Source organism: Electrona antarctica, assembly GCF_951216825.1.
Source record: "Electrona antarctica genome assembly, chromosome: 7".
In the NCBI taxonomy this organism is placed as follows: domain Eukaryota; kingdom Metazoa; phylum Chordata; class Actinopteri; order Myctophiformes; family Myctophidae; genus Electrona; species Electrona antarctica.
In genome coordinates this window covers 34559631-34620578 of record NC_136812.1, presented here as the reverse complement: position 1 = coordinate 34620578, position 60948 = coordinate 34559631, and the positions used below count along the sequence as shown (strand labels likewise).

Genomic DNA, 60948 nt, shown 5'->3' with positions numbered 1-60948 from the left:
CATCCAAGTGCCGAATGTCAAAAAGGTTGACGTTGCCATCAACAACTCCCTTCACGTCATAGCTGGTTGCCTGAAGCCCACCCTGTGTTCAACCTGCCGGTCCTCATGGGATGACAGTATGACACCAGCCATCGATGGGAGGCTGCTACCCTCACCCTGGCAAGGAAAGCCCAGAAATATGACTGATGAGGGTATGGCTATATGATGTTAAGCTGGACATCTGACAATACATCAGATCTTCTTGAGTAGCTTGAGTGATGGTACCACTATTGGACTTATTGGATGTGGTCCACAGTACATTTATACCACACAGTTAAAGTTAAGTTCCTATTTTGGGGTTTAGTAATACAAAAACTAAATGGTCTGATGATGATTATGATGATGATGATGATGACGACAATGATAATGATGATGATAAACATAATTATTCCTTCATACAGACAATGCAATGCATTCCATCAACACAATCACAATTTGTACTTCACATAATAATGCATATGAAATGAACATACAAACAGAGTGCATACTGTAAACATAATAGCCTACAGAAATGGCACTTGAATGATTAAGTTATTTTTTTTTTACAAGCTGCTTCTGGTTGATTGTGGACAGTTCTGAACCTTTTGTGTGGAAATTAGACAAGAAAACATGTTTGACATGTTTAAACCAATGTTTAACATGGGCGTCAATAGGGGGAACCTATTTTGGCATTTTTCAATATGTTCCCCTACTTGGATTTCTTAGGACTTTTGATATGTTATTACTAGTGACATATTTATGAAACAAAAAAAGTTGAAAGAGTTTGTGTTGCAACTTGCAATTTGTTTGAGGTTAAACCTTAGATTGCCTACTACAGGACGAATGTGGTGGTTGGAGGTTGGTTGTAGTCGTTCGGCTCAACTGTGATTATCAAATAAAAAACACACCCATGTGAAATGAGGGGCGCTCTTATCATCGTACATCATCATTTAATTTGCTCAGACAAGCAAATGAAATGATGACGTAAATTCTCCATTCATTGTCAATGGCATTTAATGTTTGTGTTGGGTCGGGACAAAAATCTACACTATAGCTGAATATAGGAGGGGCTCAAAAATAATGATGGGTTTTCCAAATTATATCATCATTTAAGTTTTTTTCCCCGTGCCTGACCAGTCGACTACTGAATCCAAATTAGAAAGTGGTGGCGGTGAGCTTCAAATGCTCCCGCAAACGGACTAGTAATCCTGTAGGCCAGAGGTTCCCAAGTTTCCCAACCACTGGTACTAGAGCCAAAAAAGGAGAAAAAAGACAAAAGTGGAATGAAATATTTATATTACTACAGGTAGTTCTTCTGACCAAGCAATTGGTTGAAATAGGCTATCAAGCCGTGCTGAAATGACCATGACAGCTGAGCACACCTTAATAGAAGATTTGCGAACGGATTAATCACATTAGAAATATCATCAGTTGTGCTGATTACTGTTTAGACAGAGTTTAAGAGAGCAGCAGCATTATTGGCTTAGGAATGGAACATAAAGTGCAGATATACGTTCCTGTATTTTAACATCAGTTATTATGGTGGTACTTTATAGCCTATAAAAAGGTTGGGAACCAATGCTGTATGCCATCTATGTAGCAAATAGCAGCTCTGGCAAATAGCAATATTGTACATAATCCACTAGATGGCAATAGCAAGTCACACATACGGTTTTTTATGGTTTTAAATCAGTGGGGGAATGGGGGGGAAAATAAATCACTTGCTCAAATGAAACAATGGGATTCCAGAGTTTTGAGTCTGACAGACGGACACACACAGCCTAGCCTACTGAATATTTTAACAGAAGGCAGCCTTCTATACAAATTCACAGAAACATGTTCCTAAATAATACAGATAGAAATCATAAAAGAACAGTATGAAAGAATTGGTGGAAGCAGTAAATCCCACAAGGAAACCACATTATACAAATAGGCCTATATTGGCCATTTTATAACAATATTGTTATCTGTTGTATAGGCTACTGCTGTATGTTGTTGATGCCATTTTGATCTTGTTTCAATTTATTCATGTTTTCTCATTATTCTTATTATTCATTATTCTTGTCATTACCCTATCTAGGCCTGTGCCAGTCGTTCTCAAACATTTTCATGAATATTTACTCGTGACCCATAACAATGTAACCACAGCCCACAAATGGGTCCCAACCCAGTGTTTGGGAAACACTGATCTAATGTGTCCCAAGACAAGACACTGCACCCCAAGTGCTCCCCAGGTGCTATTCAATAGTTGCCCACTGCTCCTAATAGTTAGGATGGTTTACATGCAGAGAACAAATGCCATAAATGTGCAAATGACTTGGCAATACCTCAACAACAACTAAGAACACACCAGGAGGAGCCAGGGATGGAACTGATAACCTTTTGGTTTCCAGATGGTCACTCCTGAGACATTGCCACATCCAAGGCTTGTCACTAGTTGCGTGTCAAGGGTTTGTTTGATAAGATCTTAACCAATTATCTTAGTCTCCTCCTGTGTTTGAGAACTACATTTACACAGAAGTTTACATGGCTTCGCCACTGTTGAGTGCTGATAAGCCGAAGACCCAGCCAAAACCTACATGTCATTACTTAGATACTGTTTTCTTTAGTTGCAACTTGTGCCAAAGCTGATTTCTAAATATTGACCCTTGACTATCATCAAAATGTTAGGCAATGTGATTCTCTTGAGTATTAATCTTTTCTTTTCTTACTTTTCTTTCATTATCCATACAAGGAACCCTGAACTGAACTATAGGGCAGTGTTTATCTTAGCAAAATACAAAATTAAGCTGGTTTACAGTTTAGTATTGATGCAGATTAGTCCAAGTTAAAGATAAAAAGTGTCTGATGCCAAATGACCAAGGAGATCTGGGGACATTTGGACATAAAAAGCCTGCAGATTACAGTCAATAGGCCCAGGCATCAGTATCATGTTACTCCCACATTCAGAGGACCATTACATCACTCATATAATACTGTATATCTTGAATACATGGCCTGGCTTTAGGTATTTGTGATCTGCAGGCCAAAGCTGTTTTTTTCAAGGTGGTATGTGTTATTACTGTCACTTGCCCTTACGGAAAGTCTTTGGATCACAACAGCATATGATGAGGTTGCTTGATATCCTTGTCTAGCCTGCAGGCACACATACCGAAACCTATACCCTAATTTAATAGTACTTTTCCTCATAGATAGGCTATTAGAATCTTCATAGTTTTACAGTATGCAGTATGTATTTTTAACCTTAACCACTTAAAGGGCCACTTCACCCCTTTTGCAACCAGATCTTATTTTAATGATGTTTCGGAGACAAACACTTTCCTGGGGGTTTTATGTGTGTAATATGTGTTTTTAGATATTTTAGTATTTCCAAGTGTCCATGATGTCATGGACACTGGGCTCACTTACTTCCTGGACTACATGTTGTCTCAGTAAGACAGCCCTCCCCCTATCCACAAGGAGGAGCAGTGCACCAGAGCATTATGGGAATTGTAGTCCAGGAAGGAAGTGAGCCCAGTGTCCATGACATCATGGAGTCCATGGACACTTTGAAATACTGAAATATCTAAAAACACAAATTACCCACATAAAAAACCCAGGAAAGTGTTTCTTCTTGTCTCCCAAACGTCATTAAAATAAGATCTGGTTGCAAAAGGGGTGAAGTGGCCCTTTAAGCCCATATTTAATTAATTTACCGGAGTTTACCAGAAGTTTATACTAGGCCCACATTTTTTCGCTTCAACACCAAATATCTTTGCCAAAAATAGCCGATCTACAAGCTCACAGCACATCAAGCTTGTAGATAGGATATTTTTCGCAGAGTTATGCCCAGAATAGGGAGTTAATATGGTTAATCAATTCCATAAACAACAGGTGTTCTGATTCTGGAATCCCTCAAAAGTGTGGAAGGCACACACTGTTGAGTAAATGAATCAGTGCCAATTGGGATAACTCACAACTGGCATATTGTCTTCAGAAAAAGGAAATGGCTTTCAAGGAGGGCCTTACCATGATGAGAATTTAAACCTAAGATTTGACACTGTTGCCCTCCCTGATACCACAACACATGATGAATAGAAGTCACCAGTGAGGCACAATATGATTACGGCATTATGTCACCCATTTTTAGAGCTTGTTTGTCAGTCCTAATATTCCACAGGAGGCAGGTCCACCATAGCAAAATAGATACATACACCTGGGACATAATGGGTTAGATAAAAGGTCTCTTTGGATTCTTGCATTCTACAGTGGTAACGGTGTGAACAAACTCTAAATTCTCCAGCTGTACTTAGCCGCCCACATACACCTGTTGGGTATGTTGTTTTAACTGGGAACTTGTGAAACACTCATAGCAAGCATTCTTTGAATACGGCTGCAGACATGTAGGATTGGGAAACAAATGAAGGTTGAGAAACAATCAAGGTCATCGTTCAGTTCTGGAGAAATTTTGATTCACAGAAAGAGGGGAAGGCATTGGGAAATGTCAATAAGAGGTTGTCTAGTGTGTAACTGTGTTTGCAGTTACTGAAATGGAACAGGCTGTGAAATGCATTTTTTGTTTTTCAGTTGACGTATATTTTCCAGAGAAAACATTCTGCATTTATTTGCATATTCTTTGTACTGCCAAGAGTTGTCATTACACACACTGTTATACTGATTGGTTGTTCAGTGCCTGGTAGCCATCATCAGAAAGCAGAGTATAGTGTTCTCTACTCACTCCTGTTATTGTATTCAATTGAACAGCTTACCATAAATCACTTGTATTGGCAGCAGTGGCCTTGTATAGATTACAGAAGCGTGCTTTTCCCCTGACTGGCATGGAAGTGAATGAGTAACACTCGACCCCTACCCTCCCTCAATCAAGAACTGTGTGCATACATGTACGTAAGTGTATGAGCTAGCATTCTCAGCACACTGCTAAAAGTTAATGATGATAAATAGTAACAATTTTTACTAAACGTTTTTTAATAGGATTTGAATTTAGAGGTGTTTAAAAGAACACTTCTAAATGGACATCTTCTCACAAAACATGACTCACACCTGTATTATTTTAGGAAGTTTAGATGATGAATCAATCTGGACAAGGTATGCAGCTCATTTGACTCATTGTAAACTAAACCACAGACAATCCTAGACATCCAGACAGACTAGTGAACTCATGCGGCTCACCCCAAGAAGCCATTCAAATGTTTCACCAAGGATATTATTTCCCTCCTAGACTAATGTCTCTGCTGCAAAGGTGGCAGTGGTGGAAACTAAAGTAACTGTGCATTTACTCAAGTAGCTACTGTACCTGATTACAGTTACTGTACTTTTACTTTACTTGAGTATTTCCATTTTTCAATACTTTATACTTACAGTATACGGCCACTACATACTCCACTACTATTATTTGAAAACTTTAGTTACTAGTAGTCACATATTAGCCTGGAAACCAGACACATCTGATATTAGTCTGGCCATGCCATCCTTTGTGGCTTTAGATTATTAATACAAAACATACATTAACCACCTATTTTGTTCTTCAGGCTATTTAATCTACAGGGGTTGACATTGTTGATATCCTCACTATTCTCTATGTGAAAAAGGGTGGTGGCAGTCTCCTTATACAGTATTATTATAAACCAAAGTCTTTTGCACACCTAGTTCATCTCAGGGACAGGTGGTGCATTGGTATAGCAGACGTTTAGATACAATAGAAGAACCTGCACACTGTCTTCACTTGCTCAATAGAGAAAACTTGTATTAAAGGAGAATTCCATGCTAGAAGGCTTTCTTACTTTTATTTGTAGTTAATTGTTACGTCCCCACCAAAGAGGTCCAGGTGTTATTTTGTGCAAAATCACATTATTGGCTATTTCCCCTAATATAAGCCCTCAATGAATTGAATTGCATTGAATTGGGCATTGGGGTGTGCTAATTTGCTTATTTCCATCGCTCAAAAATCTATTTTTACCATTGGCTTGAAAAGCACTGGTCTATGAATACCCATGAAAACTTTGACATGGAGGTTGACCTGGACCATGGAGGCTGCCTTTCTACGAAACCCATTTAACAGTAACACATTCTGACCCCCACGCAGTTTACCGCGGACCCCCGCACCGACCTCCGCGGGGACACCCGTTCGTTGGACCCGGCGATCACACATGTGATGATGTACAAGATGTTCTTTGTACCTGCCAAGCCAATGTCAATACTACAACCAACAGCTGTGCGTGTGAGGAGCGACATATAATGGCTTGGAGAATATGCTACCTGACCATTTGTATTTCCATCAGAGTTTATTGTTATAAAAGGGTCCTTTGGTTCCATTTGTAGTAGGCTAAGGCATTTTGACAAATACAAGGCAATTAAAATGTCATGTGCACGTCGTCACGTGCACACTGGATTAGATCAAAATAAATAATTTACATTTCATAGCACAATTCTGGAGATATAAGGCAGCCACTGGTAATTAACTGATAATTTATCAGTTCTTGTTTTTGTATCCTCTCTTCATAATGTAAATAGTATCCCAAGCGGCACACTTTACTACTTATTTCGATGGAAATAAGCGAATTAGCACAAAAACCCAAATGAGGGCTTATATTAGGGGAAATAGCCAATAATGCACTTTTGCACAAAATGACACCTGGACCTCTTTGGTGGGGATGTAACAACTACAAATAAAGGTAAGAAAGCCTTCTAGCATGGAATTCTCCTTTAAGGAAGGTAAGGTTTCCGGTAGTGGACTTTCCTCAGGCATCTATCTTGAGATAGATGCCTAGATGTTTTTTTTATAATAGACAAAGAAATATGGTTAATAAAATGGAGGTGTGTACATCTCTGTGAGTATGTGCGCGTGTGTACAAAATAAATAATCATTACTTTAGAATTCTTTGAAAAAGAAGGGGGTCAATTAGATAAGAGTACATGCTTATTGAGTGGCTTGGGGGTTTAATGCAAATAAAGGTTAAAATAGCTATTTACATGACTAGAATATAATAGCCTAGCCTATTAGCTGGATAAAAAACATTGCATGGATGCAGTAGAGCAGCATAACATTGCAGCAGAGAAACTGATATGAAGAGGGGAGGGAGGGAGGGGGCAGAGTGGTCCAGGAGGTAGAGGGAGGGGGCAGAGTGGTCCAGGAGGGGAGGGAGGGGGCAGAGTGGTCCAGGAGGTAGGGGAGGGAGGGGGCAGAGTGGTCCAGGAGGTAGAGAGTAGCACTTGACTGTGTGTTTGTTGTCTTGTGTCTCCTCTACTAGGAGAAGCACACTCCTATTGCCAAAAGCAGCCCATTAAATTGCTGCTATAGTGAAGTCGGAGAAGTTTGCTTCATCTGAATAGCAGGCCTAAAATTAGCGGCCAGTGCCCTGATTTATGTGGAAAAGTAAGGACGTGGGGAGGGGGCACATTCCATGACTGCTCTAGGCAGGAAGTTTTGGAATCTCCATGGAAATTAAGGCAAAACATGGCACTCCACAGTTATTTTTCCAAGAGTTTTCTCACTGGATTTAGTGTAAAAAGGTCTCAAGAGCCACCAAAAAGGGGCCACCAGTTTGCTCCTTAAAGTCTAATCTACTTCATCATGACGTTGCGTTGTCAGCTTGAAATCTGTAATGTTTGGTGAGGGACTCTGTCATGCGACAAAGTACAAATTAGGCTTAAGTGTCCTTTTAATAGTTGATTTACTTGCTTGACAATACCAATCTTAAAAGATGGATGATGCAATAACAGCACAGGAATGTAAGTAAACAGACCGCACAACCGCACAAATGTAAAAATGCCAAGAATGGAAGTAAGGAATATGAGATTATTTGTTCTACTATATTCTTTATTGACCATACCAAACCCATTTGCTACAGTATGTCCAGAAATGCATAGTCTGTCCTGATTCTGCAAGACTAATTTTCAGAAACTGAAAATCATTCACACATCTTGAGAGTCACGCTGATAAGATTCCTGTCATAGATTCAATAGCTCTGAGTTATGTACCTTATGACAACAATCATTGTAATTCTTGGAAACCCCCAGACGTCTATGGAATGCATAGAGTCTTGGCTGCCATAGCTGGAACATGAGTTAAGGAAACTTGGGTTTGCTGACAGGAATGAACCTCCCTCCGTGAAGTTGTTCAGACTTGGCACTGCACTCAGTCACGTAATCATAACCTTTCACCTATAGAATCCCCAGCATCACCCTCAGTTATGCAGGGGGGCATTGGCCCCCCAAACAGTTTTGGCATTAGTGGTTGCATGACGGAATTGAAAATACAAGCAGTCTGAGTCTGAGCCAAATGGGCCCCAAAAACGGCAAATAGCTGAACTTAACAAGGTTACACGTGTCCCATTTGATGGTGTATATAATTGTGTTTTCAGAGCTATGAAAAATGGCCCTCATCTGTTTTGAATAAAGGCAGCAGGGAGATGACGTGTGGCATTTAGGGAATGTCATCGCAAGCTTGCTGAAAAGAGTGAAGAAGGCAAAAACATATTGAAAGTCAAAGCTGAATAGCCATTGCTGCACGACCAGTATCAGAAACTGAAACTCTGCACTCTGGTATAAAGTGGTATAAATACAAGGAATTTGCTCTGACACAGGTGCAGTCTAATCACAATTCACAACTGCTGACATAGTAACATAACAGAGGACAAACATTAGTTACTTTTAACCTGGTGTCTTATGTTGTGCATGCCATTGAAAGCGAAAATCGTGCCGTGATTTTTGTACTTTTTCTGTTGTGTCTATGGAGTTAACATTAGATTAGTGTGCCGTGGGTTCGACTCCCGATCCTGACGGACTTTACTGCATGTCACATCTCTCTCCCCATTTCCTGTCAGCCTACTGTCTGTCCTGCTGTAAAATATAAAAAATAAAGGCGAAAGCAAAAAACAAACATTAATTGGCTTAGGGTCGACGACAGAGTACAGCATCTTGGGTCTGGTACACAAGATTCGATACACCACCAAGATACCCATGTACCTGTCTAAATACTTCCTTAATGTTAACGAAGTCCACACCCACAACACCAGAGGGAGTGCAACAAACCATGTACAACCCAGATTCGGCACAAACAAGGGACTAAATTATTTTCGCTCCTATGCCACCAAAATGTGGAACGCCCTACCAACAGTCATTAAGACATGCAAATCCCTTGACTCCTTCAAAACCGCTCTCAAAGGGCACCTACGGACGGCTGCAATTCGAAACTGGCCCCCGTAAAATCGGAATCCATTTTTACCTCCTTTATGATGAATTCCTGTTCTGTTCTTTGGCTATATAGAAGTGTCTATTTGTACGTCTCTAAATGTTAACAGTCTTTATATTGAGTTGTGCTTGAAATGTACTGTAATTCTGAAAACTGTTAATACATATTTCAATCAATCAATCAATCAATCAATCAAATTTAACTAATAGACCCCCAGGTGTGGTTAGCATATTTAAATATGTCTTCCCTGTGTATATTTGGTTTCTCAAAAGGCGAGAAGGGAGGTGGAGGGGGATCATGGCACTATACATCAAAAAAAAAAAAGAATCTGAAATATAAAAGCCTACGCTATGTGCAATGCTATTCATGAAAAATGTTGACCATATAAAATAGGGTAGTTAGTTAGTAGTTCATTTCACTTCATTCAACTTCAACTACACAACAAATTATAATAATAATAGAGAGAAGACACAGCCTACTGAGGCAGTACAGGAGTAGATCACATTAACTGTATGCGTATTAGCAATGAACAGGCGAGAAGAGAGAATCAAGTGCTTAAGGTCCAATGTACCAGAAGTTGTGACAAATGCTATTGGGATTATACTGAACTCACAATATTGTAGTGCAGTCATAAAAATACAGAGCACATTCTGTTGTCAATAAAGTGCACACATAGAAATGCAGACTTGAGGTTGTAAAGAAATAAAATAAATAAACTTAATAACTGATATGTGAAAGCTTTACAGATCAATCTACAACAGATACACCTACATTTTAAGATAAGAATTAACGTGGAAAAACAGGAATAGGCCTATACTTATGTAATAGATGATCAAAGCAGCTAATGTTCGCATTTCAGGTTGCTATATATTCATTTATAGCAAGTGCGTTAGAACCAATCCAGATGCTATAGCTTTATACTCAAATGAGTTTAACTTATTAACTCATGTTAAAAAGACAAAGGTAATTGTGACGGTTGGGGAATTTAAAGCTTTATACACACATTAAATTAGTTCCTCTGCAAGTTGTGAGATGTTGGTGGGGGTGTGTCTGATTCATAACTGAATCATTCAACACTGTTCACATTCTTATGTTGTGAGAGTTTCGTTTTATTACAACTAATGGGGCTGGCAAAAAATGCTAGGGCCATAGAAATTTGAAGTGAGGATAAATGTAATAAAAAGTACCATGGTTTTCATGAATCCCTGTAAAACATAGTCAAACATTGACCTTATTTAAGAACTTGCATGGCACTAATTCAAAGATTTCATGTAAAGAATCTGTGAACAAGAATGATGAATTGTGTGAATATAAACATGGATGGCATTAGTTTAAAGCTAAAACCCAGGATCTATTGTAATGTCTAAAATAACATTATTTTAATAACGTATGTTAATAGGCTACAATCTGCAGTGATTGGAGGTGGACTCTCTACTTTCAAATTTGACCCTAGTGTTGGGTATAGGACACACACTGGCTGGACACTAGGCCTATATGACCCTAGTGTTGGGTATAGGACACACACTGGCTGGACACTAAGCCTATATGACCCTAGTGTTGGGTATAGGACACACACTGGCTGGACACTAGGCCTATATGCATCGCCAAGGCCAGGCATCGTTGACAATGGACATAATACTAAAGACAATTGACTAAAGACACATTAAACATAAAACAATGAACAATGATTCGTTGACATAAAAGTGAAGTGAAGTATGTTATTTTGGTACTGATCAGGTGGAGAATTTATGAATTGTGGTCCCAAATAACACAATTTGAATGAGGAGCACAGTTTGAAAGCAAGAAGCTTTAATGCAGTCTTTTAGGACATGTTGATGAGTATGGACGTTTTTCAGCCTTTTTGATGATTTTTTACAGTAGACCAATTCTGTGATGTCATATCAGCTATAGCTGACACACATCACATTATAATAGCCTTTAGGCTATTTAGTATTTACTGCTTTATTGCTTTTCCGGGCTTTACGCTGGTATGACTTTACCGTGGCACTCAAGCAGAATAATCAGCAGAGAAAGACAATACTGAAACAAATGACTAATTATTGCACACCTACAACATGTAGTCGCAGCATACCAGTATACTACTAAGATCTCGAGAGATACGAGAGGCGATCTCTAGCCCAGCAGCACAATAAAGAGGAAGACGAAGACCTAGCTGATAGGCTGCTGTGTTAAGTGATCAGATGGGTGGGCCATATGCAGTTTCAGAGCATGTTTATTTTTGAGTGGTGCAGCCACTCCAGGAACAATGTCTGTCCCTCCCTATGTCTGTCTGTATGTATGTCCCTATGTATGTATGTATGTTTAGGGTACCAACAGGTGCCAAAGTGGCGCTGTTGAGCTAGAAACAGAGAGAGAGAGTGTTGCCTGAGACAGAGAGACAGAGAGAGAGAGAGAGGGAGAGAGGGGGAGAGGGGGAGAGGGGGAGAGGGAGGGAGGGAGGGAGAATACCACACTTTTACCGGCTGGCCCCCTGGGCACGTTCCTGTGGGTCTGGATGGCCCCTGTAAAATCGGAATCCCTCAAACACGGAAGCAAGGACAACACAAGAGACGGTCGCGGCCACACAGCCAACTCAAGGTATGGCCACTGAGCCGACTTGGGGACCCAACGCAAGGACAACACAAGAGACGGTCGCGGCCACACAGCCAACTCAAGGTATGGCCACTGAGCCGACTTGGGGACCCAACGCAAGGACAACACAAGAGACGGTCGCGGCCACACAGCCAACTCAAGGTATGGCCACTGAGCCGACTTGGGGACCCAACGCAAGGACAACACAAGAGACGGTCACGGCCACACAGCCAACTCAAGGTACGGCCACGGAGCCGACTTGGGGACCCAACGCAAGGACAACACAAGAGACGGTCACGGCCACACAGCCAACTCAAGGTACGGCCACGGAGCCGACTTGGGGACCCAACGCAAGGACAACACAAGAGACGGTCACGGCCACACAGCCAACTCAAGGTACGGCCACGGAGCCGACTTGGGGACCCAACGCAGCTCCTCCAAGGAAAACAAACAAATGAACGGAGCTGAACGTGAATCCCCCCCACCGCCCACCCCTTTTTTTCCATCACTGTACAGTATATGTTTCTTTTCCCTTTTTACCTCCATTATGATGAATTCCTGTTCTGTTCTTTGTCTATATAGAAGTGTCTATTTGTACGTCTCTAAATGTTTTTGATGAATTGAACATGGTGGACCCTATTTGAAACAAGTGTAATGCTTAATTGGGTCGTCCACTCACAGTTAACAGCGTTTGTATTGAGTTTGTGCTTGAAATGTACTGTAATTCTGCAAACTGTTAATAACATATTTCAATCAATCAATCAATCCTGGGACCCCCACATGGTAACTCGACTGTTTTGGACGGAGGGCGGCTCGCTGGAACCCGGGCCGGCACCCTGGGCATGTTCCTGTGGGTCTGGAAGTTCCGGGACCCCCCGGGGACCCCCACACGGAATTGCACCACTCAGTTCACACGGGTGTGATTTTAATGATCATTGATCGATTGTGTTCCGATTTGGATCATTGAAATAAAAACAGCATTATTTTTAGGTTACTATTTATCTGTATCACCATTCACCAGTAAGACGCCCTGAGGCCGAGAAGCGACCGCTGAAACAACAGAGCTTCTTAATACGGGACAGTTAAGAAGCAGGAGATTAACTATTAATCTGGTGTCCGTGAGGTTAGATAGTTTTTGCTGGCTGCTGGGCGCGGCTGCACTAATAACTTTGGGGCGGCCCGTCTACAGTTTGAATGGACAGGTATCAGTCAAAAGGGAGACATCGAAGAGGAAGGATGGGTGGGAAAGGATCAAGGAGGTCAGATGTAGAGTAGAGTTGCTGGCCGGCTCCATATACGTGTATGCAGATCTAGGTGATGATGATCCAGTCTTCTCCATGTATGGCTAAACAAGGGTTTGATGAGGTCATTGTTGTGATCTTCATATATGGAGACGACCATACTGTATATGGTGGCATGACGTGTCATGAGGTGTGATGTAACGAGGCGTGACCATATATGGAGGTGGGATATCACGAGGCGGGACCATATATGGAGGCGTGATATCACGAGGCGTGACCATATATGGAGGTGGTTTTATACATTATACAATTATAAATGTAATTAATGTTTTTGCCAATAACTTGGCTTGCACTTGCAATATTCCTCATGGCCCACAGCTTGGGAACAGTATCCACATCCTGGCACACCAGCTGTACCTCCCCTGGTGCATGTGTGACTAAAGCTTGATTTATGCTTTGTCAACAAAGTGTTGAGCGATGTGTCACATACAGTACATTCAGCTGAAAAAAAATATCGTGTCTCACATGATCATGAAGTGTCAACATTTTTCAGTGGAAAATACGTTATTTTTGTCAGGCGACATCGCATGACATTTTGTCAATGTTGTAATGTATCATTTGTCACAGAAAAAATAATAATAACGTGACAACAGTGACAACAAGTATAAATGATAGGCTTAAATCAAGCTTGAAAAGCCCTGTGGTGCCTGGAGTCATTCGCCTGGTATGCGTAAAGTAACTTTTGACTTGCTGGTCGTTTCTTCGTCTATGAAATTGAAGCATGAACTTAAAGAAACAATCCTTAAGATTTATGTCCATTGTCTTCCTCTCCTGATGGAGAGAGGCAATTGCAACGACATCTGAACTACAATAAATAGGAAATACAATGTACTATTGCTTATTGTCCAATCCTGCTTCAAATAACTTTGTAGAGAGAGACATTGTCAGCCAGTAGATGTGCAACTTACATCTCATTGGAAGAGCAGGGAGATATACTGTATTGCATATATTAAATTAACATTTTACTGTATTGCATATATTGGATTAACATTCTACCATACAGTTCGGTTCAAATAATGCTTTATTCATCAATTAGGTCCTAAACTATAGCACCAAATGTTAAACATCTGTTAGTCAAAACTATTGATATCTCAAGATCTTTACACACACACACACACACACACACACACACACACACACGCGCGCGTGCGCGCGCGCGCGCGCACACACACACACACACACACACACACACACACACACACACACACACACACACACACACACACAGGGGTCATCCCTATGTTCCCCAGGTTCTATGTTCCCCAGGTTCTATCATGTTCCCCACTCACCCGGCCCCCCAAAAAAGGTTCTATGTTCCCCGCTCAACCAAAAAGAGGTTCTATGTTCCCCACTCAAAAAAGGTTCTATGTTCCCCACATAACTAAGAAAAGGTTCTATGTTCCCCACGGACAGGGGGGGGGGGGGGGGTAGCCTGACAATGATGTCACTGGTTGGCAGGAGTGTTCCCTTAATGATTAGGTAAGCAGAAACGTTTTTTCCCCTGTAAAAGGCCTAAAACGTTGGGTCGGGTCGGGCCTGGTCGGGTTCGGGCAGAGTTTGAGAACTCTACCCCATATATGAATGAATATAGCCGAGAACACAATGTGAGTCTATTTTGAAAATTGACAGAAAGAAAACAGGCAAAACCAACCTTTTGCATTTCAAAAGTTGTATTCTGATTAAATACTTTGGGGCATGTAAAAGAGGGTGACATTTATTTATATAAATATCGTCCATGTAAATGCAGTTAATGGCAAACACTATCTGCAAAACATACACTCTCTCCACATGCCTTCGGCCTGGTGGAGACAATAATGGACTCGGTGTTGAAAACCACTGCTCTAGTCTATACCACCAAGAGGGCCACCAGGGTGCCCTTAGGTCGCCCAAAGGGCAGGTTTTAGAGGGCCACCAGGGTGCCCTTAGGTCGCCCAAAGGGCAGGTTTCTGATAGTAATTTCTCCCCATTATGTTCCGTTATGTGTGTAGAGATGATATTAATAATTCAAAATTCAAAATGAATATTTCCTACATTTTTGGGTGAGCGGGGAACATAGAACCTTTTTTAGAGGAAAAAGGGGAACATAGAACCTTTATAGCTAAATGGGGAACATAGAACCTTTTTTAGTTGAGTGGGGAACATAGAACCTTTTTTGGGTAAGCGGGGTACGCTCCACACACACACACACACACACACACACACACACACACACACACACGTTAAGAGAGCTTCTTTGTTTCATCATTTCAACTAAGGAACATACTTAGCATTCGCCCCAGGTCTGGGGTTTATTTGGGGGGGGGGGGGGATAAATACTGCTTCCCCCCCAAATGCAGGTTGCTTGCCAACAGTAAAGCAGGTGGAGTTGTTTTTTCTCTGCAGAGTAAAGCACTTACTTATGGTGTCTTGCTGATCAGTAAGACACCATTAATGCTTTTCAGTAGACTCAAAGCGGCAGGCTGTACAAAGTTGTAATTGTATTCAAGTCAGAATGGTCCCACTACACAAAGACATGCACACACACACTCACACTCGCACTTTGGTTTGCATAATAGAGTGGTCATGGCAAGAATTACTAGAAAATCCAGACACATTTAGACATATATTAAGAATTTTAATCTATTAATGTGAAATGTTAAGGCATAATACAAAATGTTCCATTACAAAAAGTTCACAGCAACATCATAATGGGTCAACCAGCTAGAGCAAGGCATCTAAACAAAACCTTTTGTGTTCATATAACTTAATGCAAATAATTAATGCAAATCTTTGGCATCTCAAGAGAAAAACAAATACAAAATGTACAAATGGGAAAAAAGGTATAATATATTAACTTATCTCACTTCAAATAGCACTATGTAAACTCAGTCCAAATACTCACACGGGCACATCACAACACATTAAAAAGAAACTGAATCCAACACAATGCACTGACCAGCAAATGCATTGTGAGAAACTGAAATTCAAAATCTTAAAAGGGGAATACCAGTAAAAACATGCAATATTGTTAGGTTGTAGATCAATAACCTAGTCTGTGCTGTCAATATGATCGTGTAGCCTTTTCATTCATTACATCCTGGAGGAGGCCAACTCTATAGACATAGTTTTGAAAATACATAGTATACCAATTAACACCCTAAAAGTCGAACCAGGTGGCCACTGTCATTATAAAATACCTGACTGTGTAATATTGTATACTGAACGTTAGTGATATTCCCCTTTAAAGATCGGAAAAAGTACTATTCTGGATCCTGGTACATTCCAGTTAAATACAGACCTACTTGACACTTCTGCATTTACACAAAAGAGGGATTTACATTCAGCAGTGTCCACTGACTGCATTTTGACCGCAGATATGCGAGCTACTTGAGCAACACAGGCAGCAAGGGCCGGGGGGCGCCATGTAACACAGTATTTGTGACAACAAATAGAATGGCAAATGCAGGCTAGATTTAGTCGGCCAATTCCGTGTTACTCTCACAGATTTAGACACGCGTGGAAGAACCAGCTACCGTGGCGCGCAACAAATGAAGGAACCGCGTTCTGAATGCATGCCATTTTAACAAGGGGCGAAGGGTCAGACTCTAGATAGCCTTTTTCTTTAACGGGAGCATTCCTTCCGAGAGGAATGTGAGAAGATTAGCTCCAGCATGTCAGCAGAAGGGAACAGAACGCCGGGCAGTGGCCATCGAAGCACCCCCCCCAGGGCCCACACACACATTAACCCGGGATCTAGAAAATTAGACCCCTGCGAAACACGGTAAATCCTCAGCTCTTTTTTAAGCAAATGAGAGTACATGTTCCGCGGGGGCCGCAACGTCAAAGGAAGCTCTCAAATCATCTACCGAGCCGAGAGCAGGGGGCCCCAACTAGCTATTAAACAGAGAGAACCAACTGCGTCGTTTTCAGTTGGGGACTGCTGATGTTGGATTAATCAGTATTCACTCAAGCTCGCCGTTACAGAGAACAATCTTAAAACATGGCATGTAAACACGCAGGGCATGCCTCTGCTAATTCTACTAAGCACTCCCATTAGTTTATGAAGAGACAGTAATAGAGGGGGGCCTTTGGCAATTATAGAACGACCAAAGTAGCCTCGGCCACATTGTGTTTAAGATCCCGGGAATGTGAGTCATCTGTATAATGTTGTTATAAAAAAGGGGAAGTGCAGCTAGGCAGAAATGGGCGGCTAGAGTGGAGTCACCATTTTCTTCCTCTTTTGTCAAACGGGACAAAGGTTCACGTGGAGCAGCAGTTATAAATACAATATTTATAAATGAACACGTCATGCACAACATATATATTCTATATGCCTGATTCCATTTCCTATCATCTGCAATAATGCAGAAATGCCATAGGTACCTTGAAGACTTGAGAGAGAACATGGCCGTCAACATTAGGCACGGTTTGAGGTCTACAGAGATGATGGGGGGAAAGCTCAGCTCTCCTCCCCTACCTGTGACACATCCAGGATTTGTCTTTTCGAACAATACATTTAAGTCCATGTGAAAATGGCTGCACCACAACTCCCCAATGTCCATCTGTGGCTCTGTCTTGAAGACAACGTTTCCCTCCTGGTGGCGGCGTGTACAGAGGAAGGCCTTTAGAGTCTTAACCAGACTGTACAAGCCAACACTCGTAGTTCAGTTAAATGTTCAGTTAAATGCTCAGCGGGCCAGGCTTTTTCAAATAAGGATTTCAACCACATCTGCATCTGAGTGGGTGCGGTTCTTGAACGTGTTGAGCTGTGCCTTTGACTCCTCCAAGTTGTCTGTAGATAATAAGATAATAATGGCACATTAGGTGGTGGAATCATGCTTAAGTTAAAGTAAACAAACTTCTTTTGTGAACTTTAGTACTAAACCTAACCTTGTGTTACTAAATAGTCAGTTTACATCTTTGTTGCATATTAACAGAGAGCAAAGGACAGTACACCAAACTGGGTTCTTTATGCAGAATTTCACTAAAGCTTTATAAGACTGTGTACCCACCAGAGGTAGAGGCTTCAGAAGCTGCTATCATGGGGGAGTCTGACATGAGCTCAGCCCCCTCTGGTGGGAAGTCGCTCTGGGTGCTGGAGTCTCGGCTCAGGGCCTTGGGGAGGGAGCGGCGCTGGTAGGGGGGTGGCAAGGCAGCAGCAGCCGTCTGGTCATCCGAGAGGCTCTTCCCTACAAACGCAGACAAAAAGAGGATGCCGTTTAATTACCAGATCACACACTCACGCTCACACAAACATCTGCTCTGAGTGCCTCCCACGACTATTCTGGACCTGCTATTCCGGAGCGAGAGACGATATGGATTCCAGGTTTAAAAACATGCTCTCTATTTGAGGAGGGACACCCAAAGGGTCGTCTCCCACGTTTTTTTAGGAAGCGCACATTCTGACTGGCGACGCTACTCAGTCTGCCAGTTGTCATTTGACAGTTGTTAATAGCGCATGTCATTTTGAGATTCAACATTCTTCCAGGCTGAGGCAAGACGAACTGTGACCCCGACACACTCACACGTACACCCGTATGTGCTCACCTTTCCCCATGGCAGTGCAGTCCACTGGGCCGCTGGCGACCATGTTGATGGAAGGAAACGACCTGGCCAATCGAAGTCCCTGTTTCTCCAGTCTGCCTTGCTCCCACTGGGAACGCTGCTGGAGGACTTTGATCACGGCATCCTTCTCAAGGAGCTGTGCGTGCAGGACCCTGATCCTTAACACACAAATGGAATACGGCATGAGTATCAAATACACTCAAACAATCACATACCTGTATATATAGGGCATGGGTTAAGTGAGCAATGGGAGTGTTCTGCATACCTATTCTCCATCTCTTGGTGTCTGTGACCAGACAACGGCAGGTCATCGCTGAAGCTGCTGTTAGGCGAATGGCGGGGAGAGTGTTTGATGATGGTGGTGTCTCTGTTAGCGAAGAAGAGGATAATTAAATGAATGTAATCTCTATGAATGCACTGAAATTGTAATCCTCCTGTACTTTTTGCCATCCTTCATAATGTGTAGCAACAACGTACCTCTGGGCTGCGGCCGTGGCAGCGGCATCCATGGCAAACTGTCTCATGGTGCTCTCCTCCAGGTACTTCTGCTCCCACTTGGTGATGTCTGCCTCGAGGGCCAGGATTCGTTCTTCTCTCTCCCTCAGCTGCTGCTGCAGCGTGGCAGAGACCAGCTCGGAGGCTACAGGGCCGCCCACCTGGCTCTGGAACTGCCACTGTGGAGGTGAAAAAAGGCAGACATTAGTAGAGGAAGATGTTAAGAAAAAATGAAGAGCCATTTTATCTAAAAAGAAATGATGGTGTATTATGTTCTGTGTATCTGCACCACTAGCAAAACTAATTTATTTCACGGACCTCACACATGGCAATGTGTGAAGCCCTGAGATAACACATAACGGTCTGTGGTCCCACCTGTTGCGCCCGGAGGCTCTTGAGTTCCTGCTCGAGCCGCGTGCGCAGCCTCAGCTCGAGGGACTCCCTCTTCTCGCAGGCGGCCTGCAGTTGAGCCAGCGCGCTCTGCAGCCGCTCCACCTTCTCCACATATGCCCTCTTCCGATGCAGCTCCTCCTCCAGCTGCTGGTTGCGAGCCTGCGCAGAGCCCAGCGCCTGCTCCAGGACATCACGCTTCCGCAGCCACTCGTCGCCGGAGACGCGCAGGTGCTGGAGTTGCCTCTCCAAGCGTTCGCGATCCCGCTGCTGGTCCTCATCTGAGAGAGATAGAAAGAACTAGTTAGGTATATGCGGCTGTCTATGTGGCAAAGACATACATGCAAGTCTATGCAGTTGCCATTAAGGGGTCAATCGGTTGACAGGCGAATGCTCTGGGAACTTTGTTTTAAATGGAATGTCAACCATCAGGGGACATTTTGTGCAGCGCTGTGAGGCATTTAGCTAAAGGGCATTCCATTTGACCCTGTTCTAACCTGCAAATGAGCCACTGACTCAAGAAATACGTTTCAAGTTAAAAAACACAAAGAAGAGCCGTTCTTCAGATCTTGACACTTCGACTAATTTCATATCAAACCTAGTCCACGTCTAGAAGAAACAATTTACAGTGCAATAACACGTTAGTCGCCGGAGCCACTTAAGACAGCCAGCGATTACACAAGAGGGCTGCATGTCTGTGGAGGGAATGCAGACTTCCTCTTATCCACTTAAGCACACAGACGTAGCTTTGTACTGGGAAAAGCCTCAGAATGCCTCTAAGGGCATGAAGTAAACAAGCATTTTTTTAAGAAAGTGTAAGCATTCCATGAGGGGGGAAAGGAAATAATTTACACCTCTCGCACTTGTGTTGCATATGTCGCAATGTGTCTGCAGGAGCTGGGATTAGCACCATTGGGAAGGACACAAACACTAAACAATGTTTATGACCTTGTATCAAATAAAAATGCTGGAAAAGCAAGCAATCACGCTTCCACTAACACAATGTGAAACAAAACAAAACTACATATTCTCACAGATGGTTGGGGGGAGAAAACAACGCATCATACTTTTTCTAGTCATTAAGAAAGCCAACCTTCCAATGTGACTCAGACATTTAAAAACCGACCACCTCATTTTCAAGTAAATTCCGCTGTGATATGTAGTCACGCCATTAAGCAAAACATACTTATGTATCAGACTTGTGTCACAGTCATAGACCGGACAATAGGCCAGGAATTATTCACAACCGACTCGTGATGAGTCCAAACCCTGAGGTAAAGAAATGCCCAAACAAGGACAGCCAGCTATGTAGGGGTCATTTTGAGCTGGGAATGGATGCCCCAGAGCCTCCAGGCCTATTAGTTCCCCCTGAGGAGGGACGTCTGCAGCTATGAAAGTCTGGGCGAGGGGGCGGGGAGGGTGGGCTGGCATTCCCAGTGGCCGGAACAGCCTGAAATACCTAAAAAACATCCCTGGAATCCAGGCCGCATTTACGGCTGCTATGAAAAATGGCTGGCGTTTAAGTGCCAAGAGCAACTCCTCACATTGGAGGTAGAGGAATGAACGTCCCCCAGAGGCGGCCCCCGTCTGCCTCACAACAGAACAGACCACCTCAATGTGGCAGGAAATCCATCCCAGAAGAAACGTAATGTCACTGCCACTGGAACGTGTTTCACAATGCAGTGCAATTTGTCAAATCAAGCCCCGTAATTAGACCCTGAATTCTTTCTTAGATTTTTCTCTGCCTTATTCAAGAGGAAATAAAAGTAGACACTTTCCCTCTTGGGAAAAACAACACTCATGGAACTCATGGTTCTACTTACTTTGCTCAAGGAGTTTTGCAAACACATGACGTGTCTGATCTGTGGATTCAGCTTCCTTGGTCAATCTCTGTTTATTAGCCGTCTCAAGGCGATCTGTAAGTTACAAAGGCAAAATAATTAATGACGACCACAAACATTTAGTTGGATTGCAGTTTGTCACACGTGCAGATGCAGACAGCTGTCAACATGTATGTGGATGTAACGCACCTCTAAGGTCTCTGTTAAAGTCATGCAGCCTCTTAATCTCGGCCTCCAGTTTGTTCCTCATGGTCTTCTCTAAGGTTTCCCTCTTCGCAGAGCCTTTCATCAGAATCTCATAGGCTTCAGATATCCTCTGGATCTCTGACTCCAGCTGGGAGGAAAACGTGTAAAGAAACAAAATGTTAAGTGTTAAGTCATTATTGGGTGGGAAAGCACCCATGTGATACCAGATTGGTGGCTTTTAAACAGTATTCTGTAATAAACGAAGCAGATCGTTGGGATGTTTTAAAAAAAACCGTTGGCTCGCACGTTCGGGGCGCGTAAAAGCCCGCCAGCTAACGGCTCCTTTGACACCCTCTGAAAAGTGGGAATCAACATTCCTCAGCGGACACTTATGGGCCCCAGGTGTCAAGGCATTCATCTCGCTTCATGGCAACTTGCCAGTAGGCCGTCAACATACAAAGGGGAAGCAGGATGTGGTGGAAGGCATTCCTAACTCTGGAACGGTTCGTCCCATCTCACCGGTGTCATATGTGTGGTGTTGTCCAGACGCAATACATTAGGGCACAATGGCTTTAAAAGACAGGCTGATCTTATCGGGTCGCATTAGCATATTGAAAGTCCACAATTCTGTTTCACGGTCACACCTCAACGATTGCAGTGTCACCCCCCTCCCCATGTGTGCGTTATTCCTAAAACTACCAGATAGCTTATCACTCTGATTGGCAGCACTAGCAAACACCCCCAGTGTGACACTTTACTCCGCCACACACACCAGCCTCTCTTTCTCACCTTGTGTAGCCTGGCTGCTTTCTCTGCGTAGGCCTCCACTTCCTTCTTGAGCCTTGCGTTCTCCTGCATGAGCAGGTCCATCTGAAGTTGGTTGTGGTTGGGGGCCATGCCAGACAGCTCAGAGCCCGCAGGACTCATCGAGGGGTAGATGTTATTGTTAGCCACCTGATTATGAGTCGACACATACCTGATGAGAGGAGACAAGAAGAATGAGTTAAAAGAAAGAACACACACACACAGAGGTGATAACGACCCAGTGACAAACCCCGCTCCCTGTGATGTGGACTGGCGGCAGTGTTACCTGTGATGCGGCGAGTGGAAGGGGGGAGGGGGCTCTTTGTAGTAGTGCGATTGCTCCTGTGAGTGGCTCAGCATATATCCGGGGATTCGGACGCAGAAGGGGTACTCCGGGGGAGGGCCGCGTGGGTCGGTCCCATCCTGTCCATTATGAGCCAGTGCGGGGTCTGGAGTGTCACTGTAGAGCTGAGGGTAGCTGTGTGCGGAGCTCATGGATGGGCTCTCTACTATGGGGCCGTTCCGCTCCAGAGAGAGCCGCATGAGCCTCTCGCTGAGCGAGCGTGTATGCTCGCGCTTCATGTCCCACTGACCCTCACCCGAGCTCCCCATAATGTCCACACCAGGGTCGACTAGTCCCAGCTCAGCTCGCCCCTGCTGAGAGATCAGGTACTGGGAGTGAGCTTTGGCCTGCTCGTAGGTGGGTAGCTCCTCCCCGTGGAGCTGGTACAGGTGGCACACAGGGCTCTCTGAGTGGTGGCAGTCGCCCTGGTGCTCCTGGCCCTGGGGCTCCTGCCGCGTTGACATCTGAACGTACTGGCTTTCCTCCTGTGTGAGGCTCTCCAGGGAGGAACGCGGACTGCCCGCACTGCCGCCGCCGCCGCTGCTGCTGTTGCTACTGCCTCCACGCAGGGCCTGCTGCTGGATGGCGAGGAGAGTGCGTGTATCGGTCAGATTATTCCCGTAGCGTAGCTGCTCTTGGATGAGACGGTGCAGCACCGTGCCAGAAGATTCCTCAGAAGTTCTCATAATCATGCAGCGGGGAAATGAGTGGAGAGGGTGTCCGCGGGCGGTCGGTTGGATATCCAAGGGGAGAAAAAAATGGCACAGCGCTGTAGATGGAGAAGCAAATTATCTTGGTCAGTAACCAAAACCACAACATTACAATACCAAACAACCCACCCCTTAAAGTGTCTTCAAAGGTGTGCACATGTGTAAAATGTAGTCTACTAGCCAAGGAGTCTAAGATTTAGACTCTCCTAGGTGTATTTTATCAGAATCTCTAAAATATATCTAAGAGTCTAAATCTTAGGCTACTAGCCAAGATGACTTTGTGCTCCAGCGCAACAGTAACATCGCGTACATGTAGCCTACTCACTGGCAGTGCGTGAAGATTCCATTCCATTGCTTAATCACTAAGCATAACTTTCATCATAGTCATACACAATACAGACTGATTACTGGAATGTAGCCTACAGATAACTAAGACACACACACACACACACACACACACACACACACATCAATTATTTGATCACTCATTCTGTAAATGAATTTTATGAACTTTTATGCTTTTATTTGTAATACATTCTTCCCAAATTAAATTCCTTCTTTATCGTAATCTTCATGGATCATCATGGATGATTATGGTAGGATGTGTTGTAAACATACTGCTGTTTCTCGAGAATCTTACCCGTATTATGCTTAAAATATATGGACAGCTCAGCCACAGAGCTTACTTTAATATTGTAAATGTAAACATTAAAAGCGTGGTTGACTGTCATTGACCTTGTATATTCAATAACAACACTGTTCACATACAATCGCCCCAAAAAAAAGAGAAACCTGGAAACAATTCACACCGCGAAAATCACACTGCGCGGAATAGTCTGTTCATCTTTGATACAGAAACAGAAAAGAACAAAAGTGATCTGTGAAATCAATTTCAACTTACCAAATTATGTTTCCATTAGGGACGAACGAAGCAATCCCAAATTAAGTGTACTTAATTTGAAGCTTGTGTACCAAAAACTATCCGTTCCTTCTGTGCCTTGTGTTAAGCGCGCAGTCAGCAGCGTTGTGACCGTGGTGTGCTGTGTGCGTGTGCGCACTGAAGCTCTGTGTGAGCAGACTGAAGCACGACGCAGGCAGAGCAGCGCACTAATAAATAACTGAGGGCTGATTGTTCGCTGGGGCTGGTATGTGAGGAATGCAAAGGCTCCAAGTCCCTCTGGGATCAAAAGCAGAACCACGGAGCACACAGGGAAAAAAAGGGGGCAGGGCATCCACTAGGACTGGATTCACGACTCAGAACAGCAGCTCGCCATCTCAGCTGGTTGTCTCTCTCTGTCATGTAAAACAAGCAAGATGCCTGCATGCATGGCTTTAACTACTTAAGTCTTAAGCCCTTTTAAAATGTAAAAATATATATATTAAAAATAAAAGATCTAGTACCAGGCCACCGTTGTGGATGTGTTTATTTTATTGTTTTACCACCTAGGCTATAACAGGGAACTATATCATTCACCATTGTCGTAGTTATTCAATTAGAACGATTTTTATATATTTATAGATATTATGCTTGGGGTGGATGGCCCATTAAAGTGGTTAATTTGCTTTATTGGATTCTGAAATTGAGATATGGCTTCTCTGCCATTCTTTGATTGATTATGAATGATTTATTAAGAGTTTGCAGAATTACAGTACATTCAAGTACAACTCAATACAAAAAAACTGTTAACTGTGAGTGGACGACACCATAAACCATTACACTTGTTTACAATAGGGCCCACCATTTTCAATTCATCAAAACATTTAGAGACGTATGAATATACACTATATAGTCAAAACAGGAAATCATCATAGAGGAGGTAAATTGCATTAAACAGTGCTTCCCGGGTGCCAGTGAGGGGGAAAAGGGGTGGGTGGAGGATTCAGATTTTACGGGGGCCAGTTTCGAATTGCAGCCATTCGTAGGTGCCCTTTGAGAGCAGTTTTGAAGGAGTCAAGGGATTTGCATGTCTTAATGACTGTTGGTAGGGCGTTCCACAATTTGGTGGCATAGGAGCGAAATTAATTTAGTCCCTTGTTTGTGCCGAATCTGGGTTGAACATGGTGTTGTGGGTGTGGACTTCATTGACATTAAGGAAGTATTTAGACAGGTAGCCTACATGGATATCATGTAGCAAATCTTGTGGACCAGACCCATTGCAAGATGCTGTTCTCTGTCGTCAACCCTAAGCCATTCCAGCCTGTCAAAGTGGGGGGTGTTCATAGACATAGTGAGGTGGGTTCATAGACATAGATAAACTTGCACACAACTACACGATTCAAGTACACTGACGGTACAGTGTACACACGCTTTCTCTCTCTCCCTCTGAAAAAAGTTATAATCTTTAAATGATATATTATGATGCAATATAGCATATTGCAATTTGCACATGTTATGGCCATGTTATGATTTGTAGGCCCTTCAGCAAGAGGGCAGAGATGTTATCACTGGGGAACCATAAAGTAGGTTCCTCTTTGCTTTATCTTACCATACACCGCCACATTGCATGTTCTCATTATTAGGCAATGCGTGCTCACATTAGCCTGGAATAAGTTATATTATAGCCTATACCAGGGTTGCCCAAAAGGTAGATTGTGATCTACCAGTAGAGCACTAAGGTTGTGCCGGTAGACCACATGAGATGGCCTAAAAAATATGTAATTTAAGACACTGACTTCAAAAGGAAGTCAGTGTCTCAAACCCACAATGAGGTTTCTAGAGGGTATTACAAAGTAATTATACAAAACCCTACCAATTCCATTTTCCCCCTCTATAATATTTTTGGTGAGTCGATCTTGTTGACCTGGTCATTTTGAAAGTAGCTCTCAAATCAAAAAAGTGTGGGCACCGTCTGCTGGCCTATACTATTCCAGGTGATCAACAGAATGTTCTCCTTAAACTGAAGCATGGATAAATGATTATTCCTGGAGAAGCCCCATTGTTTGCATGTGCCTGGTAAATGTTTAAGCCACGGCCCGTGCCACTTTAATTGCGGAGTGTGTGTGTGTGTGTGTGTGTGTGTGTGTGTGTGTGTGTGTGTGCGCGCGCGCGCGCGTGCATGTGTGTTTTGTGCAGTCTGTGGACATGGAGGGAGAGAGGCGGGTGAGAGGCACGCTGCCTGCCAGCTGTCCGTGGACTGCAATCCCCCCTTCCCCTCCTTAATGAGGGCTGTGAGGGGCTGCATTGTTCTCCCGTGCAGCAGACACGACGGGGACAGCCCTGCCATCTGCTGTCCTTTCCCCTCCACCAGCACCAGCAGCAGCAGCAGCAGCAGAACTGCACTGCATTCTTCCTGCACATGCATGTGTATACGTCGCTGTCGGGTGGAAGCCTTGTATGTCAAAAATGCTTACTTTTCAGGAGGAAAAAGCAGCTGTGTTGAGTGTTCCAATAGATCCAAAATAGGGCTGCACGATATGGACAAAATTTCATATATTATCTGTATTCATGCCAAATATTGCAATATCGATACGATATACGATATTACCGTTAACATTTCATATTCAATATTTTAAGTGTTGCAACATTGAAAACTAAACATTATTCAAAAAGCTGCATAATAACAAGTCAATATAGAGCGCCGAAGTCCTGCAGTCACTCGCTCATCCCCTGGTTCCAAGGGGTTCATGGAGAATAACATGGGGTCATCTTAAAATCGTTTCAAATAAGCATTGTGGTCCAAAAATAAACAAGCTGTCTCTGCGTTATTGTCAGGGAGGTGTCTCTGTATCGTTTGCGTCAGTCACTCATATACAGTCTGTTTCTAGCGAAAATGTAACTAATTCAGTAGCAGTAACATTAGCGTTTTCTCTCAGTCAGTTGATTCTTCATATCCATATGAGTGAAACGGCCTGGATGACATGTTTATTTTTCAAACACAGTTCTTATATGAGGTGATCTAAAAACCCCTAGGGGATTACAATGCAATTTAAAAGTACATGAACCCGTGGATTTGCGCCCTCTACCGATGTTGACGTCAGACTTCGGTGCTCCTCTATCACTCTTCATTTGAAATGCTACTGGGTTCTCACATTTATTTGATATTATAAGTGTAACGACAATGAAAACTAGCATGGATGGGATGTAGCTGGCTTCATAAGTGGATGATGTAGACGATATATCAATATATCGATGATATATTGATATATCGATATATCGCGATACCATTGCCTTTTTGCGATACCAATATTGCACATGTTCATACCTCGATAACGATACGATATATTGTGCAGCCTTAATGCAAAGTAGTTAGTCACAAGCCCTTTTTAATACTTCAATTTCACTTGAATTATTGTTATTTTTTTGCTATTTTTGTAACTTTTTAGTATGACAGAGTAGGGCTTAGTTTACGAAAAAAAAAACATAAAAAGTTTAAATATGGAGATACAAGGTTTCTGCATGTCAGCAACGCTGCATAAGAGGAGACCCTGGGATCAAGCTCAGCTGGCGAATGGCTGGTGCGTTGGGGGGGGGGGGGGGGTGGTGATTTGACTAAATGCATGAATCTCTCACTTGACCTTGTTTGGCTATGAAAAGGGTCGTTCCGAGGTGATGGTGGAGCTGTCTACAAACAACAAGTCCCCACTTGTTCCCCGTTCCAACCAGCCAGATGTATAGGTTACTTAATCTCTTAACATCTCTTTTAGGCAAATGCAACCACCTGCCTATTTGCATGGCAGGTGAAGTCCAACAGCTGCAAACAGAAATTTTGATTGCTGCGACATCTGATAGGATCATACAGCAGTGCAGACCTTGGCTTTGCTTTGGTGTGATTCATCTGAATCAACTGGGTAAACTGAGGTCGGTAACACTTTGACATTATGCTGCCACGCTGTTTACCTATAGTATTATAATGTATAGGATTGTGTGATATAAAGTCATCTATAGTTACAGTGTACATTTGTTGTATTCATGGAATTCACCAAACCGGCATGGATACACTTCAGAATCTTGAGTCACACTTTAAAAGTTTAGTTAGTTAGTTTTAAATTAACCCTCAGATTTGTATTGTGTAAGTACTAAGTAGTACCTGTCCTGTATACTTCCTTTTCTAATCAAGAAGATAAGGTATTGTAGTCACATACTGTAAACATCACGTCATGTCCCTAATTTGGGTATAATGGGCATACATTCAACTAAAATAGGCAAACATTCAGTGAAAATAGAATTGATTGATTGATTAATTGAAATATTTATTAACAGTTTGCAGAATTACAGTACATTTCAAGCACAAACTCAATACAAAGACTGTTAACTGTGAGTGGACGACCCAATTAAGCATTACACTTGTTTACAAGAGGGTCCACCATGTTCAATTCATCAAAACATTTAGAGACGTACAGATAGACACTACTATATAGTCAAAGAACAGAACAGGAATTCATCATAAAGGAGGTAAAAAGGGAAAAGAAACATATACAGTGAGGGGAAAAAGGGTGGGACGGGGGATTCAGATTTTGCCAGTTTCGAATTGCAGCCGTCCGTAGGTGCCCTTTGAGAGCGGTTTAATGTCCAAGATCGTGAGCTTGTAGATTGGCTATTTTCAACAAAGAGATCAGCAAAGACCCCTGGGGGACCCAATCAATGAAGTATATAGGGTTTAAGTGGTTACAAAGGTGCTGGATTGAAACAACATTAAGGATTAAAAAGTACAGAAACCCACACACATTCTTAGCATAAACAGACAATATTTCATCAGGTCTAATGGCACCATTATGCGAAAGCGTGCTGGGTTTTGTACATTTTCTATTCACATTTAAAACATCGTTGACTGACACAAACAGACGCTTGTTTTGTATTTGCCAGCTTGCCAGCCGGATAATGACGGGTATGAACCATGATGTGCCAGCAGGATAATGTTGAGCACATGGGAGATGACATCTGCTGTGTGCCCATCAAACACTAAACACTAAATACACACAGACATGTGTAGATGTCATGCATCATGTAGCCACATCAACACATGAGACACATTGCTGCGCTAGTGTTATTGTAGTTGGTACACTGTAAAATGTGTTCATAAGAGTGCAGATGTAACCAAATGTACACTCTGAGTTACAAATGGATAAATTAACAATAACATTGAGAGAATTTTACAGTGCAAGGAAGGAAACAAGCCAGGCATACTCTGCATTGCATTTATTCCAAAATGAGAGGACTCATCATTCTGTTTATTTCCTCAAGAAGGTATAAACTAAAATAAAGTTTGTGGGGTTGCCTTCCAATGTCTAAACTATTTAGAATTTGACTTCTGAAGAATAATTTAATTACATTTAATTCGTTCACAATAGGAGTTCAAATCAACTACGAGCTGGACTGTTCTGGATCCCATGAATAGGTATGATACCAGGCCCATTAAAACATATGTGATGACATTAATGAATACCTTGTAGCCTTGGGCCCTGAGAATTATCATCACTTTTCACTGCTTTATGGCAGCCACGGCTGGGGACCCATTGTCATCACTGGCATTCACTGCTCACTTGTTTACAAAGCATTATGGGCTCAAATGAATGCTCTCTGCACTGGTTGGTGTGGACCGTCCTGAAGGATAAACTTGGGAAATATTATGACTTACTCTTTGTTATTATTGCGTGTATATAGTTGTTGTTAACTATGGAATCGCGCATTTCACGTCAGTTTGTGTGTCGGCACGTGACATCACATGACATCATCAGGGATGGAGCACGTGACATCACGTGACATCATCAGGGATGGAAATCCATCATCAATATTAAGCCCATACTGTATATGGAGATCACTGATGTCATCAATATTGGCCAGCAACTCTACATCTGACCTCAAACCTCAAAGCCTTAGATCTCCATATATGGAGCTGACCTGTTCTGACATTCCATATGTTGATCCTTCCCCATCCATCCTTCCTCTTCGATGTCTCCCTTTTGACTGATAGCTGTCCATTTAAACTCTAGACGGGCCTGCCCAAAAGTTATTACCGGCAGTCGGCGAAAACTAGAGTACTCAACAGGCCCGAAAATGAAGATCTTACCCCCCATTCCAAAGCACCAGCGCTCGCCCAGCAGTCTAGGATATGTTGATCTGACTCCCATTCCAAAGCGCCAGCGCTCGCCCAGCAGTCTGCTGTCACCCAGAGGGATGCGTGCATGCGACCTCGCTTCTCGCCCTCAGGCGTCTTATTGGTTTTATAGATGAGACAGACGGTGGCATTAAACAGAAACAGACAGTACAGCCAAGCAGCAGGATGAGTCACTATGACAGTCCAGTTTAAAAGCCAACAGATATGGCAGAGTGTTCCAGGGTGGATAACAACCCACAAGGATTAGAGTGCTCAAGGACAGAAACCGCCAATAGTTGTTTAAACCGAGTGCTTTGTCAAATGCACAATGCTAATGCACAGCTAAACGGACTGGGGTGCACAGTCCGTACATTTTGTACATTTCCAGTGTTTAATGAACATGAACACTAAGGTTGTTGCTGTGTATGTGTGATGTAGTCTTTGGGCCCTATCTTACCCCTTATGCCTAGTGTTACGAGTCAGACTGTTGTCTCCGACATTTTTCGAATGCTTCCGTCTATATAGCATTCGGAGATTGTGGAATAGTTGTCTGGCTACTCAAGACTACCTTACGCCTAAACTTATTAGCCATGCTTTACCATTTTGAAAAACCTTTTCCCCCAAGTTATTTAAAAATCTACTGGCTCACAGCGCGTCGTGTTGTGAACTTGTTGATTGGCTATTTTCTGCAAATACATTTGGGGTAGAGGCCTGGGGAAAAAGGAGGGGGTTGTGTACATTTGCAAGTGGTGAAGATCAGGAATTTCACACAACTAACCTAAAGTGTTCAGTCACACCTTGTGGTATGAAACACACCTTTTACCATCCACGCATATTCAAGCTCAGTGGTTCTCAAAGTGGAGTTCGGGTTCCCGCAGGCCAGGGGTACTTGAGGGGGTTCCAGGGGGTCCCCAGAAAAATGAGTTAATATAGCATTACAATCAGTTTAACCGCTGCAACTGAAATTTGTCAATTATTTCAGCTAAATATCCGATCTACGAGTTCATAACGTGTCACTTCACAATGTGCTGAATGTGTATTTCTCAAACATTTTGTAAAATCTTACATTTTGAATTATTAATCACTAAAGAAAACGGTTTATCAGATGCTAGTGACTAGTGAGTGACTTTGCCACTGACATTGAACCAGGAAACCATAGACTATGTGGAGATTAATTTGATGTGTATGTATTGTTTAGCTTGTTGTATAAGAACTAAAACAACTTGATATAACAGTTTTCCTCCCTTTTAACCTTCAAGTGTGTCCGGATCTCTGCTTTGTTCTATAGATGTGTTATCCTGATTGATCCCAGGAGCACCTTTTTACTATTGTTACATTTTGTATACCTGCACACCCCCTGAGCAGCTGGTTGCTTCCTTGCCTCTAACTTGATATAACTACAATTTTTAACAACCTGCTCAGGGACTACAGATGAAAAGGACCTCTTTGCTAACTGTGGCTCATTTACATTGGTGTGAACTGAAAACTGAAATGTTGATTCATGTTCATTGTCCCTGGTAAATAAATAAACTTGACCACATGAACCCTAGCTTTTTAAGTCATAATAGGCAAACCTTCAGCAAATAACATGATACTACTAGCTTAAAAGAAATCACACCCGTGTGAAGTGAGGGGCGCTCTTGTCGTCGTACATAATCCAATAAAAAATGAATATACTTCTTCATGAATTAATGTATCAACTCTTAACCATGATACAATGTTTAAAAAAACGAATCTTTTCACCATGATCATGTAAGATGACAACTGAATTTATGTGATAAGCCCCAAGCTGAATTAAAACAGTTGCACTGTGTTTAGAAAAGCTGATTTGCTCGTCCACATATGACATACATTTTCCTTTCATTGTCAATGGCAAATGTGACATGAGTTCAGGACAAAAAGCTGTATATAGGAGGGGCTAGCGCCACTCAAAAAAATATGAGGTAGGTCCCTGCATGGTCCATGGCTGACCAAATACATATTAAGTCCTTGACATGAAAATGTTTGAGAAAGGTATCAGAAGAGAACCTGTGAGACGATGACCATGCAGGCCACTTGAACCTGCTAATGGGCATTGGGCCTGGCTGCCTGGGACAACACAATGCAGTCTGTGGTCCGGTGGGGGCAGCGCTGAGGTTATGGGAGGTGGGACAAGCCCAGCGCTCCAGCTCAAACCCTTTTGTTTTCCTGCAAAGGAGGAAATGGCCACATTCCTCACATTACCATGTCCATGGGGTCTGATTGAGCCTCCCCCTCTGCTGTTACTGGGGGGAGATTGGGGGGGTCACTGACATTCACTTTAATGGGGCTTTCTCTAATGAATAATCCCTGTGCATGCCTGTCCTAATTCATAAGCACAACTTTTCTATGTAGACAATAGCTCTGGGTGAAGTGTTTAAATAGATACAGTGCCTGATAAAGCAGTTGCATAAAAGACCTACTTAGGTCTGAAGTGTGTTGATTTGAGAGTCTTGCAGTTTTACCTAAAGCGGTGTACTTCGGCACTTTATACTTCTACTCCACTACATCTCAGAAGCAAACAGTGTTATTTTTACCCCACTACAATTATTTGACAGCTCTACCTTGTATTAAGATTATTATTTCAAAATGTACATCTAAGCTCTATTTTGCACTTTGCCTATTAGAAAATAGCGATATGACCAGTTGCAAGCTTGTATATTTTCTATTGTTACTGTACTCAGCAAGCCAAATAACGTTATGATGATGTCCTCCGACTCCTCCGGTGACGTTCAGGACTAGGCCAGATCCCAGCCCATATGGGCATGATCTTTACGTCATTTCCAGGACGTCTTCACCAGTTGAAATAATATAGCTTATTCTGGGCCAGATCTGGCTAGTGATATGACTTAAATTGATCTGGCCTCGATCAGACTCTCTCTGATTCATCCAGTGACGTCCGTCTTAGTGGGCAGAATTTATGTTGGCCAGGTTTTAAGCAATTTCCCATTCACTTGTCCGCACGAGCACACACAAATACATTTTAAATCAACTAACTGTAAATTGGTTTTGGTGAATACATGTTTGAATATTAGATGAATATTCTAAGTTTACAAGTTAATAGCCCTAGAATGTCTGTGGTCTACATACATTTTATGTATTCCAAATACAGTCATAGATCGGTCACATTTTAATGCACTTGTCCGGAAAGATTTATTACTTGTCCCAGACAACAGGACAAGCCTTAAATGTCAAGCCCTGTTCGTTGAAATCAGGTGATATTCTGGGCCAGATCTGACTAGTCTTGGTTTGACTTGATCTAGCCCCAATTGAGATGTCACTAATTCGTCCAGGTCCTGACCCTGCTTGCTGGGTAATAATGTTGAAGAAAATACTGTTGTACTTTTTACTCAGGTACATTTTAGTACAGCGGTGTTTACTTGATAAATTGTGGTACTGCTACTTTTACTTCAAGTAAAACAAAACATCAGTACTTCTTCCACCACTTATCTAAAATAATAAAAGGTTAAAGATTGTATGATCAAGTATTTATTACCCCATTACCCCACCAAACATCAAAACACTCCTTCAGCAGAGGAGCGTGTGTCCTGTTGTTACTCTCTGAAGAAAAACTCTGGGCAAACACCAGTAGCCGTCCTTTACGGCTGTGAAACAGTATTTACACACACTGTTTGAGTCGTTGCAGCTCAACTGAGAAACTGTCTCTAGCACCTGTCGACACAACAAATTCCACACCTAACTATAAAGAGTAAACAAGTCATACTAAAGCAACTGTCTGTCTGTCTGCCTGCCTGTCTGTCTATTCCTGGTGAGGATTCGGTTTACAGAAAAGGCAAGGGCACATGTTCTCTTCACTGCCGTATACATTGTGTGTACTTTGACTCATTTTAAAAGTTTTCCCATTCTATCACCGATATGTACTGGGTTGTTTCAACAGTAATGCAAAAGCACTGTATTTGCATTTAGCCAGTGTGGCCAGCGCTGGCAAACAGTGTGATCCTGAGTCTGTCAGCCCTCAAGCGCTGCCAGGGGCCAGAGAGTAAGTGCTGTGCTGATAGCCATCTATGCAGCAATATTACTAGGCCTCCTTCTGTCTAATTTGCCTAACCAAATCCATCTTTGTCAGTTAAGTACTAGGTGAAGATCCTTTGTCAATAGGCAACCCTCCCCCATAACTGTTCTATTTGCCTTTCATTTTAAACATCTTTGCATTTGACTAAGCCAGGTGACAAGTAGGGGTGAAAAGTTAGGAATGTTCCGAGGAGCCAAAGATGTCATTGGTTTATCATTTTTATTGCTCTATAAATATTGTTCGTCCGATGTAATTTCTTGTCACAGGGCCTGGAATTTTAAGGGGCATCCAGGGCCCTGTCTGTCTCACTATCATTACGGCTACACGATACATTTCATTGCTGGCTAAAGATAGCTCCAGGTAACATGTATAATTAAGGGTGTCAATGCACACCATTTCATGAGGCCCTACCTATACGCATGTGTGATGTGTGTTCTTTGAAACTTAATTGAGCCCTAAATGTCTCACTGACAGCAGTCTTCAAACGCAGGTTACAATTTTCTCTCCTGCTGGACAAAAAAACAATAGAAGCTCCGGGGCCAGCCTGCACATCATGTCCAGATACGAGAACAAAGACTCTCTCTGTTGAGGAGGTGAGGACGATACTGAGGTCTCTCTATGGTCAACAGAACAGAATTTCCATGAAAAAGTATGCAATTATTCACCTTTTCCATGATGTTACATTTTGGAAAATTAGTCTGGCCTGTTGTATATATACGATTTCAACACAGCAGAGGAAACCCACAATGTCCCTGTTCTATGTTTTATCTACATTCAATGAAAAATCACACTTGTGTGAAGTGAGGGGCGCTCTCTCACAATCCATGCTCAGCCAATCAAATCATCACTACGGGGTACACACATTGCTCAGCCAATCAAATCATCACTATGGGGTACACAGACACACAAAGCTGGGCATAGGAGGGGGTAATTTGAGATTATTTGATTGGCTGAGCACAGAATGTGATGCATGCCCTATCTATGCCCAGCTTTGTGTGTACCAAATTTGAGATGATTTGATTGACAGAATGTAATGTATGATGATGTATGATGATAAGAGTGCCCTTCAATAACTTCACAGTTAACATAAGTGTGATTTTTGCCTCCTATGTCTAGCTTTTACTGTATGTGCTAACACAAACTTTGTCCTACACAAACATTAAATGCCATTCACAATGAATGGACAATGTTGAGTGTTTTTGTAAACACAAACATTGCGAAACACAAACATTGAAGACGACGCAAATTCTGATTGGCCGGAATGAGATGATGTATTATGATGTACGATGATAAGATTGCCCCTCACTTCACACAGGTGTGATTTTTTGATAAATAAATTTGGACAAAAAGAGGTGACCAAGTATATAGTTCCATGGGGGGCGCCAGTCAACAAAGTAATAGAGTTCAAGTGGTTAAAATACAATACGTAATTTTAGCACTACAAATGTTTGTGGTGCAACACACACAGACACACACAGACACACACACCGGTGCAGCTCCTCGTGTTGTGATTCACTAACCTCTGAGCCGCTGTGTGATCCGGTCTAGACCGGATGGTAAAATCTATGGTCCCACTGTTTGTTTTTAGTCTCGCCAGTTGGAATTAAATGTGGATATGCCAAACAAATTATTCCAAGACGTACTTGAAGAAACATGTCAGATTTATACGCCGGCCGCATCAATGCTTTTATTGGGTAGGCCCTAAAATTACGATGCCCTTGATCACTGAGAGTTTTGGGTACTTCTGATTCCGGTTTGTGGTTTCCTGCCTGATGACTACAAATCAGTGACTACAACATGTTACCCTCTCCTCCCAACCGGAACATAAACCTGAAAAGGAATGCTTCCCAGGCTAGTGATTCACAGAGAGAAGCGAATCAATGAGTAAACAACACGCTAACACTGTTAGCACCAAGAGCTGACAGCCCGTAGCTTAGCCCACTAGCCTAGTGTACCCGGGACTGGCCACTGGTTGGGACTGTGAGTACACCCGGGCTTTGAGTTTACATAAAAAGCTAATAAACGGCTTACATTTTGGGGAAGTGAAAGACAGGCGTCGTGGTTGTGTGCATATGCCTGTGTGCAAGAAGCCACTGAGGAGAACCGTGTGGAACAGACAGGTTTTGATGACAGTGTTTTCTGTGACAGAGACTTCCTTATTTAATAGTAGGATATAATTCACTACATTAAAATAAAACGCATCCAAAAGTATTGTGGGAAGTGGATCCGGTGTTGTTTGGCAGCAAATTTCTGTTTTAGTTTTAGTCATAGTCTCTTGAATAGTTTCCATTTAGTTTTAGTCACATTTTAGTCACCCGGAATGTTTTAGTGTTAGTCTAGTTTTAGTCGACTAAATGTCATAAGATTTTAGTCGACTAAATCTACAGTTGATTTAGTCAACTAAAATGTATTTTGGTGGGCGTTGATGCCATCGTAATGACTGTTTTTACACTTGCTGAAAATAGTCCACTAGTCCCTATAGCATTTTAGTCTAGTTTTTATCTGTTGACGAAATTGTCAATATATTTAGTCTTAGTTTTAGTCACCATAGCTTAGTTTTCATTTAGTTTCCATTTCGTTTTTGTCATTTTTCGTCTTAGTTTTAGTCGACAAAAACAACACTGAGTGGAACAAACCACTTTAACCACTTTGCATTAAATAGAACAAACTTAAGTACAAATTGAAATGTGAGCTGTGTCCATGCTTATCCAGATAACATCAGCTGAGGGGTTGATGTCAGTGTTTCAGGAAGTATTTCAAGGTGCCATGCTTCGTATTGCCATTTCAGCACTTCAAGCAACGTTTGTTTGGCCCAAAGAGATTAATCTTTTGTGAAAAAATACAACTCTGACATTCCTGATGGCTGATGCCTAATGTTTGTTTATTTTTATTTTCACAAAGTCCAAACCAATGTTTTGGAAATAGAAGTGACATAAACAAAGTTTCTGCATATTTAACACTAAAGTAAGACGAGACATCTTTCCTCACTGTAAGCCTGACTTGATCTCAAAGCCTTCTTTTGGGTATTAATGATTTATTCAGTTGTATTTATCTATTTCTTTTAATTTACGTATGTTATATTAACAACAAAGAAACACCAAGAAGTGTATGCAATACAAACTCAAAGACCAAACAAGCACAATGCAAACATGAAAAATAAAGTGAATTGATAATTCCATTCAATGGTTAACACTATAATGCCATATCTCTTAGCTAGCATTTTCGTTCTTGGGGGTACATATTAATTAAGCTCCTACATGTTATACCATCTCTAAACTATCAGAAATACTGCCCAACCATGTTATCGACAGAAGAGGTTGGTGATTGTTGATTGAATTTGTGATGGATTCAGTGAATAGATAGTAGTAAATATAATATAATAGATAGTAAATGGGGCAGCAAGTTGAAAGCTTCAGGCTATGATGGCAGATGTTTTGTGTAAACAATAGGCAGCAGGCACAGCATATATCTCCTGCCCTCGAGCCCCTCGGTGGCCGGTGCACCTGTCACCAACACACACCCATAACCCATATAGAGATATGCACTTTCACCGTCATAGCAAGTGCATTGTATACATATAACAAAGCACACTGTACAGTTCACAATGACACAGATATGGATCAACAGAGATAGACAACCATCGCAGACAGGGAGAGAGACAAGCACTTAATTAAATTCAAGTATAATATTTACATGGAGTAACCACTTTAGTCCTATTTTTAAACTTCAGATATTCCAAAAATAGCCAAGCCAATGCACAAGCTCACAACACAGCACATAGAAACTGGTCATAAAACTTTTAGATCTGCTATCTTCTAAACATTTTGCCCAAAATAGAGAGGCCAGGATGAAAGCGGTTAAATTAAATGCCTTGTGCTCAAAAGTGTAATATTATATTATAATCTTCCACTTGTCCACACAGATTAGGCCACCCACCACCTGCTTCCCTAAAAGAGTACACACACATTACAGCTATCTTCCCTTTCTCCAGACTCAATTCTAAAAGCCATTATGTTGAAGAGCAGGTGGGAGAACCATTTAATGTGACATCAGCTGCGCTCGAGTCGCAGTTTTGAGAAAATGGCTCAGAAAGGAATTCCACTGAACAGGCCGAGCTTTGTGCTTCAATACGAAAACATGGCCCTTTTAAAAGTCGTCATGCCAAAACCATTTTGGCTGGACCCAAAATGAGGTATAGTCAACACAAGACTGAACAATGAAGCTCAGGTTACACGCATGCTGGTGTGCGCACATGCACATGCCATAGAGGCTATAACCTGCCCCCACACAGCCCACCCCATGCAGGGGAGCGGAGTGGGCTACGTGGATGGAAGCAGATGGCTGTGTAAGCCATCACTTCCAGGCCAGATAAAGATGTCTCCTAGGGCCATGCTCCCTGGAAGCAGCACCCCCTTGCCCAATCTGTTCATCAGCCATTGAAAGAAGATGGATGCCTGTGTGCTTAAAGCCTAGAAACGGCACACTCCCATAACAGAGCAGGTGGTGGACCTATGGGAGCAGGCCAAATACCTCACTAGTCCTGCTACTGGAATGCAAGGGTTAAACACAAAAGATTTCTGTTCTTAAAAAAAAAAAAAAAGAGGGAGAGAATGGCATTAAGGCTAACAATAAAGCACAAAGGATTTGAGGTAAACACATTTGTTTTAATATGCGCACAAATGTCTTGTCGCTTTGGCTGAGTTTATAACAGGCTCTAACAGAATCACAGGCTAGTTTAACAAGAATATGAATTATGAATCTAGTGTACTGTATGTAACGCAATACATTTTATATCTGCTGTTGTCATCCAACCCAAATAAAGAACAAAAGCTGTGCTCATACTTAAGCTTTTATAAAGAGAATTTTCTGATGAATCAGCATACTGTACAGCAGGGGTGCCCAAAAGGTAGATCGTGATCTACCAGTAGATCACACAGGCTGTGCAGGTAGACCACATGACATGCCCCTAAAATATATCATTTAAATAAATAAATAAACTATTTTTGGCATCTGCCACTTGAACTAAGGTGACTCACTTGATTGATTTACATCAAAAAGGGCAGCTCAAAACCACAATGCAATATTGTTTTTCCAACAACAGTATTACAAACTTATATACAAAACCAAATTCTACCAATTCCATTTCCTCCACTATTTCCCATTCCAAATGCATTTGTGTAATATGTAACTATATTTTCAGCAATGAGATAATATATATTTTTGGTGTGTACTACTGGGTAGATCTGGTTGAGCTGGTCATTTTGAAAGTAGCTCTCAAGTATAAATAGTGTGGGCACCCCTGCTGTAAAGTGTAAACACTGTCTTGTTTGTGTATGTCAGCAAGTTTAATCTTGATTGGTGAATTCCGATCATTGCTGGCCCACATAACCTACCTGACCTGATGGAGACCTGTGCGCTGAGGAGCACTTTTTCTAGTTTTAGATGCGTTTGTCGCAAAAACATTTACTCAGTATTGTAGCACTTTGAGATTTGTTTCAAATGTAAAGTGCAATATAAATACAATGTATTATTATTATTTCTTATTAAGGTCGAGTGAGTCACAAATACATTTAACAAAGGTAAAGTATAAAGGAATGGCTTTTAAGGATGTTGTCAGATATTATTAATACCACATGCATTAGCAATATTTAAAAAAAAAAAAGTCTGATCCCCATCCCTGATAAATTCATCTTGAATTCCAACATCTGTGTGAAATATGTTTTGAAGGCTCTATTATGAGGTCCTTGTATCTTGTGGCATTTGATTGTAATGTATTTAGTCTGTGGTTGACTATGAACCCTAGCATCTTTTCACGTTTGGCAAAAATAGGCACTCAACAAGCTCATAACGCGTTGCAGTGGGATGAAAGATTATAGATGGTCTATTTTTGGTGAAGAGATATGGTGTAAAGAGGGGAATAAAGATGGGGACAAATATAGGCCCCTGGGGGACCCCGGTCAAAATGTGCCTCAGTGGAGCCCAAAGGAAAATTAGACAAAGTAGACAAAATATTCTCCATTCTGTTCTGTTCTTGGTGAAAATGAAGTGTGGTGTAGTGGTAATGGTTACAATGGAGCCAGGAGTTTGTAAAAGCGTGGCCCTGACACAGTTTCCCCTGTCTACCCCCACCTCTGTTCCCAATGTCTGACTTTGTGTTTCTGGCAATTTGCTCCCATTGTGCAGCACTTCCTGATAGGAGGTACTCTGGAAGACTGGGCTCAGTCAACTGCAAAGGAATGTCACATTCCTTTCTAAAATTACGGATGTGTCTTTGGATTTCTGAGGCCAATTCCTGCCATTTTGACTGTCGTGTCTGAAGAGAGCGTTTCCGGCCAGGCATTCAAGAGCATATATCCTACTCTTTATTTGGGATTGGCTACACTGGTTGCATCATGTACATTACCACTTAGCACTATACTCTACTGTTGACCAGGATATTCAAGGGGTCTATACTTCCTTCTTTTTTCCCTCTACCCCCAAATCTCTTAACTGAACATAGCTCACAGCAAGCTTACAGGTTCATTTACTATGAAATGCCCAGAATATAGGGACACAAGGGTTCATGTGGTTAAAATGATTTATTTTCACTTTTTCCAGGACAGTGGGATATAATGAATTCTTAGTAGATATCCTTTTCTTTTTTTAAGAGAGAGAATACCGTACATAAATTATATAACTATAAATTATAATGAACCCCATATGTCATGTAGTCAGCAACACCCCTGCATTCCATTCAGTCTTTTCTATGGCCCAAGTAAAAGTCTCGACTATCTTACCCCAATCTTGCACGTTGTAAGACGCTCAGATAAGAGCGTCTGCTAAATGCATAAATTGTCAATTTAGACAGCACAAGCACGTACTTACATTTCCCGTAAACATAAAAACACTGAAACTCCCGTGCTATGCCTGGCCTCTGTGGCATTAAACCAGACCATCTTCATTCCATTTCTACCATGCGTCTTCCAGACATGTCTCTTAATCACTTTCAACCTGGTGTCCCTATTTTGGGCATGACATTAATAGGGGACATTTTTCAATATTTCCAAGATACTGAAAATAGATCTACAAGTTTGCAACGGATTGTGAGATTGTAGATCTTCTATTTTCACTATTCGCCGTATGATGTCGTACATTGGGGTTTAAGTGGTTAAAACAATTAGATTCACAGAAGAGTTACACGAGTGCTTAATGTACAGGATGAGTGCCTCCCTTTAATTTATTAACCAATGAAAAGACCAGTCAATAAATCAATGAGGTCCCAACGTCCTTCCTGAAGAACTGCCCGCTTAGCATTTAAGTGCATTGTCAGCAAACAGAAATTCACCCTATGGCGTGCAAACGCTTTTATGAGATACATTACGTTGTTTCACTCTGGAGTCTCCAGAGATGGTGGGGTCAAATAATAAGCAATCATTGAGACGGGCAGGTTATGAGTGGGAATAGGGGCAGCAGGCCCTGTTGTTTACCACCTGAAACTGGGACTAGCTCCAGGAGAGGCGGTGTATGTTTGTCTGCCTAATAGTCTTCAGATGACAAGCATTCCATACCACCAGTATGAGGCACAGGTATGCCGAGATGAGGGCAGGTTCTTGGCTTTCCACCCGGCCAGCATGGGCAAGAACAGGACTTTCTTTCCACACAGTAAAACACTCAATGTGGCTTTAACACAGAGTGTAAAAATGGACCCGCAAGGGTTTTGTTAAATTAACACACCCAATTTTGCTGTGTTTCAAGTCTCACAAAAGGATCCCCCATGAGGGTAAAACACACAGATGGAGAAGCCAAGTTGTTTATATCTACAGTTATTTACCTAATTATCTTTTAAAGAAACTGCCCAACAAACACCATTTTGAGGGCCAGTGGTTTTCTGAACAAAAGGACGAGTGGTTAATATTCATTAGAGAGGGCTCCATCTCCGCCAGCAGAGAGAGCTTAAGTAAATATGGGACTGACTGAACAAATAGGAGCCGGTTAAGCCCTGGGGGACAGCTAGGACAACCTGTCTCTCCTCCAGAAGGGACAGCCGAGGGAGCAGCAGGCAGGAGAGGCCGGGGTCAGCAGCACTCAGGAATGAGGAAATCAATCCCACCCTGGATGAGGCAGATAGGAGCCAGGAAACATTGGCATTTGCATACCATTTTAGCCTAAATACACACAGGGTGGGGGTGTTGGGGTCGTGAGAGGAGAGACCTGCAGCACGCAGATAGCACGTAGTCAGGTGGCCATTATAGCTGATGATATCCACAGACCCACCCAGGGTCCGTCAAGGATAAACTCGCGCCACCAGGATTTTCCACACGGCAGAGACACAAAGACAAACAAAAGAGCAGAAGTCAAGTCCAGTAGCAGCCATGGATAGGAAGCCAAAAATAAACCAAAATCCAGACACAAGAGATATTATATGAGGCTTCTTTTCAAACCTGAGATTGTAGCCGCATTGAGGACTTTCTTTGGTTTTGCAGCCTAAATACAAGGACAAGAAGTGAATTCCCCGTTCATTTTCCTCATAGACTTTTCAAAAAGTATTTATATAAAGACGTTTACACCGCGGACAAAGCCAACTGGAGTTGTGACGACAAATGACAGTAAACACACATGTTTAGGGCAGGTCAAATAATTTGTAAGAAGAAAAACATGGCAGGATACAACACTTTTTGTTTTGTTTTTCTTCTTCACAACTCGAGTTGGCTTTGTCCGTGCGGTAATCGTCTTTAAATAAATACTTTTTGAATAAGAAAATCACTTCTGGTTCTAGCGTCGTCGCGGGACTGCGACGCTTATACTGTACAAATAATTAGAAATCTCACAATTTATTGTCTCCACCAGGCCGAAGGCATGGGGAGAGAGTATGTTTTGCACTCCGTCCGTCCGTCCGTCCGGCCGTCCGTGTGTGTGTGTCCGTCCGTCCGTCTGTGTACAGCTAATCTCCGGCACCGTTAACCCGGGCGATGCCAAATTTTGCATTTGCGCACACACTCCCTAGAATCTAGGGAGTGTGTGCGCAAATGCAAAATTTGGCATCGTTGGCATCTAGGGCCTAGATGCCAACGATGAACCTCTGCCCCAAATTCTCCATATTCCATCCTAATTGGCTAACATTGGCATTCAAAGTTTGTAGAATTGGCCCGTTTTGAACAAAAAGCCTCAAATCATGAACGCCCAGCTATATGAAAGTGAACAAATTATATTTTCATTAAGATACTGTTAATTAGTGCCTTTCTGCCTTTGGAATAACATGATTACATTTTGCCACATACTTTAGAACCATAAATACAAGCCTTACTAACCCCACTGGATAAATGCAGAACCCCTCACAAACCTTCTGAATATTTTGCTGACAGCAAAAGTACATGCCATCATTTCAATAAATCCTCTCTTTACACTGCTGTAAACATCACTCTCACACCAGAGCTCCAATTGTGTTTGTGTAATGAATGCCAGACATTCTTTTGGCCTCTCCCTGTACATTTTTAAGCTTAATCTTTGTTACTTCCTCTGAGCAGATCTATCCGACATCATGTGACCAACGCTTTGCTACATTTGCTTTTGTAAAAGACGTGAGATGCATGCACGTTTCTGATGAATCCTGTCTTTTGCTCTTTTGCAAAGACTTCACCCTGAACAGCGAGCACCGAGGTGGTGATTTATGGCACTGTGTAACCCGGAGAGTGATTACAACAGGTGATGACGCTTTCTCTCTAATCTCCTATAACACTCACATTCTCACAATTTTATGACCTGCATAAGACTTTGCAACACCTAAGGGCCAATGAGAAATGGAGTAATGTTAGAGGAAGTCATGTTCAGGGTGACCAGAATGTTCACAAAGGAAGGAGGAACCAACTGCAATTGGAGGAAGGGACATGCAACTGACATCGTGTTGCGAGTGGGTTTCATCAGTGATTTAGTGATAGCTGAGGTGAGGAAGTATACAGTGCAGTCAGGGAGAGACAGTTGGACTGAAAGGGTTCCTTTCAACATATTTCAGTGGTAATTAAAGTTTATAGGCCAATGAGGCCATGTACTCAAAATGCCAACAAAGGGAGGTAACTCTTTATATCTGTACTCTTCTTGACTGCTGGTTATCCTATCATCTGATTAGAGATGACATCTGAAGACAATGACGCATGAAACATATTTCTCTCCTCTATAAGGCGTAGCAGTGGGCGTGGTTTTCTGGTTCCACTGAAATATCGGCCATTCGTTTTCTCATAGAGATTTACAAAAGTATTTTAATAGAATCAAGCCATCCATGATCTTGGTGAATCATGACCATAAAACCGTTGATTCTGTGAAAACAAAGTTTTATGGTCATGATTCACCAGGATCCTTGATGGCTTTATTCTATACTTAAAATAACTTATATAAATATGTTTTGTATAATCTTTTTCTAGATATTAATGGCCGACTTTTCAGTAGAACCAGAGAATCACGCCCTCTGCTATGCCCTATGTCAGCAGTTCCCAAACCTTTTTGGCCATGCACCCCCTGTTACCTCCCGATCCTTGCTGACGCACCCCCCACATGGAAATATAAATTGCATAAGCTATATAGAGACATATATTTCCTATTTATCCACATGCACATATATGAACCTGAATATGGCATATATGCAGCATAGGCTATATTCTGCATACTGGCATATATTGGCATCATATGTCAATACATTTAATATAAAACCATAGCACCACCATTAGCCTTTTCATGTCGCACACCCCCTAGAAGGCACTTGCGCACGGGGTGCACGCACCACAGTTTGGGAACCACTGCCCTATGTGTACACAGAATAAGTTGTCTGCAATTTCTTGAACTGGTAGTTTGACTGACACAGTTTGATCAAACCCAGTCAGGTTTCCAAGCATAGCAAAGAGACAGCTCTCCTAGTGAAATTGTTTTTGATACTTGAACATAATATACAAGTAAGACACGTGAACGCGGGAAGTGAACGCAGCTGTTGTGGCAGTCTGACACACATACACATACAGAGCTTTTTTTTCCTCTTAATTTTGTTTTTATTTTTTATTTTTTATTATTATTTTTTATTTTATTTTATTATTATTATTATTATTATTATTATTAATTTTTTTAAGGTTTTTTTTTTTGCGTGCGTGTGTGCGATGCACGTGCGTGCGATGCACGTGCGTGCGTGTGTGCGTGCATGTGTGTGTGTGTGTTTTTGTGTACAGCTGCGCCCTCTGGTGGCGGGCGGGTGGTGTTACAGCGTGACACACAGACAGACAGACATGATCTGCTGGGTCTCATAGTAAATGCTCACTGCGTTCGCAATAAACAGATTGTTGGAGGAAATGGTTTGTGACATTTAGAAGCACTTGATTGGGTGTCATCAAACCGGGATTGCTGGCAATGCATGCCAACTTCAAGGGTAAATTCTTTAATCCATTTGATCTTCTTTATACGCGCAGAGCATTCGACAGTTTAACTGTGTCATTGTATTGGGATTTTCACATGGGAAGCCACTGACGTGACAAGCAATTCATTTGTAGCGACAAGTGACTGTGATCCTGAAATTGTTGTTTGTGCTCGTCTACTGGAAACTACCTGGCCAGACTTAAGAAAATATTTACCAACAGTGCCAACGTTCGCTAGCCAGTAGCCACAAAAAAAATAAGTGCTTCTAAAAAAATGTAGCCCCAGTTTTTGTCTCCTCTCATCTAGACTACTGTAATACACTGTTTTTGCTTATGTCAAGAAGCTGTAGCTCAGTTTTCTTCTTTTTATGATGAATTTCTGTTCTGTTCTTTGACTATATAGAAGTGTCTATTTGTACGTCTCTATGTTTTGATGAATTGAACATGGTGGACCCTCTTGTAAACAAGTGTAATGCTTAATTGGGTCGTCCACTCACAGTTAACAGTCTTTGTATTGAGTTTGTGCTTGAAATGTACTGTAATTCTGCAAACTGTTAATAAATATTTCAATCAATCAATCAATCAAAGTTACAACAGTCGAGAATTCCTCAGAAAAATGTTTTGTAAAGACAAAGGTCCTGGCTGAATGATCCACATTGGCTTATGAATTTAGGATTGAGTTTAAAATACTTCTCAATACGAGGCTTTTATCAGTTTAGTCCCCATCCTATGATCCTACATCAGTGGACTGCTGAATCCTCATACACCTGTAGGCCCGCCTCAGGTACTCTAATGTTTCCTACTTGTACCGTGCTCAAGCCTTAAGACTGACTGTGCTTTTTCTGTCCTGGCTCCCAAGGTTATTGAACCAGCTGCCACTGGGCCTCAGGTCAGGAAACCATACAGTGTTTCAAATAACACTTAGTGCCTACATCAATTTCATTTCAAAGTCATTCTATTGAGGTTTTGCTTTGTAACTCATGTGTTACACAAATACAAGTGTACGTATACTTATTATGATGTAAAGCCCATATATTAATATAGAGTATGAGTAGGGCAGAAACTGGGGAAAACAGTTGAAAGACTTTGCAGTTGTGTATACTTAGCATCAGTGGTTTGAGTTTCTCAAACCTTCTATGAGGACACACTTTGAGGACATTGTGTGATATTATTGTACTAGACAGAAGCACATGCCAAAAGCACATTTGGTACATTTTTTAAATTAAAATAAACTGGATGTATTAGAAACCTCTGGTCTGAAGGACTAAAACGATAAGAGTAACATAAACCGTAATAGAAAGTGAGTTGACATGTGCAGTAAATTACTGTAAGTTTCAACAATGAATGAAGATCACTTTGGAATGTGCCTTAAGTTACAGGTAGTAACATGAATTGGGGAGTGTGTTTAACAAGTCCTGCACTTCTGAAACTGGAAATGAGGAAGGGCGTTACTTCAGGGAGTTCAGCGAAAAGACGAACTAATCAAAACACTTTCAGCTGTGTACGTCAATACTGCTGAAAGAATGTAAACCGACAATTCCCCATGTCAATTCATCAATGAATCCCAGGATGCCTGCGCAGTCCAGATCACAGCGATATGTTGACATTGTTCCTTTTCTGTAGGGCCTTTTTCAGGCAAAGGGCACCAATTGCCAATTTACAAACGTAATCCAAATCAGATTGAAAGCCATTCCCCAGCAAAGTAAAATAATCACCTAATTTAAATGTATGATTAATGTATTGTAGCATTATAAAAGATGAGGTCATGCAGCACAATGAGTATAATATGCCATATATCATAAACAATACACTAGTTACCAGTTCCCACTGTAAGGGACTAAGGGAGTATTAAGGGAAAGTGATTTCTGGGTAAAGTGCTTTTACCCAGAAGCTGAAGGTTGCTAAGATGGCTCTGAAAAGCACACGGGGGGGAACTGTTAGGGGTTAAATGTCTTGCTCAAGGGCCCTTCTTCAACATGTACTATACTGTGCTAGCCGGGGCTACCTTCCGATTCAGAGGGGGTAAAAAAGGACCTGTCCATGTTAAAACTGAATACACTCTCACAGTTAAATACCCTCGGGATTTCACAGTGCATATAGAATTACCCTGTGGTTCACTTCCGCAATCTTGCTGCACAAAAACACAGCGGACAAAGGTCGCACTAAATCAAACTCCTGGATAACATTACAGGAGTCTTCTTGGTATTGCATAACAGGTGCTGATGCCAAGGAACGGAGCAAGTGGGGTTAGCCGGGGATGTTCGTGGCTCCAGGGCAACTCCAAACTAATTGCTGGAGAGTTTCCAAATGGATGCCCTCATTAGTTGTGAAAACAACAGGAGAAGTTCCACAGTTTTTACATAACCCCGGTCAAACCGCAGCATCAAAGCATTCCTGTTATGACGGCATATCAACAAGAAGATGCTCTACTTTCCATGAAGGTTTGTTTACACTGTCCCATGAGACTGGAAGAGAAATGGAAACTTCGCTCTGGATTAAGAGCGTCTGCTAAAGGCCTAAATTGTAACAATTTCTAGGAGCAGATTTAAATAGATGTTAGGTTCTCAAACCTTTTTGGCCCAGGTACCCCTTGTGGGGGAGAAATATTTCCAAGTACCCCCTCATCCTTGCAACACCAATAAGCATACATTACATAACAACCTTACATTTAGATGCTATTGGAATTTAAAAAATCACACCCGTGTGAACTGAGTGGTGTAAGGTCTTATATAGACCTTACACAGCTGTGGTCTGACGTAATGTCTGACGTAATGAAATCACACCCGTGTGAACTGGGTGACCATAGCAACCATGCTCATTTTTTGGTACGAACAGACAGACAGACAAACAGACAGACACGTAAACTAACAAAGCCAGTCAACGTAATTTCATAGTCAAACAGAAAACACTACTACAGGGCTATTCAACTCAATTGTTCCGGGGCCACGTTGTCAGAAACCCAAGGGGCAAGGGGCCGGACTGTCCCCCCAAGCTATTAATATGTACAAAATTTTCTATCCAAAAGCCCTTCAATATGATTAAGAAGAATGATTCTAGAAAGCGCACACACACACACACACACACACACACACACACACACACACACACACACACACACACACACACACACACACACACACACACACACACACACACACACACACACATCATCATCTTTATTTGCATTCACATTTTACAAGAAATTCTTGAACACAAACAATAGTGGATGCGCAAACTTGGAAAACAAGTTCACGGGTACAGAAAGCATCGCCTTCTCCATATATGGCGACTGCCAATTATTGCAGACACTGAAAAGAATTTTGCCGATGCCTTAGCTCTCGGCTTGGGCATACTGTACCTGCAATCTGCAGGCCCCTCACGACTGATTTATGGACATTACTGAGGCTTCCAAATATGAACACAAGTAGTTTACATTTGTAGCCAAGCTGTATGATAGCATCCTTAAGACGCTGGTACTTTTATGTACTCAACTTATTGGTTTTATACCTGTATATAATTTATGTTGTTTGTATGTCTGGCCTCGTGGGGAAAGATGGTGGGTGGGTGGGGAGGATTGGGAAAGGAGTTGTGGGAGAAAATATAAAAACAAAGAGTTGTATTTTCTTTCTGTGAAACTTGCATATGATACTCTTTGAATAAAATGTATAAAAAAAATAAAAATAAAAGACGCTGGTACTTAAAGGGGCATTCCACTCATTTTCAACATTTTACTATGTCATTAATATACCTTAGAGCTGTACCTAAATAGATGTTACCTAAATAGATGTTAGGTTCTCAAACCTTTTTGGCCCAGGTACCCCTTGCGGGGGAGAAATATTTCCAAGTACCCCCTCATCCTTGCAACACCAATAAGCATACATTACATAACAACCTTACATTTAGATGCTATTGGAATTTAAAAAATCACACCCGTGTGAACTGAGTGGTGTAAGGTCTTATATAGACCTTACACAGCTGTGGTCTGACGTAATGTCTGACGTAATGAAATCACACCCGTGTGAACTGGGTGACCATAGCAACCATGCTCATTTTTTGGTACGAACAGACAGACAGACAAACAGACAGACACGTAAACTAACAAAGCCAGTTGTAGGAAAGTCAAAAACTTTTCAATCAACGTAATTTCATAGTCAAACAGAAAACACTACTACAGGGCTATTCAACTCAATTGTTCCGGGGCCACGTTGTCAGAAACCCAAGGGGCAAGGGGCCGGACTGTCCCCCCAAGCTATTAATATGTACACAATTTTCTATCCAAAAGCCCTTCAATATGATTAAGAAGAATGATTCTAGAAAGCACACACACACACACACACACACACACACACACACACACACACACACACACACACACACACACACACACACACACACACACACACACACACACACACACACACACACACACACACACACACACACACACACACACACACACACACACACACACACACACATCATCATCTTTATTTGCATTCACATTTTACAAGAAATTCTTGAACACAAACAATAGTGGATGCGCAAACTTGGAAAACTCTACAACAAGTTCACGGGTACAGAAAGCATCGCCTTCTCCATATATGGCGACTGCCAATTATTGCAGACACTGAAAAGAATTTTGCCGATGCCTTAGCTCTCGGCTTCGGCATACTGTACCTGCAATCTGCAGGCCCCTCACGACTGATTTATGGACATTACTGAGGCTTCCAAATATGAACACAAGTAGTTTACATTTGTAGTCAAGCTGTATGATAGCATCCTTAAGACGCTGGTACTTTTATGTACTCAACTTATTGGTTTTATACCTGTATATAATTTATGTTGTTTGTATGTCTGGCCTCGTGGGGAAAGATGGTGGGTGGGTGGGGAGGATTGGGAAAGGAGTTGTGGGAGAAAATATAAAAACAAAGAGTTGTATTTTCTTTCTGTGAAACTTGCATATGATACTCTTTGAATAAAATGTATAAAAAAAATAAAAATAAAAGATGCTGGTACTTAAAGGGGCATTCCACTCATTTTCAACATTTTACTATGTCATTAATATACCTTAGAGCTGTTGTGTGGAAATAATAAAAAAGTCCCCCCATTCTGTGTGTCCTAGAACTAGAGGTCTGAAAAATATCATTAACATGGTGAAACACATCTTGATGATGTCATCAAGATGTGTTTCACCATGTTAATGATTTTTTCCATAATTACAGCTCTAAGGTATATTAATGACATAGTAAAATGTTGAAAATGGGTGGTTTTCCCCTTTAAGCACCTTGGTAAGGAATGCCTCTTCCAGACTGTGGTCAAATGTACATGCCACTTCCAAAATGGTCACTTCTCTACTGTCCTCATCAACAACAATACAGCTAATACAGCTGGTGTATTAGCTGTGACATCTGAAAAGGCAACACACACACACACACACACACACACACACACACACACACACACACACACACACACACACACACACACACACACACACACACACACACACAAAGAAAACATTGAGAACCGTAACTTAGTACCATAGTCTAGAGCTGTGCTTCTAGCTTTGCGCTCACTTAAAAATTGTACATTAATCATAAAGCCAGGACTCAATAAATAACATCATTGATTATTATTATTGATTGATTGAAGTGTTACAACGAAAAGACATTGCATGGATGCACCTGGGACGTATCCTCAGTGAAGAATCTCTGCCATCCACACTCTCCTATCTAGCATCAGGGTGTTGAGCTCTACAGTGTTGTTAGCTAAAGCTGTTGCGCACCACCATCTACGTAGGTGGTGCGCTTCTTGCCGTTCCTGGCTTTTCCCGGCTAGCTTTGCCCTGGGTTGGCTCCTATATACTCTATGGTTGGCTCCCACGTTGTCAGTTTGCTTGCCACTAGTTCCGGGTGCCTGACGCAGTGCCCTGCCAGCCTCATCCTTCTGTCTCTGACTTTGTAACCTGTGGTAGTCCTCGTAGACTAGGACCACATTTCCGTGCATGTGACACCTAGTGCCATTCGTAGCATTGACAACATAATCACACAACTCCACATCCATTCCACTTGGAGACCTGTGCTGCATGTATTTCACGCTTCTCTGCCCTCAGCTTCCTGTCTCTCCAAAAATTCAATCCATCAAAAAAAAGTAAAAGTAAAAAGCATTTTTACTTTACTTAGATTCTAAGTAAAGTAAAAATGCTTAATAAATTGCAACACAAGATTGGCTTTCCAGGCAAAGCAAAACCTACCCAAGTTGTTAACTACATAAAAGTCTTTAACAGAGTTTGATGTACACAGTACTCTTACTGGCCGTAGGGTGTTTTACAATTATGATCTATGACCCAGTCAAAGTACGGGACTCTTGACTCTAACCAAAGTGGTCTTCCTATCCATTGTTGGGACATCCACTTGAGACACACATTTAACGTGGTCTCGGTCTGGTTATGGGTCATTGTGCTTAAGAGGACTGAGTCTTTTTCCTCTTGTCCCCTCTGTATGGCATGGGGCAGACCCACTGAGCAACCAGCACACGTACACTCATAACGCGCCCCTCTGTCTCAACGGCATTCCAAGTATCCTGTAGTGAATGTCTGCTTCACGGCACTGGACAAGTCCGGCTAACCTGCACCCACACCCTCAGCCCTCGTCCCCTCCTCTGGCACGCTTAGAATCAAGAACAATGAGACATTCCCATCGAACAAGGGACGTGGAAGTGGGACAAGGACAGATACACACTGGCATGCTCTCTGAGGCCCTGCTATGGAATGTGTGATAGAGAATGTATGCAGGCAGCAACAATCGTGGGAAAAGTGCCTTTCACTTCTTATCTTGTTGAGGAAGTTCAGCCATTCACCTGACATTGCACACTTATCACTCATCAAGTTCCATCAAGGTGGACTGTGTGTGTGCTGCGTGCGTGCGCACGTTTGTGTGCGCACATGCGTTGGAGCTCATCTGGCATGATCATCCTGAACATTAGTTAATCTATTTAAACCAAACGGTAAATATTCAGTGTGTGTTGATATCGTCTTGTTTTAATTGTTGTATTCAACAATGTACAAAAAAACAAAAAACAAAAAAACACATAAGACATGGCTGTCTTATGTGTTTTTTTGATTGATTGATTGAAGTATTTATTAACAGTTTGTAGAATTACAGTACATTTCAAGCACAACTCAATACAAAAACTGTTAAATGTGAGTGGACGACACCATAAAGCATTACACTTGTTTACAAGAGGCTGATGGTCCACTGTTTACCGTTTTCAATTCATCATTTTACATACTGATATCAGACTTCTAAAGGGGCAGCAGCAAAGAGAAAGAAGAGATGACATTGAAGTTTGCGGAAATATTTACTGGCAATAGTGAAGTTTTCAAGTTCTCATTTTCATTTTCTAAAATGTATATATTATCACTTTGCAGAACTAGATACACCAAACACTAAATGAAGGTATTTACTCTGCACTATACCAATGCAATTCCTTGTTTGGGAAGTTATGAAAACATCCCCAGTAGCAACAAATAGAAATCCACTGTGGGTCCTGATAAGATTAACAAGCTCCACAAGTGTTTGACCTTAAATCAAACGCTGAGATACGTACTGTATATAGCTAAATGGCATGCGCCCGTTTGTCAATCCAAGCACATATGTTTTGACTACAACCTCCAACTATCCCTTGGAGCATCAGATATGTTTTCACTTCTCATGGTCTGGAATCCCCTGGCACTCTCCAACACTTCCCAGGCCAAAGTGAGCTTCACTGAGCTCTGCATTGACTCTCAGAAATTCTAGCTCGCAGCGATAACTGATCTTTCCTCTCACAAACGCTATCCACATCTTCATTCCATCTGCATGACATGTCGTGATCTCAGCGATTAGGTATAATTCTATAACCAAATACCTGAGACTATATCTCCCTCTGTCTCTAGATTGTTGGGATTATGTGCACCTTTTCCCATATAGGACTGAGCAATCTGATATCTGATTTCACAGCTTTTACTGTATGTCGGGGCAGTTGTTGTTGTCCTTGAAGATGTGTAAATGTGACCATGGTACATTTGGGATCCAGTCAGTGTAAGGTCTCTAAAAACACACAGGCATGCACATTTGCACAGGCTATCTGCTTGCGGTTGTGAGTACAGTAGAGCAGATAGCACAGTTATTCCTGGCTGACCACAACCCATGGACAGTGTTAACATTTTGTGTATATTAATGGATGACACAATATATGCTATACAGTACTTAAAGAGTTTTAACCATAACCCTATATATACTTTCTATACTTTCTGGGGTCCCCCAGGCCGAGGTCTATACTTGGTACCCTCCTTTTTGCCCTCTAGAATAAACCCCATTGCCGAAAATAGCTGATCTGTTGCCACGTAAAGTGAGTTTGTAGATTGCCTATCTTTGCTGAATGTTCTCCTGTTTTCTCCACATGTTTGCCTATTATGATATGCCCACAGTAGGCTTGCATTCACGTGGGTTGATGTCAATGTCGCCTATGTCTGTTACTCATTAGGGTCAGGGGCCAATAAACACTCTGCCTTAGGTCAAATCACCCAGTGCAACTTTCAGCAGAGCCTGTACTCAACAGAATGTGAAGTATTTTCCACAGACTTAATGACGTCAGAAACATAGCTCTCTAGAATGTCGACTACACAGCAGTGGGTCCAAAGTGTACGGTATGGCATTCCCAGGGTACAGTCGTTTTGGAGGACTGGAATACTGTGAACGTCTTCCATTGACTGCAAGATGACAAGTCAGTGACTTAGGTTACATGCGGGCTGCAAGTGGAGGCACCCCGCTGAAATGTGGTTAAGACTGTTGCACATCCAACAAACTGTTCGTGTGTGACGAAATCCAAACCATTGCACAACTTCAAATGAATGACTCCTGCCTTCGGTTTCTTCGTTTATGTGATGTCATTTTATTTGATGTCAATGTAAAGTAGGCTATCTATCTAGCCTTGAAGTATGGCATCATCATTCAATAAAGATTAGTCAGTTGACATACGGTTTACATTTCTGCAGTGATCTTGGCCTACTGATCAACTGCTTTCAAATCAAGGCCTTTAGGAAACATTGACAAGATATCACAGTAAAAGTCAATTTACGATAATGCCTTAGAGCTTGATTATTGGTGCTTCAGTTGTCCTGTGTTACATGTGGCACCTTAACCAGAACCAATTCCTGTGTATGTCCTACATTCTGGCAATAGTATTTATTATAACTTTAGAATGATATATAATTGCGCCCTCTGCTGTTCATCATCATTAGGGCAGTTAAGGCTTGGGACTCCAAGTATTTCATTGATCTGCTCCTTTTCCATATAAATTGATGTTTAAACTCAACAAATTGTTTGCAGAACTAATTAGTAGACCATTGTCCAATGGATCAAATCTCTTGAGAATCAGGTGATTTTATGGCAATTCTTCGTCAACTACACAACCTCCTAACTAAAATTGCAATCAAGATTTGAGAATAAATGCATAGTTTAGCAACATATGTAATTCATGAGTTCAAGAAATATTACTGTGTACTATAATGGTAATACACTAAACAAATAAAGGGATCAAATGAAAGGAGGTTAACATTTAAGAATAATTTAGAATGAGGCTGCATAAAATTGCAGTTACTGTCATAGCATTGCTGTAATAGCTTAACGAGCGTAACTTAATTTATCTAACCACTCAATTTAGCAATTACACCATCACTATGTAGCCTAGAACAAATGTCTTCAATGGATCATTAGGTAGCTAATCAACATGAAGGGAAAGCCTGGGTCTGCACTCTGTATGCCATCCAAAGTTCTGTCCTAAATCAGCCGTTCCCCCCTTACTCTAGGCCCCTTGAAGGAATCTCCACAAATCAAAACCTTTTCACCTCACTCCACAGAGAGAGACAGAGAGCGAGAGAGAGAAAGAAAGAGAGAAAAAGAGAAAGAGAGAGAGAGAGCGAGAGAGAGGAATGTCTGCCCTGCCAAATTCCGCAGTCCTGTTTGTTGGGCCTCAGTGCTGGTAACGAGGGTTACCAAATACCCCAATGAAAACCGCTGGATTGAGAAACCGCTGCACACGTTTCCAAAAATCCCTCATCTGGAGATGACAAGAAAAGACCAAACGCACAACACAATTAACAAATTGGGACTTATGTTTCCTTTATTTCACATCCTCACACCATCAGTGTCAGCTGCATTAGGACATCAATAACATACCACCCTCCCTCGCTCCCCCTTGCAGCATTTCTGAAGTTCAGCGTCCCACATGGTTGATATTAACATTCCATAAGCGTTCTCACGATGATGAGCGAGAGTGCGGGGGGAGGTTCGTGACAGCATTGGCACGATGTGCACATTCCTCCATTGAAGCTTTGGTAGGCAAGTGGGAGGGTACCATGAAGGGGGGTGTTTGGAAGATGGGTAGCGAAGAAGAAGAGGATAACTACAAGCCGCCCACCACCAACACCTTCCCTGCCCACTGGGATCTCTGGCCAGAGATGATATTTTCAAAGTCATAACACAGCAAGTCGAGGGTGATGAGTCTTTGGCTCGCTACAACATTCTTTTTCTCTGGTTGACGACTAGCCCGGTGCAAAGCATGTGTCCACACAGAAAGATCTGACCCAGGGGAACTATCAGGTCCCACCCATTTTGCATGTTTATCCCAGACAGTAACGATGACATACTGCTAGTTCTTCCCAGTCAAAACCATACATTCTTTTATAATACTCATAGCATCACAAGCTATGACACATTTCTTTGCTCATTGCAAACAACTCAGAGAGAAAATATCATATTTAATTTGACATAAATACAATGTAAGGAGAGGGGAAATGGAGCAATGCAAATGACAGGCAGCAAAATCAGTGCAATCAAAATCAGTTAACACAAAGAGCACTTAATATGATTTAGCCTTCGTGAAATCGAAGACACTGCACTAACCACACGTGAGCAAAAGTTGACTTTGAATCAGGTATGCCCTACGTGACCATACTGGTCTGAGATGAACGATTGTGTTGGATAGAGAGCAGATAGGGGAGCTGCAAGTCTCGTATATCAAAAGGGGTGCAGAAGCCCTGGCCTGGCCTGTCGTTGTGGAAAGTAGGCCGATACTTTTTGATTGCAGGTTTTGAAAATGTTGGGAACACCCCCAATTTGACATTATCAGATGTTTCAAGCATACATAGCCCTAAGTCTCTTAATGGGTTGCAGAACCACACTTGTAAGTCCAGCTTACAACCTGTGCTGGCTGCTAGACAGTCCATCTTACAACCTGTGCTGGCTGCTAGACAGTCCATCTGTTGTGACCAACTTTCCTCTGTGTGCAATTGAACAGAGATGTGAATCTTATAATAGTGCCTTTACTTCACATAATGATGCAGTCACGGAGCGTTCTGCTGTCAGGAGAGGTCTGGAGAGGTCTGCTCAGGACCAGGACCCGAGCCACTATGTAGGTATTTGGACACTGTCCTCACGTGTGCCTCTCTCATGCCCTGGATGTGGGTGTCCATCTTCTGCAGCAGTTCCTCATACTGGCCGCTCTCCTGGTCCAGGAAGCGAGAGGCAGCCGAGGCAGAGGATGAAAAGTCCTGGAGAAACAGAGGAAACCACACAACGGCATGATGTCTAAAGTCCTGGAGAACAGAGGAAACCACACAACTGCATGATGTCTAAAGCACACATTGGTACAGTCTTGCAAGGTTTGCCAAACATAGGGTGGTGACCAAGTGACCCATTTTGGGTTGTGGACCTGTTTTTAGAGGTCGCAAGTAAATATAAAAAATAAAATAAAAAATACAAAAAAATAAAGGGGAAAAAAAGATAAACTAACTAGAAAAAGTGCCCTTCTGGGCACAGGTCTCCACCAGGAGGATAGGACTGTGTGAGATGTTTGGCAAAATGTTTAGGAGTAATGTAAACATGTTTGCCTTTGATGGCAATTGGATGACTTGAGGCATTTTGTTCCAAAAATGTGTTTTGCAAAAATCAACCTGTTGGTGGCGCTCTAACAGGCCAATGTGAAATGGGTGGGATATATTCCTCAGCCTAGTAAGAAAATGTGTGAAAGATTTCACGTAAATTTCATGCTGCGTTCATGATTTGAGGCTTTTGTTCAAAACGGGGCAATCTTGCAAACTGTGAAAGCCAATTATAGCCAATTAGGATGGAATATGAAATATCGGACAGATCCGACTTGAGCACATGACCATAGAGATACTGTGTAACGATTTGTGAGATTTTTGGACAGAATCTGGAGGAGTAATATCAAAAAATGTGTTTTATAAAAGTCGGCCTCCTGGTGGCGCTATAAAAGGCAGATGCGGAAAATGAAGTTCAAAGGTTTGTCCTTGGCCTCTAGGGAGTGTGCATGCAATGTTTCACGCAGATCGGTGCAGTTTTAGGTAAAAAATGTGAAAAGCTGCCTCATGGTGGCGCTATAACAGGCCATTCTGGAAAATGCGGGGCAGAGGTTCATCGTTGGCATCCAGGGAGTGTGTGTGCAAAGTTTGGCATCGATCGGGTTAACGGTGCCGGAGATTAGCTGTACACAGACGGGCGGAAGGAAGGACGGACGGACGGACACACACACACACGGACGGACGGACACACACACACACACGGACGGAGTGCAAAACATACTCTCTCCCCATGCCTTCGGCCTGGTGGAGACAATAAAGAACAAAGAACAATTCAAAACATTCTCAGAAATATTCAGCAGATCTACAAGCTCACAATGCAACATAATCTGAGTTTGTAGATTGTTTGGTTCCCGTGTAGACACCAAATTCTCTTTTAAGCTGTAGCTTAGGAACCCCCTGGTAGTAAGGCTGCACAATATATATAGTTATTGTTATCATATCGTTATCGAGGTATGAACATGCGCAATATCAGTATCGCGAAAATCATTAATATACCGTCCACTGCTAAAGCCAGCAACATTCCTGTTTTAGCCTGTGCCACTCGGAAAATAAACCACCACCCCTCTTTTCAAGCACCTGGGGGGGGGGGGGGGGGGGGGTGTATTTTGTGCTATTTTGTGTTGTTGCTAGCCCTGGTCCAGTGTGTTAGCGAACTCACTAACACACTTTTTTGAATAATGTTTAGTTTCCAATGTCGCAACATTAGACCGAAAGCTTGCAATAAATCTATTGATTGTGCACAGATTTGAGTGTGCGGAGCCTTCCTTCCGTAATTTTTCAATGTTGCAACACTTAAAATATAGAATATGCAATTTTAACGGTAATATCATATATCGTATCGATATCGCAATATTTGGCATAATAGATATGACCTTTTTTCCATATCGTGCAGCCTGGTATATACTATAGGGCTACCCCTATAGGGTCACACACATCCCAGTGGGAATAATGTACACATTTAAACACCAAACACTGGGAACTCTGACATGCTCTAAAAGTGCATGTCATTCCAATTTCATTGCTGATGCTGAAGTTTGACAGGCATTTCAGTTCGAGTGACCTGACCTTAAAGGAAACAGCTCTGAAAGACATTACTAATGGTGCTAATGAGCCATTAGTTATGCTGCGGCTTTAACATATTCATGACCGCACTTTAAATTTGAAATTTTTAAACTTGTCAGGTCAACTTCATTTGCGGTCTGGAAGGAAGGACATTCTTTCTAAGTATCTTTTTAATGCTAATTTGAAGTGGCTTTTGAACAAAGGGTCTGCCACATTTTACATTTCCAAGATCTATTCATTCTAATCATTTTCCAGGGAGAACAGTGAACGCAGAACACATCTCTGAATTTAAATGTAATGTAACTTTGGTTCAGAAGAGTAATTAACCCTTAAAAAAGGAAAACTTCCGATTAAGCTACAGTACTCGCTCACTATTGTCACCTGTGTGGTGTCCTCAGTGGCCAGCAGCTTCAAAGCCTCCTTAGAACCGGAGCACCGGCCCACAGGTTCTGAATCACCAGGTGCGGCTGGAGGCACAGCGTTTGCAGCCCCGGATGACCTCTTCCCTGTGTTCGAGGAGCGCGAGGAGGAAGAGGAAGTGGAAGCGGAGGAGGCGGCTGGAGAATTCGACCTGTTGTCCCGGGTCTGGTCACGGGCTCGCTGCGTGGAGGAACGGGAGTGGGCCTCCAGCTGTCTGAGGAGGCGCTGGATGTCCTCCTCATAGCGAGTGGTGGTCTCCTGCAGAGTCGCTTCCATGGCCTGCATCTCCTTCTTGTGTTTGGAATGTGTGACATCGTCGCTGCTGGAAAGGGACAATAGCTTGTCATAAATCACACCCATGTGAAGTGAGGGGCGCTCTTATCATCATACATCATTTCATTCTGGCCAATCCCAATTTGCGTCCTCACATTTTCAGTCTTCACTTTTCTGCCCTCACTTACATCTTCAATATGTACTTTTCTCAGCCAATCAATCACAAGCCAATGTTTGTGTTTACACAAACCCGGAAAGCTGGGCATAGGAGGCGCCCCTCAAAAAGCGTGTCTAGTCTTCAGGCCTACACTGACCACCAAATTTGGAGTGACGCGCCTCTGCACTGTTATCGGTTAGCAAAATACAAATTGATTCCATAGAGTTATATAATACAGACCGACGTCACCGGATTTCTCCTCCCATCCACTTATTGAGTACATGAACGAGTACCGTGTGTGCGTGCACTGCGAGCAAGTCATGAACGAGCGCCGCCGTTGTGGTGTATTGGCTCGGCCGCCTCGGCGCGTTCATGTGATTGGCCCAAATGCGGCTCAAGCTGCATTACCTACTTTCGGCCACCATGTCTTTTTCGCTTTTGTGATTCCTCTCTGTGATATACTCTAAGGTTGACTCCCACTCCCTATGCCAGATTTTCCAATGGGTTTCCCCAGTGCGTGCATGTATGTGTGAGAGAGAGTACTGTGTAGTGCAGTGTGCATCATACCCGTCCTGTGAAGATTGTGATTGGCTGGTCCTGGCCCGACTATGCATGGCTCTGTCATATTTATCCTTCCAGGTCTGAGTGGTGGTCTCGAGGCGGGCCTGGACCTCAGCCAGCTCCTGTCTCAGATGCCTGTTACCCTGCTCCAGGCTGCTCAGAGACGACACATAGCTCTCCCTC

At 42.3% G+C, this 60948-nt stretch overlaps 2 protein-coding genes across 3 annotated transcripts in view; both read right to left on the bottom strand.

Annotated features, from left to right (window-relative positions):
* Positions 1-15694: 15694 nt before the first annotated feature.
* Positions 15695-24520, bottom strand: amotl2a (angiomotin like 2a). Its single transcript, XM_079505874.1, has 11 exons — positions 24316-24520; positions 22648-23473; positions 22347-22533; positions 21561-21705; positions 21354-21446; positions 19516-19811; positions 19123-19319; positions 18911-19012; positions 18628-18803; positions 18093-18269; positions 15695-17872 (listed from the first exon to the last, which is right to left on the bottom strand). Exons 2-11 carry the CDS (start codon positions 23394-23396, stop codon positions 17787-17789), a joined length of 2208 nt encoding a protein of 735 aa, XP_079362000.1. The 5' UTR covers positions 23397-23473; positions 24316-24520; the 3' UTR covers positions 15695-17786.
* A 32129-nt stretch (positions 24521-56649) lies between these two features.
* The window catches only part of cep63 (centrosomal protein 63), an 11935-nt gene continuing 7636 nt past the window's right edge, over positions 56650-60948 (bottom strand). Inside the window, exons 12-15 of one of the 2 annotated variants that reach the window (XR_013790399.1) lie at positions 60772-60948; positions 59736-60096; positions 57146-57461; positions 56650-57112 (exon numbers count right to left, since the gene is read on the bottom strand). The exon at positions 60772-60948 is cut by the window's right edge and continues 26 nt beyond it. Coding sequence is in view for 1 of the 2 variants with exons in the window: in XM_079505888.1 (XP_079362014.1) it covers positions 57273-57461; positions 59736-60096; positions 60772-60948 (727 nt within the window). In the remaining variant the exon portion in view is untranslated. Of the gene's footprint in view, positions 57462-59735; positions 60097-60771 lie in introns of both variants that reach the window. The other variant, XM_079505888.1, reaches the window with a different exon arrangement.

What these genes read in the sequence shown, in the direction of transcription:
- amotl2a (XM_079505874.1), bottom strand. Translation starts at nt 23,396, where the DNA reads ATGATTATGAGAACTTCTGAGGAATCTTCTGGCACGGTGCTGCACCGT. An exon ending in TTCCACTCGCCGCATCACAG is followed by an intron (nt 22,534 to 22,647) that starts GTAACACTGCCG and finishes TCCTCTCATCAG; the next exon opens with GTATGTGTCGACTCATAATC. An exon ending in CTTTAACAGAGACCTTAGAG is followed by an intron (nt 21,447 to 21,560) that starts GTGCGTTACATC and finishes TGTAACTTACAG; the next exon opens with ATCGCCTTGAGACGGCTAAT.